The 69,646-nt window shown below is 39.5% G+C and overlaps 7 protein-coding genes and 1 long non-coding RNA gene across 11 annotated transcripts; 5 read left to right on the top strand and 3 right to left on the bottom strand.

Moving 5' to 3' along the window:
• Positions 1–8,269: 8,269 nt before the first annotated feature.
• LOC103402138 (protein BYPASS1-LIKE-like) lies at positions 8,270–9,926 on the top strand. Its single transcript, XM_008340877.4, has one exon. It carries the CDS (start codon positions 8,448–8,450, stop codon positions 9,639–9,641), a length of 1,194 nt encoding a protein of 397 aa, XP_008339099.1. The 5' UTR covers positions 8,270–8,447; the 3' UTR covers positions 9,642–9,926.
• A 2,494-nt stretch (positions 9,927–12,420) lies between these two features.
• On the bottom strand, positions 12,421–14,133 carry LOC103402137 (uncharacterized). The gene is made up of 2 exons (XM_008340876.4): positions 13,865–14,133; positions 12,421–13,771 (listed from the first exon to the last, which is right to left on the bottom strand). The coding sequence occupies exons 1-2, from the start codon at positions 14,010–14,012 to the stop codon at positions 12,546–12,548; spliced, it is 1,374 nt and encodes a 457-aa protein (XP_008339098.1). The 5' UTR covers positions 14,013–14,133; the 3' UTR covers positions 12,421–12,545.
• Positions 14,134–15,637: 1,504 nt separating this feature from the next.
• LOC103402136 (early nodulin-like protein 18) lies at positions 15,638–17,482 on the bottom strand. Its single transcript, XM_008340875.4, has 4 exons — positions 17,207–17,482; positions 17,002–17,117; positions 16,401–16,817; positions 15,638–15,832 (listed from the first exon to the last, which is right to left on the bottom strand). The coding sequence occupies exons 1-4, from the start codon at positions 17,334–17,336 to the stop codon at positions 15,764–15,766; spliced, it is 732 nt and encodes a 243-aa protein (XP_008339097.1). The 5' UTR covers positions 17,337–17,482; the 3' UTR covers positions 15,638–15,763.
• A 6,008-nt stretch (positions 17,483–23,490) lies between these two features.
• LOC103402131 (G-box-binding factor 4-like) lies at positions 23,491–27,949 on the bottom strand. Of its 2 annotated transcripts, XM_008340871.4 has the most exons (4): positions 27,000–27,949; positions 26,812–26,883; positions 25,473–25,502; positions 23,491–24,008 (listed from the first exon to the last, which is right to left on the bottom strand). In XM_008340871.4, exons 1-4 carry the CDS (start codon positions 27,738–27,740, stop codon positions 23,928–23,930), a joined length of 924 nt encoding a protein of 307 aa, XP_008339093.2. In that variant the 5' UTR covers positions 27,741–27,949; the 3' UTR covers positions 23,491–23,927. The 2 variants fall into 2 exon arrangements, with proteins under 2 accessions (XP_008339093.2, XP_070678236.1); XM_070822135.1 differs by lacking the exon at positions 26,812–26,883 and having other exon boundaries at positions 27,000–27,920.
• Positions 27,950–36,619: 8,670 nt separating this feature from the next.
• On the top strand, positions 36,620–39,961 carry LOC103402132 (butanoate--CoA ligase AAE1). Of its 2 annotated transcripts, none has more exons than XM_008340872.4 (3): positions 36,620–36,925; positions 37,389–37,657; positions 38,280–39,961. In XM_008340872.4, the coding sequence occupies exons 2-3, from the start codon at positions 37,460–37,462 to the stop codon at positions 39,744–39,746; spliced, it is 1,665 nt and encodes a 554-aa protein (XP_008339094.1). In that variant the 5' UTR covers positions 36,620–36,925; positions 37,389–37,459; the 3' UTR covers positions 39,747–39,961. The 2 variants fall into 2 exon arrangements, with proteins under 2 accessions (XP_008339094.1, XP_008339095.1); XM_008340873.4 differs by lacking the exon at positions 36,620–36,925 and adding an exon at positions 36,934–37,123.
• A 1,959-nt stretch (positions 39,962–41,920) lies between these two features.
• Positions 41,921–50,895, top strand: LOC103402134 (sterol 3-beta-glucosyltransferase UGT80B1-like). Its single transcript, XM_008340874.4, has 15 exons — positions 41,921–42,810; positions 42,892–42,999; positions 43,731–43,831; positions 44,260–44,502; positions 45,110–45,221; positions 45,696–45,866; positions 46,430–46,493; positions 47,157–47,214; positions 47,320–47,497; positions 47,585–47,715; positions 48,389–48,491; positions 48,869–48,945; positions 49,101–49,148; positions 49,278–49,427; positions 50,423–50,895. The coding sequence occupies exons 1-15, from the start codon at positions 42,741–42,743 to the stop codon at positions 50,621–50,623; spliced, it is 1,815 nt and encodes a 604-aa protein (XP_008339096.1). The 5' UTR covers positions 41,921–42,740; the 3' UTR covers positions 50,624–50,895.
• Positions 50,896–52,679: 1,784 nt separating this feature from the next.
• LOC139196348 (uncharacterized) lies at positions 52,680–55,281 on the top strand. Its single transcript, XR_011581169.1, has 2 exons — positions 52,680–53,299; positions 53,396–55,281. It is a non-coding gene; the product is annotated as an uncharacterized lncRNA (long non-coding RNA).
• Positions 55,282–65,126: 9,845 nt separating this feature from the next.
• LOC139196347 (uncharacterized) lies at positions 65,127–66,512 on the top strand. 2 transcript variants are annotated; one of them, XM_070822140.1, is made up of 3 exons: positions 65,127–65,214; positions 65,339–65,671; positions 66,078–66,512. In XM_070822140.1, exons 1-3 carry the CDS (start codon positions 65,176–65,178, stop codon positions 66,408–66,410), a joined length of 705 nt encoding a protein of 234 aa, XP_070678241.1. In that variant the 5' UTR covers positions 65,127–65,175; the 3' UTR covers positions 66,411–66,512. The 2 variants fall into 2 exon arrangements, with proteins under 2 accessions (XP_070678241.1, XP_070678242.1); XM_070822141.1 differs by lacking the exon at positions 66,078–66,512 and adding an exon at positions 65,863–65,904.
• The last annotated feature ends 3,134 nt before the right edge of the window (positions 66,513–69,646 follow it).

Here is a 69,646-nt window from a genome sequence, read left to right on the forward strand (position 1 = left end):
CTTCGAAGGGCTGGCTATCGGCCGGATGAACAGTGACCGATTTGCCGTCCCAAAAGACAAGCACTTGGTACAATGAGGAAGGAATACAGCTGGTTTGATGAATCCAATCTCGGCCGAGCAATGCATTATACTCGGTTTTGGAATCAACCACAAAAAAGGCGGTCATATGGGTGCGACCGGCAATATTCACAGTTAACGGAAGCACACCTTTGGTGTGGGACTTGTCGCCGACAAAACTGCTCATTGTGATCCCTGACGGAATAAGTTCGTCATTGGAACGGCGTAAGGCCTTCATGATGTTCAGGGGCATGATATTGACAGTAGCTCCACAATCGACAAAAACCTTAGAAACCGGATATCCCTCGATGTGTGCCGTTACATACAATGGCTTTAAATGGTGAAGCTTGGCCGATGATAAACGAGGGAACAATTCGGCCAAAGCGGCCTTTAGGCTATCATCTCTTGCTGTTGACTCGCCTTCAGCAATCGATATAAAATCAACATGGCCAGGTTCCTCGACAACCACATCTCCATCGAGGAAATTTGGTTGAGCCGTGCTTGATTGAAAATCGGCAGGTAATACATGAACCATACTAATTTCCATATTATCCAGGACGGACGGGCCCATCAGGTCGAGACCCTCCTCGTTCGGTTGGTTAGCGACTACGGACTTGGTTGTCGTCAGAGTCGGACAACGAGATTCTTCCGTCCCTTCAACAATGGCACCCGGCGGAGCTGCTTCGGCCACTTGTTGGCTCCGCGTGACCGCCTCAGGTAAGGTCGAGATTGACAATGAGCTTGGGGTCAAGTCCTGAACCTGCTCCTGGTAGTGTAGCCGAGCATCCCTAGTGTCGAGATAAGCATCAAGACGGGCAATACGGGCGATTTCATCGGTCGTAAGGCCGAAGAGAGAAACTGCTGAAAATACTTCAAAGTGATACCGTAAATACTGAAGGTCCTCTAGCGAGAAAGGAAGGTCAGCGACATCGATATCGGTATACGGGTCAACTTCAAATCCAAAGACACGAGCTTCTCGTATGTGCTGGAACCTTGCTTTCAATCCTGGATCTGAGGTCTTCTGGATGATCCGCTCAGCATCCGGACAAGCCAAGACAAGATCAATGGTGTCCTGACATGCCTTCGGCAAACCATACAAATCGTTGGCCGAATGTTCCTTATGAAATTCTCGCATATATTCCAAAGACTCCCCAAGGAACGGGGGGTGCAAATTCCGTCGAATTTTGACCAAAGGCTCTTGTATAGCTATCGGGGATAATTTGCTTTCGGCCTTTTGCCTGAAATGTTCAACACGTGCCTTCATTTCCCCTGGTCGAATGAGAAGTTTGATCCGCTTATCAGCTTCTTCAAACATGGTCTCGACGTCTTGACCGACCAGCCGTTTTCCCTGAGCCAACTCTGTCATAATTGGTGGAGGTGGTCGCTTTTCATTAGTGGCAACTGTATCCTTCGGTCGCCACTTAGGGGCCGAAGTTTCTTGGGCTGCTTGTCGGCGAGCCATGCAATCCATCCGTTGATGCCGGCGTTTCTGAGATTTGGACAACGCGGTATAGACGCCCTTCGAAGAATGGTACGTATACCAACGTTGATCTCTAGGCTCAGGAGGCTTGAAGGTCTTTTGACTCCGTGATGATCCTGAACTGCTAGAATTACGCTTATAGTAATCATCGTCATAAAATGAAGCATCAAAATCGAGGCGCCGCCTGACCGGGGGTGTCTCTTCCATCCGTACTTTAGGACCGAGCCTCCCAAAAACCCCATGATGTTGGTCTTCATTGGCTATCTTTTGCCGAGTTACGGCCACGGGTTGCGAAGAAGGTTTCTCTTCTGGTTCACTGTCGACCTTCGCTTTACATTTCCTGCACAGAACCGCTGTCCCACTATCTTCATCGGCGCTATACTCCGTCAAAGATTTGACAATAGCGGGCCCCGTTAAGGCCGCAGATAGTTTATTTGAACGCGAATCGGCCATGAACCGTGGCCGAACATTCTGATTCCGCGGGCGTTGTGTCTCAACCACTTCAGCCTTGCCTTTCCCTTTGTCCTTGGGTAGGTACGCGTCGACCATATTTACTGTTGCCGTGGGGAACGGATCAGTATCAACACTCATCCTCTTCTCGGGGAACTTCAGTTTGCCATTATCAATCCAGCTTTGGACGTTATCACAAAATACGACGCAATTGTTTGTCGTGTGTTTGCTCGAATTGTGGTATTTGCAATACACCTTTCCTTTAAGCTCCTCGGCCTTAGGAATGTTATGACCAGGCCGAAGCTTAATGATTCTTGCTGATAACAGTTGGTCAAAAATTGCGTCAGCCTTGGTAATATCAAAAGTATAAACCTCTGACGGTTTCGATGTTCCTTCAGTGGCCGAGCGACTTTTGGCTTCTCTAAAATCAACCTGAGTTAATGCCTTGCAAATGTATGGTTTATCTATTACTATCTCAGCCGCATCCACACTAACACATTCATCCTCGGTTGATGCATAATTGACAGTAGGGTTCTTGTAAATCGTTCCCCGAGTTGGAGTCTTCGAAGTCTTTTCCTCGCGGAGCAAATAATCGTACTGCTCGACATGCTGGGCCAATTCGTACATGTCCCGAAAATTTGCCCCCAAGAATTTCTTTTTGTATTCGACGTCAAGACCATTCAAAGCAAGTCTGACAAATTCGACTTCGGGTAAGGGCACTCGGCACCAATTCCTAGCCGATTTAAACCTAGTAAGATAATCCATTGGTGACTCATCAGACGCTTGAGCCATCCGTGCTAATGAAGAAACTGACATCTCCATCCCCGGCCGATAAAATTGCTCGTGGAACTTCTCGACCAACTCCTCCCAGTTCTGGACGGAATTAGGCGGGAGATTGATGTACCAGGCAAATGCCGAGCCGGTCAATGAAAAATTGAACAGCCGTAACTTGTGGAAATCACTATTCACATCTCCACATTGCGCGGTGAAACGAGCCACGTGCTCCAACGAAGACAGGGACGATTCACCAGCAAAAAGACTAAAATCTGGGATCTTGAAGCCCTTCGGGTATCCAAACGTCTCAACGTAAGCTGGGTATGGATGAATAAACTTGGGAAACTTCGGCCCTTTCTTCATAGCGGAGTCGATCATCCGCTGAACTTCGGTCATATCAACAGATGCTGCTTCGACCCTTTGGTCGGTCCCGTCTGACCTACTGTTCGACCCTCCTCCCTTCTCTAAGTTAATTGTTTTGAGCGGGGCAAGAATAGGCCCGGCCGGTACAATCGGTGCCGGGTTGTTTTCTGGTAAGCAAGTTTGGCGAAGATCGAAAGGCCTGCTGCCACCAACTTGGCTAACCAGCATTTCGAGCAGTTTGGTTTGCCGATCATTGGCACTGAGTATCGCGTCCTGCAGCTTGTCAATGCCTCGACTGAACGTCTGCTCGACTGACCGAGACTGCTCGTCCAGTCGCTTTCGGAGGAACGACCTCGTTGGTGGGTCTGTTCCTTCACCACCATCCTCATCACATTCCTCTATTATCCCTTCATTGAGAACGCATGTGTTTCTGTTTGGGATCTCTAAACCACGGAGTTGACCGCCGAGATTAAGTTCTCTCTCTCGGCGAGTCGCGCTCGTGGACTCAGGTGTACCAATGCTAAGGGGATTCTGCGCCTGTGGCACACTCTGTCCTATGCTCTGACTTGGTAAATCGGCTGTCGACTTTCCCATAGCTGTTTTTTTTTTTACCGATCGTGTTTCAATTGGCATGAACTTCGTAGTTTAGCACTGGGTCCCACCGGGCGTGCCAAAATGTTGACCCTAGAAATTACAAAACCTACGTGGCGCGCAGGCCGAATATATTCTAAGCTAACTACGTCCTTCGGTGATTGCGGGGCGTGCCAACTCGTCGGCCGAGGCTCGGCCGAGGAGTAAATTTGTTGATGTTGCGTTGAGCGCGCTGCTGACTTCTGTGTCTTGCGATTGCGGCCGAGGAAGGAACAATTCTCGGCCTCTTGGGCTCTCGAGCCTGAAGACAAGGCTGCTAATTTGCGAAGTTCACGAACCGAATTCGGCTTTCAATGTGCCGAATGTAATAACTGTAACACCCCACCTCGCCGAGAAGGCTAATGAGATGACCTCGACCAACAAGGATTCGAAAACCCTTCTCGACCGAGACTTGGATAGGCAGTCGACCGTTCTCGCCGCAGTGCTGTTGATGCCAACGGAAGATACTGCGAGACCAACCGACTCTACGGTGACAGAGCTATCTATGCCGACTTAAGATATCACCGGTTGCTTCCACAGTGCTGTTGATGCCAACGGAAGATGTGTCAGCGAAAAAGGAAAAGAAAAAGATCTCAAGTTGTGAGAGTTTGCGCAGGGCAATTTTGTATTGATTTTTGTGGGGCTTTTCCATTGCTGAATGTCTTGTATTTATAGAAGCAGAACACCGAGCCCGAGTTCTAATCCTATTCGAACTAGGTTTCCTTCTCCGGATTAACGTTACCTCAATCAGTCCTACCTCTGCTAGGACTACGAATCTAGTCCTTAACTGAGCCGGATTCGCCTTCTAGTTTTACTGATCTCGTCGAGGGTCCCTATTGTATTAGGACTCGACTTGCACTCTGATTTAACCGATCTAGGCCTAGAAGCCCATGAGCTGAAGCCCCCATGACTTTCTCGCCGTAGTCTTCCCGGGCCGAAAGTAATACCTCCCTCGGCCCAAACTGCTATTTTGGGCCTAAACAGTAGGAAATTATTTAAAGGTCACTCTAGAAGTTTTGATTCAATTGGAAGACTGTTTAGATCTTATATGTATCGTATAAAGTGACAATTATTGTAATAAGTAATATCTTTATGATCAACCAATTCATACACTGTCAAACAAATAGGCGATTATGTTTATAAGTAATATGTTTTTTTATCAACCAATTCATACGTGTCAAACAAATAGACGATTATGTTTATAAGTAATATGTTTTTTATCAACCAATTCATACGTGTCAAACAAATAGACAATTATGTTTATTAGTAATATCTTTATGATCAATTAATCTATATGTGTCTAACAAATCGACAGTTATAGTACTAACAAGTAATATCCTAATGATCAAGCATCTACTTGTTTAATTCATATAAATGATTAAACAGTTTTTCATATTGAAATAAATATTCTAGAGATGATCTTTAGGTAACAATACAGAGAAATGAACATTTCAAATTATAAAGTTCGCACAATGAAATGATGTTATGACGTCATGTAAGGAGAAATCATTCTTTACATGTAAAAAACCAAATAGTATCCTTAATAAAAAGCATGCTCAAATTTCAGATGCACTTTACTTCTTGTACCGTGTTGAAATTCGGCAAAGTTGTTGGAAAATTTAATAATATTATTATTATATTAAATTTATTAATTGAATGAAAATTAGAAGTGGAGCCTTTTGTTATAAAGATATGTCTACTTAAATGAAGTGTTGCAACTTTTGACTCTTCATGAATAATCACGTGCTTTCCAAAAATGTATCTCACATTTTATAAATAGGGAAGCCCCTATAATCACTATGAGGACTTTTCATTCGTTTATATAATCATACATAGAGTGCACTAAATATTAGAGTCTCATTGAGTCCATATGAGAGAGTTTTCAACACAATCGTGGTTTATGAAGCCTTGTGATTTGGAGTGCTACTATTACAAGGACGTGGTCGTTGTATCTTGGGAGACATGCGCCGATTAACCATAAGCACCGTAGTGGGGCATAAACTTGTCTTAAGGACAAAGTGTCCAACACTTGCCTTGACCGTATTTTCTAGGTTTTTCTAATTCATTATGTCATGTTCATTTAACATTGGTTACTCATGGGCATGCATTATTGTGATATATAATTGCATGAATTTTTTATTGATTTTATATGTGATTTAATATAGCAAGTAGACCCTACTTTTTCCAACAAAGGTTTGTTTAGAGGTGCACTCTTTGTTATTAATCTAAAGTGTTTATTCTCTTAATCATCATTTAAAGGTCGTCTCTAGAAGTTTTAGTTCAATTGGAAGGTTGATTAGTTATTCTTATGTATCAAACAAATTGACAATTATTGTAATAAGTAGTATCTTTATGAACAACCAATTCATAAGTGTTAAACAAAGTAGACGATTATGTTTATAAGTAATATATTTATGATCAACCGATCTATATGTGTCTAACAAATCGACAGTTATGGAACTAACAAGTAATATCCCAATGATCAACTATCAACTTGTTTAATTCATATAAATGATTAAACGGTTTTCATATCAAAATAAATATTCTAGAGATGATCTTTAGATACCAATAAAAAAATTGGACAATTCAAATTATAAAATTCGTACAATGAAATGATGTTATGACGTCATGTAAGGAGAAATAATTCTTTACATGTAAATAACAAAATAGTATCCTTAATATAAAGTATGCTCGCTTTTTTCCTTGTACCGCACTGAAATTCCAGCAAGGTTTGTTTAGAGGTGCATTCTTTGTTATTAATGTAAACTTTTTATTCTCTTAATCATCATTCAAAGGTTCTCTAGAGGTTTTGATTCAATTGGAATGTTGTTTAGTTATTCATATGTATCAAACAAATTGACAATTATTGTAATAAGTAATATCTTTATGATCAACCAATTCTTACCCTATCAAACACATAGACAATTATGTTTATAAGTAATATGTTTTTGATCAACCAATTCATACGTGTCAAACAAATAGACACTTATGTTTATAAGTAAGTTTATAAGTAATATCTTTATGATCAACCGATCTATATGTGTCTAACAAATTGATGATTTATGGTACTAACAAGTAATATCCCAATGATCAACCATCAACTTGTTTAATTTACATAAATGATCAAACGGTTTTCACATCAATAAATATTTATGAGATGATCTATAGATTCAATAAAGAGAAATGAACAGTTCAAATTATAAAGTTCGTACAATAAAATGATGCTATGACGTCATGATGTAAGGAGGAATAATTTATTTAACCACGCTGAAATTTCGGCAAAAGTCTAAAAAATTAAATATTCAAAACGGATTCTTGGAGAAATAATATACTGAAAATGGAGCATTGCATGGGAAGTTACTTTCCAAAAATAGCCTAAAAATGTTTTTTTTTCTACAAAAGTTCTTACCTTCTTTGGGTTCTTTTTTAGTACAAGGTGATTTTTCCTGTTGGTAGTGCTTATCATGTAGCAAAGGAGTTGGAAAATCACACTGGAAGGCATTAAAATACAATGATGTAAATGTATAAGGGGGTCATGCATTCCAAGCAAGGTGAAGGTTTTCACATTAAGATCATGTTATGATATATTTATTTTAAGAATTGCCCGATGTAATCTATCATTTACTTAGCTTTCGTTTTAATTTACTTGAGTAGGGTTGAAAGCTCCGACAAGATCTTTCTACCGTGGGTATAGGTTTGAAGTCATATGATTGTTAATAACATTTCTATAAAATTATTATGCACAGCTACTTTATATCTCCAAGAACCAAGCATGTGTATCCCAATCCCAAACTCAATCTCGTGCTGGCGGACAAAAAATGGAAAAATCCAAACTTTGTGTTTTATTTTGGTTGGATAATTTAAAAGGAAAGCTAACAAAAAAATCTTGAAAAAATTTAATTTTAATGAAAAATGACAAATAAAAATGTAGCATGCAGACAGGAATTTGACGTTTTCTTCTACGAACCAGGGGCAACTCCGTCAAAATAAAAAAAATGACATACGTCATCCATCGTCTCCTCCCTGGGCCCCACATAACCCTCGGTCCCGCCCTCTCCGTCTCACCCACTTTCTAGAAGGACCCAGTCAGTCAATCATATCCATCCGTCCCCCTCCCTCTGCTCTCCTCTCCTCTCCTCTCCTCTCCAATTTACGCGCCTACAAAGACCCAGCTCTACCGTCCACGTGTACACCCACTCAGCGCAACGACTCCGTCCTCGTCCCCCACTTGGCACCACGCCCCCACCCTCGGCGATCCAAAAGTAAACACAGAAAAATCAACGGCCCAGATGCAGCTCGTTCTCTCGTATATCCGCGGTTAAATCTTAAATTAAGGAAAAAGTTAGAAAAGCAAGATTAAGGAGTGTGTGGAGCTCCAAATATTTACATCCACCGTGTCCGCCCCGTGTACTCTTCGCGTTCCCCGTTAGCAAACAAGAAAAGTTAATTAGCGCACAGTAAAGTAATTAAGTTTCACTAATTATGGTTAAACTCTTAATCTCATTTCTATCCCGAACCCCCATCCCTTCCCCTCCATAAAACGCAGACTCTCTCCTCTCTCTCTCATCCCAACACACTCCTCTTTCTCTCTCTACATGTTTATAATCCTATCGAATTTGAATTGAATTTGGATTGGATTGGATTGGGTTGGATTGGGTTGGGTTGGGTTGGATTGGATTGGACTGTGAGAGAAATGCCAGCGACGGAATACTCGTCAGCTGGTTCCAATCAAGTCGGAAGGTCAATCTTCAGCCTCAGACGCGATCAGTTGAATTCAATGGAAAGTCACGGCCTTTCAGGTGGCAGCGGTAGTGGCGGATTGGACCTCGATTCCTTCCAAACCCACGTCGCCGATTGCTTCCACAACCTCTCCTCCTCCTCCCACGACGTCCTCTCCCTCCCATGGCTCCGAGACCTCCTCGAATCCTTCATCCGCATACACCAGGAGTTCAAAACCCTCCTCATCCTCTCGTCTACCAAAACCCACATCTCCAAACCCACCGTCGACCGCTACATCTCCGACTATTTCGAGCGCCACGTCAAGGCCCTCGACGTCTGCAACGCCATCCGCGACGGAATGGAGCAGATGCGCCAGTGGCTCAAGCTGCTCGACATCGTCCTCGTCGCGCTAGACCGGGACAGGACGCTCGGCGAGGGCCAATTTCGCCGGGCGAAGAAGGCCCTCGTCGACCTAGCCATCGCAATGCTCGACGACAAGGACTCCTCCAACACCACCGTAGCCCACCGGAACCGCTCCTTCGGCCGAAACAACAACACAAAGGATCATCAGCACCAGCAGCACCGGTCGCTCGGCCACTTCCGATCTCTGTCCTGGAGCGTCTCGAGGTCGTGGTCGGCCGCGAGGCAGCTCCAAGCAATCGGGAACAATCTATACGCCCCGAGGCCCAATGAAATTTTGGCCTCCAGTGGGCTGGCCCCGGCGGTTTTCACAATCAATTCGGTTTTGCTGTTCGTAATGTGGGCTCTGGTGGCGGCGATACCCTGCCAGGACAGGGGATTGCAGGTGCATTTCAACGTGCCGAGGAGCTTCGCATGGGCGGGGCCAATGCTGTCTCTGCACGAGCGGATTATGGACGAGTCGAAGCGGCGAGACAGGAGGAATGCCTGCGCATTGTTGAAGGAGATTCATCAGATCGAATGGTGCTCTCGGGTGATTGGCGATCTGGCTGACTCCGCGCACTTCCCGCTTGCGGAGGAGAAGGAGAGGGAGGTGAGGCAGAGAGTGCAGGAACTGTCGAGCCTCTGCCAGGGGATTAAGGAGGGATTAGATCCTCTGGAACGGCAGGTCAGGGAGGTGTTCCATGGAATTGTAAAAAGCCGAACGGAGGGGTTGGACTCGTTCGGAAGAATGAATAACCCCGAATGATCATCGAAATCAATTGCCAATTGAAGAAGAAGATTTTGGCGCCAATAAAAATTGGGTAAGGAGGAGATATGACTTTTTTTTTCATTGTATTTAGTCATCACTCAATGGATCAGCAAATCACCATATATATTGTGTATAGAAATTAGGATTATGCAAATGGACCGGCTTCCGTGGAGGTCCTTTTTTTTCTTCTACTTCTTCCCCTTTAGTTTGTGTTGTTGCTGATTTAATTTGCCTTTGTGTAATGGAATTCCTCAGCATGCTTCTGGCTGCTGCTCTTTCTCATTTTTGGTTCAATTGTTACATCAATTTTTCTTTTCTTCTCTGCTACTTGGTGATCGTGAGATGCGAATTGGGAATTTGAATTTGTTTGTGTGTGTGTGTGTTCGTGAGAGAGAGATATTGGAGGGTTTGTAGGATGAATTTCTCAGCTCATCGATTTGAGCAGTATTCTAATCTGATCTCGAACTACGGGGAGGGGAATTCCAACATAGGAACTGCTTGTAATGAACTTGACTTTTAGAGTAAGCAAGCGAAATCATTTGTTTCTCCTCTTTTGGGTTGAGTGTCTGTGTCTTATTGTCCACGTTCTCCACTACAGTGTCGGAAAATGACTCGCTCGCTCGCTCGCTCTTTTATCAAGCAAATTATGCAATGCGGAGAAACCAAATCATCAAAGATTCCGAATTTAGTCTCTTTGCAGCACTTGTGTATAAGGATTACAACCCTTTCTTTTTCTTCAAAATTGGATTATAATTAGGTAGTTATATTTTGATTGGTCAATGCTTAAGAGAATAGACAGAACAAATAAAACAAATCGGCTGTTCGGTTGTCGTTGGAATTTTCTGCTTGCATTATTTGAATGTGCAGCTTTAAGCACAGATCGAAGCTCCAACTTTCCCCATATGATAACGATTGCTGTCGTTTCTGCTGACTTCCATATGCAGTTAGGTTAGGCTTATTGTATTGCTGACTATTTTGGTGAAGCTGAGATTGATTGATTGGTGTTATTCATGCATATCTTCCCACTTTTTCTTGCAGGAATTTGACTATTATTCGGTCATGTGAAGACGTCCGTGAATTTCATCCGTTCTGTGAATTTCGTTTGGTTGACTTTGTAGGGTTTGATTTATTCATTCCCTTGGCTGAGTTCCAATTCTTGCCAAGACAATTCCATCGCTTTTGGCGTCATGGTTTCCCTTCCAAAGTTACTGAAGATGCTTCTTGTTTCACCAGCAAAATCCCGTTGCTACTACAGTCCTGAGCATATATATGTTATACTTAACCGAATTCTCTGAGTCGTCTGCTCTATGAACCTTGCCTCCTTTTGGTATACCACGAAAATACTAGGTTTCCTACCGATGCTACTTGGTGTACAGGGTTCTACTTGATCGCCACCTACGGATGTAATCACTGAGAGCAGTCTAGCGAAATGCCAGCTTTAATACATTGAAGCAGTCCCATCCTGTAGCAGTTCGCAAGGATAGCAGGTACTACTCATAACCGGCACTGCATGTTGTTATCAATCGCCTGTACACGTGGGAGCATTTCCTAACCATTAATGCATCAACGGTCAGGATTCGCTCACGCGTGAGTGGGCGACTGAACATAATTTGACTTTGCACGAGATACGCATAACTAATCGTGTGCATCGAATTAAGCCGATTAAAATCGGTCTTGTGAAGATTTCCTCTAGCTATTATTTAGATAAAAATAGATTTTCGGGCAATCCGTCACCGTCTTATCCTGAAGTCGAAGGGGGAGGAATGATAATGCAGTTGGTAGCCTGTAAACATCAGGCGACGGCAGAGTGCATACCTACCTCGTCGAAATGAGAGGCTGCCAGAGGAGAGGAGTTGACCCTAATTTTCCAAATTCCGAATTTGTAAAAAGGGTAGCCATCTGTGAGCTGTTGCTAAATGTAGGGTTTAAACGCTAAAAGCTAGTTTTTGTCTTTTGTATTGATTTGATGGAGTTCATATGGCATGTATTTGGAAGGTGGGTTTATGAATTTATGGTGTTTTGGACATGCATCCCTTCTTGGGTTCCTTGTTAGCTGTTGAGCCATAAATGCCAATAGCCAGCTCTTGTGCCTTTAATTGGTTGCCACTAACAACTAAGGACATCTTCAATGTACTAAAAATTTAATCTGGACTTAAATCTTATAAGATAGCGGTATCTGTATACTTCTTTTTACTTTTCACACACTCCCTATAAGTTTTTATCCTTTGATATCTTCAATTCATGCAATTCGATGGTTGCAAATTGAGAAGTGTGTGGAATGTAAATAAAGGTGTGTGGATAGTATTACTTATCTTATATTTGAGTCTGAGTTTGAATCTGTCTCATGCATCAAAGACTTGAAACTTATATACAAGTTCTCACTTTAAACGGGATAAAATGTTATTCAACTAAGAAAAATCACATTGCAGTTTTGATTCCGAATATGTATAAAGTATAATGCACATATTGTTTTCTCTTCTAATACGTAGACTCAAATTTTAAAACTCAAACCCACCGATCGTTTTGGACAAAAATGTAATAACATAACATAGGTGGGGTTTATTCAATCATCACTTTGTGGAATTGTAAAAGCTTTCATGAAATTTCTGTATGAGATGTCATGATTAGATTTTTGTGAATAACAAATTTAATACGAATTTATTAATGTGTTTATTTAATTACGATTGCGGTATATAATGTCATACCATTTTAATATTCAAATCGTCCTTCATAGAAGTTGATCTTTTAATTTTTCATTTATAAGTGGGGAAAAAAATAACACTACTAAACCATATAACTTTCAACTTTCAAAGATTTTTTTTTTTTAACAAACGATATTATCTGATGGAAAGAAATATGTGCTTAGAATATCATTGGACATGGAGACACACAGATTAGAAGCTATCTTTTTCTAGTTCTAATCCTGTTGATTGCTAGCATCACCAGGGACACAATAAGTGCTGAACCTGCGATTATAAAAGGAGAGCACAGCAGATTGGACTTTTCCATACCATCCTTCTTCTCTTGATCATCACTTGATTTCTTATCATCCACATCACTTTGTTCCTCCATTTCGGAAGATTCATCCTCATCCTTCTCTTTGATGTGTTCTTCGTTCTTCGCTATTTCTTGAACTCCGCTTCCCTGACCTTCTTTGATGGATTCGTGCTTTGGTAGCTGAACTGCATCCCCTTCTCTACGAATTCCATCCGCATTCTTTTCGCGTTGAACTTGCGCTTCTTGTTGTGTAGCTGTTGTATCTTCTGTTTGTTTTGATGATTCGCTGCTCTCTTGTCTGCTTCGAACGTGTTCCTCAATCCCTGCCTTAGGCGCTTCCAATTTTTGGAGCTCAGAAGAGTTTTCTTTTGCTGTGTCATGCATAGCAGTTACCTGATTTTCTTGTGAAGGCTTGTTAACTTCACGTGTTACTTCAGCATTTTCTCTCTTCGTAACTCTATTCGCTACAGTTTGATCTGTTTCGAATTCCTTTCTTCCAACTTTCTCTTTCAGAATTACATCAGCTTCTTCTACCTTTGCAACTTTTGACTCTTCATTGTTTTCGGAAACAGATTTTGTTCTGTGTTGCATACTTTGAGCCTTTGAATCTTTAGCTTCTTCCTTAACTGTGCTTCCTCTCGTGTCCTTTCCGATGACTCCATCAGCTACAACTTCTTTCTTGGAGCCATCTTCATCAACCCCTTTCGCATCAGTTCGACGATTTTCTTCTACTTTCGTTTTCTCGGTCTCACCAATTTCCCCCTCAATTTTTCCCCTAAAACCATATTTTACAGGGACTTCTTCAGCTGCGGAAGGCTGTTTTAGCTGCTGTTTCCCTGTATCCGCTTCATCTTCCTTCACTTCCTCGATCCCAACCCCGCGAATTCCTTTCACTGATTTTGGCATGACGATCGTGAGACTTGATTCGTGTACATTAAACTTGGCCTTGATTCGATCCAAAACCACTCCATCCGGAATTCGAAAGACTTTTCTGAAACCCCTTATCTCCACCTCTTTCTTGTACATTATCCATCCTGACATCACCTTCTCTTGAACTGGCTTCTCCCCACTGATGCCAATCTGCGTCCCATCTTCATTTATGTCAATATACACACGCTCTCTTCTATAACCTGCATTTATCCAAAAATTAGTTTCGTAAACAAAAACACACACGCAAATACTACGCGAGCACAGATTAATAAGATAAATGAAAAGGTACCGACCTTTAAGATGGCCGGTGAGGATGAACATGCTTTCGGTTTCCTTAGACACGAAAAGAGGACCGGATCTGTCCTTGGCAATCTGAAAGTTGGCAGAGGAGACATGATCTTCTACGGTATGGGTGATCTTGAGTCCTAATTCTAGATCCATTGGCGGTTTTTCGCGTTAGAAATCAATTTCGGAAACTCTCAAATCTTAGTTAATAAAAAGGGGTAGGAGAATGTGGCTATTGAATGGATGAGGGGCATGTTAATAGAGCAAATAAAACATAATAAAAATGGTTTGTTAGGGTGAGCAGATGAACAAAGCAAGCACATATTCATTGCTTGTTGTTAAGGGCGGCTGCGACAGTTTAAATCCCTTGCTTTCCGTTTTATTGTTGTTTGCCTCGGCGGGAAGCCAACGGTTGCTTTTTATGCCAAAACATGCAACTGCCAAGATAGCCCTTGGGCCTTAATCAAATTTGGGGTTATTCTTGAAGCTTGATAAATATCAAATTTAATTAATTGTTGACAAGATGATATTTAATTTTAAACTACTCACAAGAGGAGTCTTTCGCCCCGCACGCTCACAACACGTGGTTGTTCGGTCAAGACTCATCGAGTGAGTGGAGAGATTTTTTCAAGTGTTGGAAACTTAAGCGATACTCCACATGTCCTAATACAAGCAGAGGAAAAGATATATCTTTTAGTGTCCCTCAATTTATATTATGACACGTGAAGTACCTATTTAAATACCGAAAATTTTGAAAAATTTCTCCATTGAGTAAAAATAAAGAAGGGTGAGTGAAACTAGTAGGGGTGGGTGGGAGCCTGAATATAGGGGGCAGGCCTGGCTTGAATATTTTTTTTCTTTGGTCGTAAGATGGGTGGCAAGGTCGGTCGTAGAGTTCCGTTAAACTACATGGATGGAGTCAAACAAATGAAAGTGAACACCGTTTTGGCCAACTAACGTATTATTTACTAACAGACAATACTTGAGTTGGAAAAGATTTCAAGTTTGAACCCTAACTCCCTCTGTTTTTGATAAAAAAGAAAGGGGGTGTGCTATCTACACACCAATTTTTACCTCCCACACACCTTTTTTAATTTCCGACTGTCAGATCAAGTGAATGGAAAATTTATCGACATTCTTCATATTGCAATTTGTTTGCTAAGAAAAATGACTCTTTTTTTTCATGTTCTGTAGTAGTATGCAGATACTATCTATGCCCACCAGCTCCACTCATCCAGCCACATATCCACATAGGGTGGTTCAGATTGTAAACTTGAAATTTATTTGGAAAATGGATCACAGGTCATGAGAGAGTTATTCAAATGGTGTAAAACATGATTAATTTAATCAGTTGTGCCTTTGTGTTTGTGAGGGATCCAAAGTCCTCAATTGATCTGGGATAACTTTGCTCAAACTGGTCATTGCTCTTGTGACTTTTGAAATTTAAAATAAAATTCCTCCAAAAATAAAAGTGGAGAAAGGAGCATGATAAAAAATGGGGATAAAAAAAGAGAGAAATTAGCGATTGATTGCATGCCAAGAACTAAAGCAGCAAAAGTGGTAATGAATTCCAAAGTAGGGACTCTAATCTAAGAGCATCATTACGATAGATTTTCAGTGGTCCGAAAAAACGGTTTGATACACTGTGTTATAATAAAAATAGTTGGATACTTAAACAAAAACTTTCCAACCTTTTGTATTACGACACTTAATGTACCGGACCGTGTTTTCGACAGATTGATAAAAAATTCCAATCATTACAAGGTGTATAATCATCACTCTTAAAAAAGCAGGTGCTTTAGACTCATCAAACCATCATTACAATACTCTAATCAAAGATTAAACTAGCTACCTCAGAATTCAATTGACTATTTTACAAAGTACATACCATCTCTCTCTCTCTCTCTTTACATCATCAGGAAAACCACATAAAATAGAGCCAATTCCATTTGAGCAGAAAATAACCCCACCAACACCTGCAACCCGCAATCCAAAAGAAACCCAATCAACCTCCCATCAAAATTTAAAGTAAAAAATGTAAAGAAAATTGCATTCACACAACATTTTCATCATACAAAAGCTACATACACATACAATTTCATGTATATAATAATATGTCTGGGAAGAGAGATTTTCTTAAGTCACCAATTTACCATATATCAATAGTTTATTAAACAAATTGTTCACTTTTGGAACAATTAAGAATCGTTTATTAAACAATAACCCCACTAAGATGAAATATTAGTTGCATTGCATCAGAGAATCCCTCGACATTTAGGCGTACTTCCCTGGTGGTAACCATTATCTTATGTGCTAAACTTCTTTTAATTTTTAAAGAAAAATGAAGAAATGAGCACAAGTTAATGGTTCAGTCCATGAAGTCAAAAACTACAAACCTACTGATACATAGTAGAAATTTGACTCTTTGACATGTAACCGAAAACTAATTTTGTCAACGGCGACAAAGGTTACACCGCTTAAGTATTCAACTTAAAATCAACTGACAATTAGTAGACGTGGAAGACGCAGTGGTATTATTATTACCTGTCTCTGGTGGCCAGAGGTTGGTACAGGGTGTATTGTAGCAGAATCCACTTCACCAGTAGGCAGAGGAACAGCAGGATTACTATTAATAAATGGGATTCCGCCTCCACCGCCGCCTTTATCCGTCACTGAAGAACTTACGCTTGGTTGTGGACTGGGAGATAAGGCCACTTGGCGAGGATGGAATGGCCATGGGAATACTGGAGAAGATGCTCCTCCACCACCAGGTTTCGGAGTTGGGGCCGCCGTTGGAGGAAGCTCCGGAGAGATTGGTGAACTTGAACTTGAACTTGAACTTTTCGGCGGCGGTGCGGAGGAGGAGACTGTAATGGCCAGCTTTTGGGTGTTTTGGCATGTTTTGAGCAGAGAGGCATTGTTGAAGGCAAAGTAGAAGAAACCAGTGCGTGATGGGTGCCACTTTGCAATGTAAAAACAAGAATTTCAGTCAGAAAGCTCAAATCTTTGAGAAAATCATGACTTACCCAAATGATAATTTACTTGTTTTGAAGCTAATTTATTGAAAACCCAAGTTTAAACACAGATTTTGTTCAGCTAATTCTCAAGCCAGTTTAGAGAGAGAGAGATATATATATATATATACCGTGAAGGAGGTGGAGTCAGGTTTGGTAAGTAGGGTGGCTTGAGTGAAATTGCAGAGATCGAAAGCCCTTTGGTTCTGGAAAATGTAGAGGCTGTACTGATACTTGTGCTTGAAAACTGAAAATGTTCAAGAAAATATTGAATCAAAAACAAAGAAAATAAAGTAGTTGAATTTGTTTGGTTTTTGACAAATACAAACTACTTACTGACGGAGTCTCCCACATGAACAGTTGGGTTTTTCCACTCTGAAACTCCATCAACTAGTATTGTGGTGGAGTGAGAATGCTGGAAGAGGAAAGAGAGCAAGCTCAGGAAGACGAGCATGGAGAACTTCATTGAGAGCTTCTCTTTTAAAATTTTCTGTCACCCCAATGTATAAAGATGGTTTATTATTCAGATTAGTCAGAGGCTTCAGTCCCTTGTACCCATGCCTTTTATCTATGTGCCTCTGGCCAATCGCAGAGTTAGGAAATTTTCAAGGTGAGTTAGGTTGAAGATTTAAATTTTTATAAACAAAGAAATTTGATATTGTATTTTTCAGAGTGTTAGCTGGTTTAAGAAAATTTTCCCAAGATAAGTCAAGGATTTTCGTTATTAAACAAATATATGTTAAAATTCAAACAAATCCAAACTTGTATATGTACAAGAAGTGATGAGAAAAATGATGTAAGAAAAAAAGAGGATTAGTAAACTGTATTATATAATTTTATATGATTTGAGAAAATTTGGATTAGTGACTAAATATATAGTGTGTCACATTTGAAAATCAACAAAAATTATATGTAAAATTTTATATTTCACCAAAAGCTATCTGGGCTATAACCCATGGTAGCCCATAACATGGCTCCGCTAGTGCTATATGTACTGTAGCGATCGATTTCAATAATATAATGTTATGTGAATAAATTTTTAAATATGTGTTTACATCGTTGGATGTCATAACAATAGAATATTCGTGTCATAAAAGTTATCCTTTCTTGTAATCTCATGTATTTTAATTTTCTCATATGCTATCAAATTATTAGCATAAAATATTTGGACAGCGGCATTTGTATTTTAACTTTCTTACATATAATTACCGTATTATTATAAAATGTAGGCCTAATCAGATAAATGGTCCCCGTGGTCATAAGGTATTCAGATGATAGCCCATGTGGTAAAAAAATTCGGATTTAAACCCCTGTGGCCTAAATCTGTTAGGATTTATGCCCTTATGTTAAATAATGCTGATGTGGCTGCCACATATATGCCACGTGGCTACCAAATGTCTGCCACGTGGCAAAAATAATAATTTTTACTTTTTTTTTAAAAAAAAACCTGAATTTTTAACCCATATCTGCAAGAAGAAGAAGAAGAAGAAGGAAAAGGGAGAGGGAGGAGGGTCGCGTGGGGAGAGGGCTCCGGCGAGAAGAAGAAGAAGAAGAAGAAGAAGAAGAAGAAGAAGAAGAAGAAGAAGAAGAAGAAGAAGAAGAAGAAGAAAGGAGAGGGAGGAGGGTCGCGCGGGGAGAGGGCTCCGGCGGGGGAGTTAAAATTATTATTTTTGCCACGTGGCAGACATTTGGCAGCCACGTGGCATATATGTGGCAGCCACGTCAACATTATTTAACAGAAGGGCATAAATCCTAACAAACTTAGACCACAGGGGTTTAAATCCTAACAGACTTAGACCACAGGGGTTTAAATCCGAATTTTTTTACCACAGGGGCTATCATCCGAATACCTTATGACCACGAGAACCATTTATCCGATTAGGCCTAAAATGTAATCTGAAAAAGTGTAGATTCATTATTCGAGGCCAATGACAAAGAAAGGAGGGTTTTGAAGGAGGTAGGTTCTCAGCCTTTCCACTTCCCGTACCTTCATGTACCCTTTTGTTTGTTTATGTGGTTACAGTTAAACCATGTCAACCTTTTATATTATTATTTTATTTTATTTTATTATTTTTATAAAAAAATTATAAAATATTAACGTGACTTAACCGTGATCATATAAAATAGAAAGACACAAGAAGTGGAAGAGAAGAGAATCTACCTCAGGTTTTGAAAGATGTGAAAAAGAAAAAAAAATGTTAATAGGAGGAGAGTGGCATGGAGACTGTAAAATGTCAGTAGTACTTTGCTTTTCCGTGAGACGAGTTTGAATGGATGACAGACATAAATATGGGAGATTGTGTACGGTCTTATTTATCACAGTTATACGTTCTTTTTATTTATCACAGTAAAAAGTTGAATCATTTTGTTGGTAAAAACATTACCCTTTTAAAGAATAAAGATTTTAAGAGAAATAAAAAGAGGTTTTTGAAACTGCCATTTAGTTTCAATTTACTCCTTGAAATTAGTTTTGTTTCATTTTACCTCATGAAACTAACATTTTCAACTATTTTGATCTCACTCCACCCTATCCGGTTAAAAAGTTACTAAATTCAAAGGCATTTAAGACAGTTTGTTTTTTACACATCTGTTTACCTTCAACCTAACACTAAACAAATCTCAATTCCATTTTTAATAACTGCAATTCAAACCCATGATGTTTTGGGCCCTTATTAAAATAAATCATTTAATCCATGGAAAAATTCCGTGCAACAAAATTATTATATCAACCAAAATAAGGGTTATATATATTTAGAGTCTTTTCACTTGCAAAGCATCCATTTATTGGCTCGAAATTTGCACTTGAAAAATACTCATTACAACATAAATGAAACATGATCAGCTTATTTCAAGATCAGTCTAGTTCAATTAATAAGCCTATTAAACAGAGGGAAGAGTTATCAAACTCGAGACTCAACTACGAGCTAGTGCCTCAATGGTAAAGGATGGATTGCGAGACTTCCTTCAAACTAAAAACTACGAGCTAGGGGGAGGCTGAAATGCTTCTGTGAGTCTTTCCGGCTCCTGGAAAGAGTGAATAAATGTGGTTTGCCACCAGTTGTCCCCCTTTTATTAAAAAAAAAAACAAATCAAACTCGAGACTCATAAGTGAAAATCTAATATCCTATCTTTCAGAATATTGGATTACATGCAAATAAAAGAGGATTTTTTAAAAAAAAAAACAAAGAAAAGAAAGAGAAGTGAAGGGATCTTTTGGGTGGCACTCTGATTGTAGATGATGGGGATTATTATTCTAAAATGATTAGGTCTTTGATTATCAACCTGCAGTCTCTATTTTCAACCCAAATAAACTAATGCATTGGGAGGTGGAGGACTGCAAATCACTTCCTTTTAGGCCTTATTTATTATAATTTCTCAATTTAATCCATAAAAATGTAATCAGGCTCTTACTTTGATGCCTTAAATAAAATAGTGGGAAGGGAATAAGATCTTCAAAGTCTATCTCTTTCTCCTGTTCCTTCACCCATAATATTTGCTTCAAGCACATTGAGTTTTCCTTCTTCCCTTCATACATGCATCGACTTTTTTTCTGGTCAGATAATGCAACTGCATGGAAAGAATGGAAGTGGCGAGGAGGGAGAGAGAGCAGAGACCAAACCTGGCCGGCATCATATGCAGCAAAAAAGCAACCTTAAATTTGATTTGTATTTGTCGATGAGGTCAGTGGGCCTATTCTATTTGAGGACTTTAGCCAAAGAACAGAAAGCTACAAAAGCACTCGCCACGGAAATAGAAGACAAACACAAAGGCAATAAGGACTTTGAAAGGATGAAATGGGGGAGTCGGATTCTCTCTCCTCTTTAATATTGAACTCGAAAATGAACATATTTTTATGTCAAATTGTGAATTCAGGTCATACAATTAAGTTATTTGTCACAGAAAATCTGTAGCATTTTTCAGTGAACATTTTTAAGAGTACGAAAGTTTGGTGAATTTTCAGAATTTTCAAGTTAGTAATTCTTCCGTCGAATCTATATTTTGTCACTTAAAATTAGTGAAAGAGAAAAGAAAGCAAAGGATATAAAAATAGATCGTCACACTCGAAGTTTGATTCTAATAGAGATGGGCAAGCTCTGAACTGGGCATTTGACACAGTACATACAACAGCCACGATTGTTTTGGTTTAGTTTTTGTCTTCTGTTTCGTCTGGAAATTCAAATTTATTAGAACAGAATCAGCAAAAACAAGAGAAGTTTTTCAGTGTATTTGAAACACGAACTAGTACACCAAAGGACATTGAAAAAATATATTCTCTCCCTCCACTTATATTATGATATGTAATGTACTAACTAGTGTGCTTGATACATAAAGAAAAAGAAAAAAAAACTGTTCTAAATAGAGTTGGAGTGGAGCATCACCGTTGCTAGTTGCTACTGAAAGTTAAACAGATCAAAATAATTAGGTGTTTCGGGTAAAAGGAATTTAAGTTGGCACAAGTCATAGTTTGTATTGATGAATTTATTAATTCCGACCTAATTAATTTCGTCTCGTGACATTTTTGTGACAATACGAACTCATTATTTCACTCACGGGACTGAGGTGAGCCCTACATTTTGTCTGTGCATTGTGTTTGATAGGTCGTGAACCATCACGGGACGGCTGAGTGGTTACAGACAAATTCCAGGCTCGTATACCATAAGACACGATCTGGGAGAGGCTGAAATGTCTTTGTGTCTTTCTAGCTTTGGAAAAGGTGGACAGTGGACTGACGTGGTAAAGCCACTGCTGATCCCCTTCTTTTTGGAAAAAAAAAAAAAAAGGTTTGATGGGTCGTGAATTCCTCTCCTCTCAATTGGCTGCTTCTCATTCGATACTTCTTTTCTTGCTCTCTTCTTAATCGGCGGCTTCTCTCATTGAGTTGTTGAGTTGAATTCATGTGTGCACACATGGACCAGGGACTCTTCATAAGTCGGGAAAGAACGACAACGTCACACTCGCCACCCTTTGTTCATATAAGTGAATTTGATTTCCGTCCAAGATTCAACTTGCGCGAACGAGAGTGGCCTAATTGACACAAAATAATACCACCATTATGGTGTGTTCAAGGACGGAGCTAGTGTATGCCTAGGGAGGTGGATGCCCCTATTCATTTAAAAAAATGTATGGTTGAGTTCCAATTCTCAATAACCAACCCTAATTAAATTACACTCAAAAAATTGGTAGGCAACTAAACTAGTCTACCGTTTTGGATCCAAATGCCCTACATGATGACAATTTAATTAACAATTAATTTAATTGTGCCTCCCCGTTTTTCTAACCTTAGGTCGTTAATCCACACAAAACTTATCCCACCACATACGGCAAAGCAATTCCAGTCCTCAACTTCTCTAGATTTTTCCTCCCCTTTCATTCAACCAAAACTCAATTGAATTTGGAGTGTTATAGATAGTTGGAGTTCGAGTAATCAATTATCAAAATTCAACACAAGAATTTTACTCCACAAGGTATTTTATACGACTTTACTTCTTAATTTGTTTTTGGCATTTCAATTTAGAATTTAGCTTTCTAATTTAGAGATCAATGGATGAATGATAACATGATTATTTTTATATAAAGATATTTAATGGTATTGGTAATGATTTGTTATGCAACGCTTTCAAAACATGAAAACGATTCGAGAAATGTAATATGTTATACGAAAAACTTTATGGATTAATATATTAGTGTTTTGTTCATTAAATTCTTGAGATTTTTAATTGTAACTTTGTTGTTTGAGGATGTCCCCGCTTATACAAATCTCTGGCCTTGTCCCTGGGTGTGTTTATGTCATGCAAGTTGCCCTCGTGTTGCTCATGTCCGCGTATTTGTTTTGTTGTTGCACACCGGTTTTAGGTTTAGTCTCTCAGCAAGTTGCCCTTGGTTTAATTCTACCCTCCTAATACCATTCAGAACTTCCTTCTCTGAGATTTGTGATGTATTTCTTCAAAAAACAAATAAATAAAAAATCTTGTTTCTTAGTTTGAATTAAGTCTTTCTTAGTTCACTTTTAAACTTCCAATTGCTTTCTTTGCTCGACAACTTAACAAGCGCGCAACATATTAAGTGGTGCGGTTTCACACACTAACTGAGCCATCTTCAATCATATGATCTGATTTAGAAGTACTAAAAACTTGGCGCTAATCCACGGGTTGATTAAACATTTTCAATACCCTACGGGTTCAAATAAAATTTCCCAGTGAAAAAAATCTTGGGCAAATCAATGCATGACTTGCATTACATAATTTATTAGTCGAACGTGTGTTCAAGAATTCAAGAGAAATCTAGCGAATGAATGTGATTCACTTAAAAAGGCAATGTTGATGTATGTAGAGGTAATCCTGTCTCTGTAGGTCAACAAAAAGTAAACCATAAAATGAACTAATGAACAAGGATATTTCCGCTATCGTTTCTCCTCAAAAAACATGAACAAGATATTAATCAACTTACATAGATGAGACGCTAAATCAGTACTACTAAATAACTAATCAATTTCTAATTTTACTTCTAAAATTCTGAATTACAACAGCAATACATTCTTTGAAAAGGAAATATCGTCTCCAAGTAAACAGAAATACAAGCATACGACCATAAAAAAGAATCGATATTCGCTAGCAAGAAACTGAAATGCAAGGTCACCTTTATATAAACATAGAGCTAGAGATCAATCTTCATATACTCCCGGAAAGGTGTTATACGCCATCTAAACATAATAAACTAATTCTCAATCCCGACCTCTACTTCACCCTCAAATCAATAATCGTGGGAAAAGAGGCTATCATCACCTCTTAACTACATACATAACAATGCTCTCTCTACCTCTATCTCCCTCGTTGACGCTATCATTTTCTTCTTAAGGAATGACCTTCGTGACTTGGATTGCAATCTCTCTCAAAAAGACAAACCACGAACCACGCTAGCTCTTTAAGACTGATAATATCATCAGGTGGAATTTATCGAATTCAGACAATCAAATTGCAAGTCGAATATTTTCATACTTTTTCCTCCTAGGTCTTGAAGCAATGTTGGTTTCCACGTCACAAATCAACCATATACATTCTTACCACTGCAATGAGCAAACTCTTCGGAGCACACGAGGTGGTCTTCGCTTCTCCACAACCGGAATGACGTTTTCCATTAGCTGCAAAAAAAATACACAAGGTCAACTGCATAATAGCCAACGACTATTACAACCACTATGTCCCTCATCTTCTGGATAAATATTTCTATTTGTTTGCTCGTCTAATTACTTACCACATCCAAATATACATGAAAGTACATAGTAAGACTTCCATCGAAACCATTATGTGTTACTATAACATACTGATTGTCTTGACTACTCCAAGTTTAAATGGTCCAGAGGACCATGAGCCATATAATTCTTGACTACTACAAACCCAAAGGTCAAATTATCTAGAGAACCACAACCATTTACTTTTGGGGAGTGAAATGTTCCTTTACGCAATCATATTTATCATGGTGAAACTTCCTTATTGTCTTCTCTCGTGGATGTAGGCAAAGACGCAACCATGCATATTGTTTGTATGTTGTTCCGTCAAGCATGAAAAGGGTCTCGAACTATTTCAACTATCTCACAGCAGCTTCCCCATAAAAATCTATCCCCTCATAGGTTGGCGATATGCTTGGCTAAGGTAAAGTGCTAGGTAATAAGTACACTAAAAATAGTTCCAATTGATATGCTCAAATTTAAGTTAACAAAGGGTATGCTATTTATCGAAAGTAAAAACAAAACACAATTGTAAAGATTGGTGTAAGCAAAAATTCTCAGTTATAAAAAGTTATATACATCAAAATAAGTTTTTCAATTTTTGAAAATTTTATATGCATCGAAATAAATGACCAACCTTTCACAATGCATTCACGCTATGTCTGTTTGCCTGAATAATACACTGCCTACTAGATAGTGCCTTCATTGTACTCTTATTCATAAGACTCTGCTTTTGAATTATCATGATTTAAATTAATTATTTGTTTCTGTTGGTTTACTGGGAGGAGGGTGTTGCTAGATGTTCTTGTAGAATGCTAAACAATTTATAATAACAGAAAAACTGCATATTACAAAAAACATAACTAGAGGTTAAGTTTTTTTATTTTGGGATTAACAGATGATTCTATACAGATTATATTATATAGCTTGGCAAGAAATGCAAAAATTATAAGAGTCGCAGATTTGTGTTGAAAAACCACATCAACTGCATTAATATTTCAAGATAAACCAAGGCCTCCACCAGAGAAACAATAAAAAAGTTCATATCTAAGATCTAAACATTATGCCACATCTATGGCTGCAAGGTATAATTCAACAAGAAGAGTCATTAGAGTAGGCTTCTAGTTTTCTTTACCTCTTCTGGCATAAGTTACAAAATAATGGCAACATTTTATTTGGGGTGCACTGGAGAAAAAAGTTGTAATGTTTTCCTTGTGATTTTCTATACTATCTGCCTCATATTGTATTTTTCACTTTATCAAATTTGTTGCTTCTTATCCTAAAAGAAGATCACCATGAGCCAAAGACCATGTTCTTAATAAAATCCAATCCCTTGCGTCATCAATTAACTACATGCACCGAGAATGAAATGAGTACCTGCTTAAGTCTTGCCTGAGTCCTATCCGCCTGCAATAAAAATATATTGTTACAAAATGGAATACGAAATAAATGTTAAGGCAACAAAGGAGAGCAAATTAAACAGAGACACCTCCCTGTTTGGTGGCATGTTTAGATGTTTACTATAGTTAGTCAGTTATTTTGAGCTTGGAAATCTATTTGGCCTGGCTGGTTAGGCCTCTAGCTCTGTTTGTTGTACTTTGGGGACTGCTTTGTTGTCTGTTATTAATAAATTTCCTTCTCTCAGAAGAAAAACAGGTAAAATGCGAACATCCAGTTACAAGGTCTACACATCAACTTGAAAAACCAAAATATCAAAATCAGATAACTTAAAAGGAATGATATAGCTCCCACACATACTCATGAACCCAGGCATCATGCACAAATACAAGAAATCCAAACCCATTCCTCATTTCAAACCATAGGCAGTCCGAAATATAGGCAATTGAACCAACAAGCCAAGTAGTAAATGTTATAATGGATTGAGATAATTGTTTAATATTTCATAAGTTATGATGGATTGAACTCATTCATAAAACTTGAACTCATGTTATAACGGACTGAACATGTTAAATGACGTCGTCAAGTACTTAAAAGTCTTCAATCATTTATCCCTACACTTTGCAAAACAAAATATTAAAGTATATACTTCAGTGGTTTTGTATGCATGTATTCATATACATTATATGAATATGTACATATATACATAAGATTTTTATAAACATATTTCTAACTCATAATCCTTACTGAAGCCTTTTATTCATGAAGCTTGGTCATGAAACATTACTTTGGCTTGGGTTAACTATCAGGCTAACTAACCAAGCGAAGCCCGGCAGCTCTCTTCACTTACAACTCTTCTGACAAATGATAGCTAAGTCTTCAATGGGCCGAAATAGGGCAGAGTAGCTATATTTGCTTAAAGTATGACTACATACTGCTTTAAATACGATAGAAGTGGAATTTCATCACAACAGATGAACACGGTTGTCGACAAGTCAAATCAAATTGGAAATCTTTTGGAGTCACGTACTTGTAATTGACAAAACGTCTGCAACCTCAGAAAATGAGACAGATAAATGGGAAACTAGTTTTGTAGCAAAGTTTAACTTAAGTAACTGTCGTAACTATCCTGAATACTGATTGTGACTGAAACACAACGAACTTTGTCCCCAAACTCTAATGCTACTAAAGTAAGGAACTTATAAAGCATTCAGTTCTGCAAATGATCACACACTCTTCTACTACCATTTCGCAGTGGGAAAACGCATTTCTCACCCAAATCAGTAGCCAACAACAGTCCAAAGCGCAATTCGGTTACCTGTTCTTTCAAAAGCTGCTCGTTTTCCTCCTCTAACCTGACCGCCAATGACTCCAATTCAACTTGGTAAGCCTAAAATCCAAAAAAAACAAAAAAAAAACAAAAAAACAAAAACACAATCACAAAAGTACAAAATAAGTCATGAGAAAACAAACAAAAACCATTTGATCAAAAACCCAATTCCACACCTGCTTTCTCTCTCTGGACCTGGCCGCGGATTCCCGGTTCTTGATCATTCTTTTCTGTCTCTGCTGCGCCGCCTTATCCATCGGCTCCATAACGGCGCGCCCTCTCTTCCCCCTCCCCACCCCACCTCCACTCCCAGCAGGGTCCGCCCCATTTCCAAACCCAACTATCGACCCTTCGACCTTATCAATCGACCCGAACGGGCTGAGCGGGATCTGATCGAAGGAAAACACTCCGCTGCTCAATCTCTCCATCTCCGGCGGTGGCGCAAGCGGAAAATCCTTAATGTCGTTCTCTTCCACGGCCCCGGCCCGAGCCAAAAAGTCCTCCAGTGTCATCATCTCATCCGGAACCTCCGCTTTACACTCCTTCCGACTCTCGCCGGACACAATTTCCCGCCAAACTTCGTCGACGGTCTTGGGCGGCGGCGCTGATGATCCATTAACATCTGCAGCGGCGTCGAGTAGGGTTATTTGGGTGTCGAGGAGGGTGGCGTCCGTCATGGAGGTGGGGTCGTAGAGGAGGCCGTCCGCGGTCATGGAGCCGATTGGAAGCGAGGGCGTCGTGTTAACGATGCTGTTCTGGTAGTTGCTTAGGGTTTGGGGGTGCGCAGAGGAGGAAGACGGGTGTGGTGTGGTGGTGGTGGGCTTGGGCTTTGTAGCGGAGGAGAAACTGGAAGGGCGTCGGGAGAGATCCGAGTTTTGTGATCTCGACGACGACGACATTAGCTTCGACGAAGCCATCTCTTCCGTCGCCGATTTCTCAGGCACCTGGGACTCTGTCCACTCTCTTTCGCTCACTAGATTTGGAATTTTTAGGGTTCTGATTTGGTTTTTTTTTTTTGTTGGGATCAGACCCCCGAACCGCAGCACAGAGAGGAGCAGCCTTTTCAACGAGCGAAGCGAAGCAGTTTCCACTTTCCGGAACCTGTTTTTTTTTTAATTTTTTGAATATTTTGATGGGACCAATTATCTAGTACAATCCATGGTACCGAGATTATGATTGCATGGTTTGTGGGTCCCGATAGGACTTACGTGGGCCCCACGGAATGGCGCAATCGGAGTGGGGGTGTAGGGGATATGTGTGTGGCCGCGTAGTAGAGCAAGTTTAGCCGGATGCCGGTTTTGAACGAGGCGTCCCTTGGGTATGTTTGTGGACTCGGCTACAGTGTCTTCACGGACGGCTGGGACGGCTGTGATGAAAGGTTGTGTGCTGTCGTGAGCAGATTAGTGAGTTGGGCTTGATGATTGTGCACTGATATATTATGGTTTTTTTTTCCTTCCTAAAAAGGTTATTTTATTAAACACTAAACACAAACTTACAAGCAAACCAAAGATGGGCCTAAAACAAACAAAAATTGGCCTAAAACGAAATTAAAAACACAAAAAGAGCCCATAAACGGTAAGGCCCAAAAATAAAACACAACAGCCGAAACCAGAAGCTTCCACTGCATTCTCCATTGTACTAGTCAATCCATCTAATTCCCTAAAACGAAATTAAAAACACAAAAAGAGCCCATAAACGGTAAGGCCCAAAAATAAAACACAACAGCCGAAACCAGAAGCTTCCACTGCATTCTCCATTGTACTAGTCAATCCATCTAATTCCTTGTCCACCGCCGAGTATCGCCTCATCAGACGCCACCTCCAACCTAATTTGCTACCTGAGCACAACCATAAACTAGGGATAGTCGGCAACTAAGAGATAGAAGCCAACTACCATTATGAAGTTCGTGGAAACCCATGAGCGACACTTCTAGAATCGGCAGACAACAAAAAAGAAAGTGGTGGTGTTGAAAGCACCCGAACTCTACACACGATCTCAACAGGATATTGACATGGCTGAAGATCGGACCAAGGAAAAGTCAGGAAGAGGTATACCCATAGGATTGAGGAATTGGACAGATCGGAATAAAAATTTGGGAGAAACAACATCATAGGCAAGGATACTAGAAGGAAAAGAAAGAAAGGCGGACACAGCAATCGACCCTGGTCGAATCTACGATCGATGCCATCAAATTTTCTTAAGTTTGAAGGCCTCACACAAATAGTGAGGAAAACTCTCAGCTTGGAGAGAAAAGCTCTCAACTAGGAGAGAAAAGTTTTATAACCTGGAAAGGTTTACTTATTAAGTTTTACACATATTATGTTATGCACATGTTTATTAAAATTTACAAATAGAGAAAATATAAAATGGTTGTTAAAAATTTATTTTAGGGTAAATTACACTTTTCACCTAAGTTTTGGATGCAATTGCAATCACATACATCTTTAAAATATATTATACATAAGTTATTATTTCATTTCAATTTCATATACCCGTTAAAATTTCCGTCAATTGTTCTGTTATATGCCTATGTGTCCATTGCAGGTCACACAAATTTTTGCTACACGAATAACAAAAAAATCATAATTATAAAATTATGGTGTCGTCTTCTTCCCCGATTAAAATTCTAGGTCTCGTCTTCTTCCTCAAACCACTACCCCCGCATCCATTTAATTTTGGCCGCTCTATGCCCAAGTTCAAAGAATTTTCACACTCCTCCTTCTCTCTCATCCTACCTCTCTAAAACTCAAGCGCACCACCCCTCTCTTTCTTTCTATGCACTTCTATGACTTCCAACAATGGCCTTTCACTTCGTGACGCTGATTTCGCAAATCCTTCACTGCTCCAGCAATGGCCATTCCCTCGCCAACTAGCCTCTTCGCAACAGACTCTTCCTCGTCAGTTTTGTCTGCTTATAAGGTAAATCGAAACCGACCCTCAAGAAATTTGGAGCCGCCTAAAAAGGAAACAACAAGTCTTGACCAAATACACTATCGAAGCCTCCCTCTCAACTTCTGACTTTTGTCCTATAGTGATCGAACAGTCGAGTTCGTCCCTTCTTCTGAGTTCTTACAGAAGCTATGGGTTATTCTTGGTCGGTGCAGATCTGGGTTCTTACAGTTTGATGGGGTGCGATGGATTTCTGTGGTTTAAACCACTTTTCAATCTTTGCTTCAATTCTTTGAAGTTCATAGATTTTCAAGCATTTTAGGGTGTTTTGGGTTTGCAGATGGGTAGGTTGCAATGGATTTTCTGTTTTAGTGCTGAATGTTAGCAAGGTGGAGACTTGGGATGAGAACAGCGCAAATCAAAGGGGAGGGAGAATAAAGATAAGGCACTGGAGGAAATTATTTTTTAAATACTTTTTAAGAAATCTTTTTTTTTTTTGTATATTCCATGTTGTCACCATATTATTGGAGCAATTGGTCCCACTTATATGCCAGGTCAGCAAAAAAAGTGGCCACGACATCACTTGACGAAAAATTTAATGGATTGATTAACGGTTGTATAAAATTGAAATGAAATAATAAGTAATGTATAAGATTAAAATGTTTTAAAGATGTTGTATAAGGTTACAATTGACCACAAAACTAAGAGTGTAAAATGTAACTTACGCTTTATTTTGTTTAAGAGAACAACATGAAAGAGAAAATAAGAGTAGCTGATATGGTTACGTGGTCATGAGGTTTTTGTCACATCCCCGCCTGGGAGTCGGAACCACCTATAGTGGTTTGACTTGGAAACTAGCATACTTGATGAGCTATAGGTTCAGCCGTACATGCCATAATAGGTGATCCGGCTGACATATTACTTTCATTGATTTACTTCACCTAGTTTACTTAATTCATTATGTTGAGATATTTGGCATGGCGTACATGTGGATTTGACTATTTCAAGTGTGGTTTCGATATAGATAAATATTCTATTTTCTGGGAAATTATACAGGTTTTACGGTGGTTCTAATAGACGGTACCTAATGTAGTACCATCTCTTTGGTATTGTATAATTAGTATTTGTCCTACTGGACTGCACTTAGGCTACCTTATGTGTGTTTACACTTAAATCTCATCACTCACACCTATTTATTCGTCTAGTGTAAATTAGTTAGCTTGGTTTCTATTTACTCACATTTTTATATCTTTATCACTTCTGCACTGCGCACATGGCTACGTCACTCTCACGTGACGGCCAGCATGCCTTGATTTAGGTCGGGGTGTGTCAATTTTGAACAAAAAAAAAAGTAAAATTTATTTGTATTTAATTTGCTATGTTGCCCATAATGTTTATTTTAGTTATTTTCTTCATTTGTGTTGGCTGGATTAAATTGGTCTTTTCACGCTCTTTTGATTAAAGGTTAATAAGTAGTTTGGATACTCATCGAGCGTGACGTACTCATTGATCTGTGGGCTAAAGAAGGAGACGGATTTGCATGACACGAGTATCTTGTCACATGGCATCCCGTACCAATAATACATAAATATATGTTAGTTGTTTTCCATATATTTTTGTGTTATTGGTACGAGACGTCACCATGATGGTGAACCTGTGCCATATTGTTACTCTCCTGGAAGAGAGAAGTTTAACTTCTATTTTTAGATTGGGAGGGGTCAATAAAGCAAATTTGAAACAGTGTAATTAGGATCTTCTTTTTCTTTCTACGCCAGTGGCCCATTTACTATTTGGTAATTGACATTGGAGGAATTAAGTTGAGGAGAAATTGAATTAACAAGGAATTAGAATTTGATGGAGTCAGAATCAGATTGTTTAAGTTTTGTTATAAAGTGCATTCAAGCATGTTTCCTCCATTTAATTGTTAAATGCATGCATTATGTTGCTTAATGAACTTAGTTTCCAAAAAAAAAAAAAAAAAAATTCCTTCATTTGTGTTTTTCCCATGTTAGAAAGAAGTCTTCCTTAAGAGCATCTCCAAAGGAATTGTCAAACTCTAAATGTCAAATTATTTTTTATGGCTGACCTGACAATTTGACGTTAAATAAGACCATTCTTCTCCACCCAATATATCAAAAATTATATTATTTATTATGTAAAATTAAAAATGGAAAAGCAATCATAATGATACTATATAGTTTTAAAGCAGGCCATGTTAACTATTATAAGGCCCCAAAATATGATCTGAATTTGACAAAATTCATCTCCAACCGAAGGCTGGACTAAAAATTAGTGGAGCTCACCAGGCTGCATGGACAAAGGGCTATCTGGCTGGCCAAGGTTAGCCTGGTACCGTCATGCCTCGACCCGCGAATAAAGACTATTCACAAGCTATGATGTATATTAGCTATAGAAATAAATTCTACAACCAAGATATGGTGGAAAATAAAATTAAAATTATTTGGAACTGATTACACAATACATCGTGTAACAAAATCTTACATAAAATTTATCAAATATGCAGCAGAATAATTATGGTGGACAAATTAATTCACAACAAAAAGTACCAACAAACTAATAATTAAATTGTAACAATTCTTTCGAATGCATGAAATATATGCAAATGAGATGGATGAATGTACTCACTCCCTTCTAATCCCATCAACACATACCTAAGGCACCCAAACCTGCACGTCCCATACCATACTTATACCACTTGACTTCGAATACCTTAGAATATGAGTTAACTCCCGTTCATCCCTTAAACCCAATTTTTGTAATTAAATTCTCAGTTTCCATTTTATTATATAGGCACTTCCCCCAACGCCCAATTGTATATTCAAGTCATTCCCCCGACGCCTGACATATACAAGATTTAATTATTTTATAACCAACTGGTTGTATACTCAAGCCCTTCCCCCAACGCCTGACGTATACAAGGTTCATTATTTTATATTCAAGGCAAATTTCAGTCCTTGAATATTCTCTCAACTCAAACACTTTACACAACTCAACACAACTGAACTCTCTTTCTTGTTGTGCAATGCATATGTATGTGTCAATGCATATGTATGTGTCATGTTCACATAGATATCAATAATCACATTTTCTTTAACAAGCATGAAAGTTTCAACATAGATCAAATTAATTAGTAACAACAGTAATATAATCATAATATTAACAACAAAGTAATAATCAACATAAATGATAAACAATAAGTTACCGTTTCCTCATTTTTTATTGTTTCAATTTCATTTCCTCCCTCTTGTTCTCTTTCTTCATTCACCACTTCCCCTTCCTCTTCTTTAATATAGCTGAAATTCTACATATGTAATAGGAGTCGGATTGCTGAAAAACTTCCATGAAGGTGAGCGAAAGAAACTAGAGATGTTGGCCATGCAAAGAGGTTGGTAAAGAAGGCTAGCTCAACCTAACATCAGCTGTTCGAACTGGGGTACAAGTTAGTACATAGATTGGATTGTCGTGATTTTTGAATATGTTACAGAAAAGATGATAAGGAACAACTTTTGTGAAGGAAGTCTTTCGATTGGAGCTACGAAAAATGGGGTTTTGGTACTTATAACATGGCTGTCCAGTTTTCTGCTGGATTAGAGACCAAGTTGGTATTTCAAACATATTGGACAATCGCACAGTTGGATTTTCCTGAAATTTGGATTTATCATGGTAGAGAGACAGACGAACAACTCTCATGAAGAAAGTACTATGATATAATCTATGGATGTTGGTGTTTTGGTCTGTTAAATAGGCGGGACGAATTTCTAGTTTTTTTATATTTTAATATCTTTCTTTTGATAGATGAAAATGACGGTGAGTTTGGTGGAGAGATTTATTGGGTAATGTCTCATGTATTTTTCTGGGATTTGTCTCACACTTTTTGTACATCATTCTCAAGGGATATAATTGGAGATGATCTCAAAATGTAAATGCATAGACAACACAAGATTTAAGTGGTTAGCCAAATCGACTACATCCACTAGGGTTTGCTTTCATTGTATTTCACTGTACACGAGAGACTTACAAATACAATGAAAAATGGCTTAAAGTCCTAAAAACATGTAAAAGAAAGATAAGGAGATAATATGAAAGGGAGAATGGCTTTCTTTTTGGAGTGGTTCTTTCTTCCCTTTTTCTTCTTCTTCCTCTCTCTTTTCTCCATGTCTTCCGTTGGTTCTTGCTCCTTCCTTTATAAAGATTGTATGAAATTTTATCGGCTTCGATCTAAAAGTCCCACTTCCAACATTCCTTTTTCTTCTTCTCCCTCAAGTTTTTCCACCTCCATGACTCTAATCCAGCCATTTTTTGACTTTTCCATTTGCTTCTATCCTCAATCGTTCTCCCACATGTTCGATTTTGTAGCCATATCTTTCACTCGCGTTTTGCGGTTCTCTCATAAGGTGTGTAGAGCTCCTATGGTGTACACACCACCACCTTCCAATTGCATGCCATTTTAGGCTTTGTTGCTGGGGGAAAATTCTTTCCCTTTGGCTTCTTTCTTCGGTGGTTGCGGTTTCGTTTTGTGTGGTGCTTGTTGGAGGATGATGGTGCTTTCTTCTTTGAGGCTGTGTTTGGTGGGGTCGTTGGCATGGGTTGTTGGCTTGTGGTTGGCGGCAGGTTCTTCGACGGCGGCGGAGGAAGCTAGTCTTTTAGGTTTTTTTTGCTTTTTTGTGTTTCTGTTTTGGGCTCTTCTCTCGGGTTGGGCTTTTGTTTAGTGTTTGGGGTGCACTTTTTGTTTTGTGTTTATTGTGTATTTGGGCCCCTTGTATTGTACTTGTGCTCTATTGGTAATGAAAGTTACCTTTGTCCAAAAAAAAAAGAGGAGTGTATATAGGGAAAGGGATCTTCTCCAGATCCCTTCCACCTAATCCTCCTCATCAAACAATCCGGGCCCTTGAAATTTGATCCAACGGCTAAAAACACAAACCCACTTTAAAACTTATAATAACTTTAGCTGTTGGATCAAATTTCAAGAGCCCGGATTGTTTAATGAGAAGGATTAGGTGGAAGGAATCCGGAGAGGATCTCTTTTCTATATATAAGACACAATGAGCAATTAAATATTAGACATATAATTAGCTAAGAGCATTTTCAATGGAGATGTCAAAAAAATGTGCCTAATTTGTATTTGATGACTGAGTTGACGTTGAAATAACATATTTAGACCATCTTCAAAAGAAATGTCAAATTATAAGAGTCAAATTATAATTGATGGATGATGTGGCAATCTGAAATCTTATGTCAAATTTTGTACTTTTTCAATTTAATTGTCAAATGTTATTTTATTATTTTAATAGAGCTTTAAATGATTGTAATTATTAAGGAAAAGTTAAAAAAAAAATTTATTAGTTGAAATGGTAGTGAAATAAGAGACATACTATTAAAATGAATTAAAAATAAATTTGACATTGATGTCAAATTGATGTCAAATTTGACTATAAATCACAAAGCCTTTAAATTCAGTTAGCAAGCAACACTTCGGTTGAATAAACTTTTAAGATCAAATATATACAGTAACATTCCACTTAGGATTTTGACACCTCCTTGAATGAGTTCAGGTTTTCTGCATCCAAATACTCCTGTGGCCCCTCTCGACACCTGTCCGTTCCTTTAACCTAACCAAACACAGTTAAATCTTCTGTCATCTCCTAAAACAAACCAAGTGTCCCAACCCAAAACCAAAACCCAACTCCCTCACTATGTCTGCGTGGGGTTTCAAAATCGGCGGCCACGGCTCCAGAAACTGCTGTGAGATCAAGTCCAACAGCTGATTGGAGCTTAATTAGTCTGACATACAAGAGTGAGATCAACAATTTTGTTGATTTGGTGATGAAGGGATCGATATGATCCTGATTTAAATATGGTGCGGCGGCAACAAGGAAGAGATCGTACAGAGGCGGAGTATGGTGGGTGTCTGCCGAGGTTGAGTGTGGGTGGTGGTTGTCGGTTTGGGGTGGCTGTTGTGAGAAAAATCAAATCACGGAGGAAGTAAAGGGAAAATGGCCCACCAAAAATTTTAAAACCCACCTCTCAAATCCTTGAAAACTTCAAAGGCACAACTACATAGTCTAAATCCATCCTAGAACAAAGCACTTGAGCTAAATGTTGGCTTATTTTCCTTGTCTTCTTTGTGCAGCAGCAGCTCAAGCATTTTTCAGAAGTTGAAAAGATGAAATATTTAGTGAGAGAAGGGGAGAGTCGTAGAAAAAAGAATTGGGCTTTGTCTATTCAGCTGATAATGGTGGCGGAGGAAGCGAGTTGCTCACCGATTCGAGCGGTGGCAAGTCGAGAAAGAGCGGCAATTCGAGCAAATCGAACTTAGGAGATTTCCAGTGAGGAAGGGAAGAGAAAATGCCTTTCTGGCTGTTGCCGTTGGTTTATTAGGGAAATAACAGAAGATTTAACAGTGTTTGGTTAATTTAAATGAACGGACAGGTGTTACATATTTAGAATAGTCACAGAGGGGACACATGGGTATTTCATTTCATATTTGGATGCAGAAAATTTAAACTCCTTTTTGAAGATGCTCTTAAAATTTCAATCTTCAGCGAAGACTCATAAATACATATTTTAAAATACGTTATGTTTACATTTTGGTGGGACTCAAACCAATCGAAAGTAAATAAGTTGCTTTGGAAGTGGTGAAAAATATTTAAAAAAATCAAAATATATGTGGGACTGTGTAAGTGTCCAATTAATAAGTTAATCAAGATGACATCTTCAAAGAGAAAAATGTAATTTAGAGCCTCAATGTTATTAATGCATTAGTTTTCGTTTGCAAACAAAATTGAAATAAGAATTTAAAAGAAATCATTAAAAACGACATTATCATGACCCAAGTTTTGAGTGAAGAGATGTATTATGAAATCCTCAAACAAAAATTTCAACACGTAACGTTTTCAGGATGAAAATTTTATTTGAACGAAGATCGCTAATGGACACATGACAAGTGTACGATTGATGGCATTTGCAACTTGAAATTTTGCTATCACCGCCAACCCTGCCTGACCACAACAATATCCACACATCATACACTCCCACTCTCTTGTTCTCATTTATTTATTATTTTGTGTCTGATGATTCTCTCTCTGCGCGTCTTGTTCGCTGCGGTGCTCAATCATCTGTCTGTGCTTGGAGCAATTCCAAAGTCATAGGGAAGAGCCTCCTTCTCTTTAATCCGACGGCAACACAAACCCAAGTGAGATTGCTTCTCCTCTTTTGATCCTCCATTGCCGATTGCTGCTCTCTCTCTCTCTCTCTCTCTTCCATTTTTCATCTGTTTGGTGTCCGTGAGTCTGTTTCTGTTATTAAATATGTGGATTTTAGGGTCATGAAGAAACCTCTGCTCAATGATTGAAACCCAATTGTCTCGGCCTTGAGTTTTGTTGGGTACACCGTAAGATGGATAAACAAAATACATACATAGATATTGTACTATGATTTTAAACCTGCTCGAATCTACTCGTTTTAGTGCTGATAAAGATTCAACCTTTTGTTGTTGTGGTTGCGGTTGTTTTTCTGCCTGCATTTTCTCACTCCAAATACCTTTTGTTTTTGTTTGTTTGCTTCATACGGGTCATGTGCTGCTATTTATGCTGCAGATCCTATTCTCCACGGTCTAGCAGAAGAAGGATCACTGATATGATGTTTTTATGTCGCAGGGAAGTTGATCACTTGTTAGGCTTTCTATCTATTATTTCCAAGAGGGAGGGCTGCCTGGCTGGTAAAATTGATGGAGGGTTCGATCAGGTGCTCTGCCAACTACATCCCTCTTTCTCCGATCAGCTTCTTGGAGCGCTCCGCCATAGTCTACAGAGACAGGCCATCTGTTGTGTATGGAAACATCGTCTACACTTGGAGACAGACACTTGAACGATGCACCAGACTCGCTTCTGCTCTTGCCCAGCTCGGAGTTTCTTACGGAGATGTGGTAAGAAACCAACTTCCTGTCTTGTGTTACTATGTAACACTCTCATTTTGTCCAAATTATAATAAACTACAATTTTGCTCGGAATTTTATACAACCCTTTGCAATTTGCGTCTCAGATTTTTGTGGCTTCGGTGGTGTGGTTGGTTTGTTTGTTTGCCTCTTTGCTTTTGTTTCTTCATTCTGTTTCTTATGTCACAATGTTTAATCAACATAGCTATGGAGGAGAGGGTGGTTGTGAATTTGTGATTACTTTAAGTCCTGTGGTTTTTGCATCGTTCGTGTTAAGGCTGCTTTAAACACCTTTGTAGCTGAAGTATATGAATTTTAAAGTTTCTTCTTTTATGACTTGAGCAGACTTGAATTTTTTGTTCATTCACTAATAAAGTTATCCATGCTAATACGGTCATGCTTCTACATCTCATCACTTTCGTTCTAGGCAACAAATGAATATCATGCCCACAGTGCAGCATTTTTTCTCCCTGATTTTCGTTTCTGATTTCTTTTTCAATTTCTCGCTCTCTCTTTCTTATATGGCTTGAGATAAATCCTTAAAAGTGTTGACATTAAATTTTGATGACCAGTTCTACCTTTGCCCACAATAAGCTTTTGTTCTTTCGGACAGGTTGCTGCATTGGCTCCAAATATTCCCGCAATGTATGAGCTCCATTTTGGTGTTCCAATGGCAGGGGCAGTTCTCTGTACACTTAATATACGCCATGATTCAGCAATGGTGTCAGTGTTACTAAAACATTCAGATGCCAAAATCATTTTTGTAGACTACCAATTGCTTGATGTTGCTAAAGGAGCAATTGATATTCTATCCAAGACTAGGACCAAGCTGCCCGTTTTAGTCTTAATCCCAGAGAGTGATCAATCATCCCCTGACTTCTGTAATCCCACTTCCGGGAACTTGGATTATGAGAGCCTGTTAGGACGTGGAAATTTTGATTTTGAGATCCGACGACCAAAAGATGAATGGGATGCAATTTCACTCAACTACACTTCAGGCACTACATCGAGCCCAAAAGGCGTCATTTATAGTCACAGAGGTGCCTATCTTAATTCTTTCGCAGCAGCTCTACTTAATGAGATGAGCTCATTGCCTGTATATTTATGGTGTGTTCCCATGTTTCATTGCAACGGGTGGTGCCTCACTTGGGCTGTGGCTGCTCAGGGTGGCACTAATATCTGCCAAAGGAATGTCACTGCAAAGGGCATTTTTAGCCATATTTCTGAGCACAAGGTAACCCACATGGGTGGTGCACCAACAATTTTAAACATGATTGTAAATGCTCCGGTACATGAGCGGAGGCCACTTCCGGGTAAGGTAATAGTCATGACTGGGGGTGCACCGCCACCAGCCCACGTACTCTTCAAGATGGAAGAGCTAGGGTTCAGTGTAACCCATTCATATGGTTTGACAGAAACTTATGGACCTGGTACAGTTTGTGCTTGGAAACCTGAATGGGACTCCCTGCCTCGAGATGAACAGGCAAAGATCAAGTCCCGGCAGGGATTGCAACATCTTGGCATGGAGGAGGTTGACGTTAAAGATCCCGTCACCATGAAAACTGTACCATCTGATGCAAAAACCATGGGGGAGGTTATGTTCAGAGGTAACACTGTAATGAATGGATATTTGAAAGATCATCAAGCAACGACAGATGCATTTAAAGGGGGATGGTTTCGTAGTGGTGACTTGGGTGTGAAACACCCGGATGGTTACGTAGAGCTAAAGGATCGTTTAAAGGACATTATCATTTCTGGGGGTGAAAATATTAGCACAATTGAGGTTGAATCAGTGCTCTTCAGCCACCCAGATATTCTCGAGGCAGCAATTGTGGGAAGGCCTGATGATTATTGGGGGGAGACGCCCTGCGCGTTTGTGAAGTTGAAGGATGGCTGTAATACTGACAAGGAGGAGATTATTAAGTTTTGTAGGAATCGGTTGCCCCACTATATGGCTCCTCGGACTGTTGTTTTCTCAGATCTGCCAAAGACTTCGACTGGGAAGGTGCAGAAGTATGTACTGAGAGAGAGGGCAAAGTCCATGGGAAGTCTCTCCAAGAACAGCATCAGCAAACTGTAAAAAAATCCCTTATTGCTCCTTTGAGTTCTGCATTGTATTATTGTCAATTTCCCTTTGTTTTTGCTTCTCTATCGACACTTACATCCTGTGAGTACCCCTTTATTTCTCTCTTTGCATTTAAGTATCATATCGTCACTAAAAGTGTAAGACTTTGTCAACCAAGAATCGGGAAGATCCTACTTCCTACCATTATTACATGGGAAGTGCTTGCTAGATACAGTAGTGTTGATAGGCACCGTGGTGGTGCAATAGATGATTATCGTGTGTGCAAACAGTACGCTCTCAAGTGACTTGCATCTTCTCCTCCAAGAGTTGATTCACAAGGACTGCCGTCGGATCTAGGTTGGATCGATGCAGCTAAGAGGAAGGATTATTTTACAAACTCCTTGGCCGATGTCGATGTGCATCAGCTTCCACGTACGTAAATACTACAGAATATCATCAATATCTTAAAGGAGACATGAAACCAAAAGCGCAATGCTTGTACAAATTGTAAAACAATTATTTGAGATTCTCAGTAAAGAGCAATCGTTTTAGATTTGTAATTACAAATTACAATTACAACATTTCTATGTTAAACTAATGGAGAATGCGTCAGAAATTTGACGAAATAAAATACGATATAATAAATGGTTCTACTTTTCATTGCATTGATGTCTTCTATGCTAATACCTTACACGACGTGTTGTAGATGGTAGGGTCTAAGTTGGATACCATACCGATGTGGCTATACCTCACTAATACGACGCTCTGAAATCTTAACATGGTATTAGAATAGTTTATTGATATGACCCAATTAATGAAGAGTGGGTGTCACTAGACAAAACAATCATAGACAACTCTTTTCCATCCCTTTTAATCAATGGTTAGGTTGTGAAATTGATTCAAACAATAGTTACATTATCTAACATATGACCACTAAATACTTTGATGAACGGGCATTGCAACTATCACACCTTCTCGATCGGCCTTTTTCATGGATATAATGTCTTATATTATTGTTTGGCTGCATTTGTTGTATGTCTCTCTCAAGATAGACATCAAAATCATAGCGTTCTCTTATCCTTGTTCAGTTCAAAATCAAATATTCTTTTAGTTCCTTGTCTACTGTTGTGTTTTGATTTTGGGGGAAAAATTAAAAGTAGACGACAAGTTCGATATCAAATTAATATGAGATATTACTCTAAACGCTCATTCTTTTAGTATAAATAAAATCGTTGCATTAAAAGAATTGATTTTATGAAGGGGACGATGATTAAATACCCTATAGCACTTGATAATCAACTCCCATGAGGTGTACAGACCTTTGTTTTTTTTTTTTTCTTTTCTTTCCCTCAGAGGTGTCCAGACCGTTTGGTTAGGTGAGTAATGATGATGTTTGTACTTATAGCTATATTTGTGTAATCAAGTGCCTTATTTGTATGTAACCTATGCTTATATAAATTAATAACATTTTCAAGAAAATGAAATTTTTTAATCAATAGAGTTCTCACCTTTTGTATATTTAAAAGTAATAAAAAAAATGTTTTCATAAAAAAAGTGATTACCTATCCAGTTAAAAAAAATGTTTTGAAGTTATTAAAATCATGTCAATGTGAATATGGTCCAAATACAACTTATACGTCATCACATAAAAATGACATACTCACTATATCATCAATTTGACAAAAGATCAAACAATCAATCCAATATTCATTTTCTATTTTTGAAGAGAAGCACAAAAAACTTTTACAAGAACTAGAATACCCTTTTTTATACAATGTGAAGGATGAAGATCCACTCCAAATCTTTTTTTATTAGGATACTCACATTTATATCTTCATTGTACATCGTGTGATCAACTTTTGTTATATATTATTTGTATTAATTTTAAATAAAAAATAAAAAATAATTACTAACTATACAATGTACGATAAATGAATATGATATGAGTATCTAGATGGAATCCAAATTCCAAAGGAGGACAAAAAGCATATTAGCGTAAACAAGTGTACAACTCTGTCCCGTATTAGAGAAATTTTTAGTTGTGACGGAAATACGGATGGTACACCACGTATTTTTATATAAATGGTGGAAAATTTTAATTTTTAAATTATTAACATTTCAACACATATATCCTATAATTTATATAAGAACACATGATCATGTATCACCTTGTGCGACGGTAACGTTGAAAAATCTCTCCTCATATTATATGTCGAACAGTTGAAATTTCTTTGAAATCCAGACAGAGAGAAGCTTGCATAACAACCCAACTTCTCAGTCCAAAAGACTCCAAATTTTTCTTCAACTTCCTTCCCTTCCCTGTATTATAGCAATTCTTTATAGGACCTCTCACTCTAAGCGCCATATTTTATTGCGCATCAGAATTTCTTAGTACCCAAATAATTTCTTTCTGCTTCTGTTGGATTCTTTGCTTTCAGCTTAAAATCAGTCGGAAAAACACTTTTCTTCAGTTTTGGAATTGCTTTTGAACTTCAAAGGCGGTTTAAACTTTCGCCCACCAAATGGTCTACGCTTTGACTTGCTGGTAGTGGCGGTTCCTGTCTTTTGGTAAAAAAATACAGTTAGCATTCGAGCTGTCCATGATCTGCATGTGGAACAGCTAAATTTCGATAATTTCGACTTTTGGGCTTTGTTCCTGAAGCGGTTTGAACTTGTGGGTTGTATTTTTTTCTTTTGCTTTTTTTCTAGCGATTCTCTGTCTTGTGTTGTGAGGTTCTGGATATTGGAAGTGTTTTTGAAGGGTTTGAGGTTTTTTGTTTTAGTGGGGTTTTGTTTTTGTTTATGTTTCTTCACATCCTGAAATTCGATTTTTGGTACAGTTAATAATTCGATACTGGGAACTGAGTTGTAAGTTATTGGAGTTGGGGTTAGTTGGTGGTTTCAGTTCATGGTTTGTGTTCAGGATTGTAGATACGAGGAGCCGAAATTAAGGTTGTCGGAGTTGGGGTTTGGTCGGTTTCTGTTGCGCATCCCCGTGCACTAGGCAAAATGGGAAGCAATGGGGTTGACCATCCATTGAAACATTTGGAAGAGGAAGGCGGTAGCAGCCAAGGACAGAGTAAGGATTTTCTGTTAAGTTGTCGAATTTATGATTCGGTGGAAATGGATAACAAGTATTCAAATGAACGATTGGTTGCAGGTTGTTTTCAGCAGGAGAGGAATCAGAAGACAAATTCTTCACGGCCTTCTCCGGTTTTAGAGATTTTTCAGGCAAAAGAGTTCAATGTTGGTTCTTCACCTCGGAGAGGTTAGTGCCCCCACGTATTCCGAGTTATAGTTGTTTTTGTTATCTGTAATGCATCGAGGGACAAAAAATGAAGCTTTTCCTTGACGAGAGACCAGGTTCTTACTCTTCTGGTTGAACTTGAACTATAGTTTGACAATGTGGAATTACTTAATATTTAGCCAAGAAACTTTCTATTAACACCAATGAACCAAAATGTGTTAAGCTTTATTGCCTATACAATGCGGAAAGGAGCTTCCCGTCTTAGCTTAAAATTCAAGAGTATATTGCCAGGATGTTAGTTGTGCACTTTAGTTTAGTAATCAGTCATTACTTAGTGACGTCACTGAGGTGTAAATAAGTCATGGAATTTGGAATTTAGATGACCGGACTGATATTCTAGAGCGATACTGAAAAAGAAATGAAATGACGGATTGAAGTAGAAGAATAGTTCTTAAAATATTCATGTTGTCTAAATTGTGGAAATACTTCAGATCCTAAACTATGATTATGTCCACTATTGTTGTTGGTGTTTCAGTGAACCATAGGATGATGTGATCATGATCCAAACTGATAGTCTAATTAGTCCAATGATGTGATCATGCCTACCCCAGATGTTACTGGACTTTAATGCCATACTGGGATCCATTTAAATATGTATTTATGTTTCTTTTGTTCTGGTGTTTATCTAATATTTTCTCACCGATACATACGGTTGGACCATTCAATCACGGCACCAATTGGCACTCCCAAAGGTATGCTGATTGAGGATTATGAGATTAGATTCCCTAGATCCAGGATGGAGAGGAAGGGAAGGCATGACTTAAAGCTGGATAGACTGTCAGAGCGTGAAAAGGTAGATACTATTATATGCGTGGTTGTTTGATCCCATTCCTGCGTTTGCTTATAAATTTTGATCTTCCAACTTTCAGAACTAGAAACATATTTGTTGGACTAGTTTCCTTCATGAAATTGCAACTTCATGCTGAAGAGATGTGTGCCAAATGTTGTCCCCTAAATTTGTTTGCGAAACATGGGTGTATGACAGACCCTGTCTTACACAGTATCTTGTACTGTTTCAGTACCTGATAATAGTGACATAAATTGAGTTATAATCTAGTGGCTCCAACCACTGAGGTTGCTAGTTATCCTCCATCCCACTCCCCCTTCCCCCAATTCCTTATAAACATAATTTTGGATTGCAGATGGTTTATTTGATTTTATACATTCTTATGGTTCATTCTCTTCTTGGTTGATCATTGCTTTTCTTGTTTTGGTTTTCAGAGAAAACTGATTGTTGAGATGGTCAAGATACAAAACGATGGAACAGTAGAAGTTGATTTGGGAAAAAGTGCACCTGTTGCCTCTGAGTTCTTAGAGCTCCAGACTGTCGAAGATGTGCCCATCAATCTTGATGACACGCCTTCCAATACCATCAAGTCAATTCCAAGGTTGAAAATTTGCATACTTGTGGTTGGAACAAGAGGAGATGTACAGCCTTTCCTGGCTATGGCAAAGAGATTTCAGGCATGTTTAACATAACCATATGACTTCTTTTTGTTGTGTGAATGATTTACCTTTGTTGGCACTTATTTCTTACCTTTCCCCTAGTTGTATGTAATTTTAATATCATGGTTTGTTTTCCTTGTGGAAGAACTAGCTTCCTTCCAAAAAATCGACTTTCATCAATTTACGTTACATTTATGGTCCATGAAGCCTTGAAATAATTTGTTGTCAATTTACATTCAGTGTGCTCTTGTTATACATGTTGTCATCATACAGGTGTGCATTTTATTCTTAATGTACGGTTTTTTAAGAAAGTACCAATATCATTGATATCTTTCCGGTTAGGTATTGTTTTGTTGGTCCAATGAGTGCATTCTAAAGATTAGTTTTGTACCACTCTTTTGAAATATATAGCACATAGGTCATAATTCTTTGGGCTAACAGGATGCGGAGAGGTTAATAATTGTAACTTTGTCCTTGTTACAAAATAGTTATAACTCTTACCTGCAGAGATAGACCATGCTTGATGCTAGTACTTATAATAAATTTTAGGTATCAGTATCACTGATATATTCCTATGTTTCTTGTATGTTTTATTGATTGTAGATGGTTTTATGTTTTCTTGCAGGAGTTTGGCCATCATGTTAGGTTGGCAACTCATGTGAACTTCAGCTCTTTTGTGAAGTCGGCTGGTGTAGACTTTTATCCATTGGGTGGTGATCCTCGTGTTTTGGCAGGATGTAAGAGGTCCTTAATATTGAAAGTACTTTTTTTTTATTAATAATATTTCCCAATTTATCTCTTTTTTATTTATTTTTTATTTATTTATTTTTTTTGTGGCGATATTGTTGGTAGCACTTCCTATGTCTCTGTCTATTTTGCCAATGTGTTGTCTGTTTATATGTGGTTCTTTAGACTTACTGTTTTTCTGGCTCGTGCTCTCTCTGCTGTTATCTTTCTCTTTCTCTCAGCTGAACCTTAATTCCAACAAATTTTCTTAAAGTTAAACTGTAAAAGTTTGTGTGAAAGCTGGAGTTATTTGAATATTGACTTCCTTAAATTAACTAACTTCTATTCTTTTAGCCAAAATTTGATATTTCTAGAGCTTAGAACTCTCATTCACGTCATCATTTAGACTCTAAATATGTTTATTGTTCTCAAATTCTCCCCTTAAGTTTATTGAATAACTGAAATTTAGTGCCTTTTAATTTTAGATATGGCCAGAAATAAAGGTCTCATTCCATCCGGCCGAGCAGAAATATTGATACAAAGAAAGCAACTGAAGGCAATTATTGAATCTCTTCTTCCAGCATGCACAGAACCAGATATAGAAACTGGTGTGCCCTTTAAGGCACAGGCAATTGTTGCAAACCCTCCTGCTTATGGTGAGTTAGTACAAGTGGAATATTTAATGTCCTTCAATTGAATTATGTTTCTGGTAAATCAGTATGTATTACAGTTTACAAAAGGTTTTACGATGAACTCTTATTCACAATTAAATTAAAAAGTTGCGTTGTTAGATTCTTGTGTCTTACGTCATCTTTCATTGTTGGACCTTCCCGCTTCAATCAAAGATTAATTAAATCATTATAATAGACCCTCCCTTGTAGTTGGTCCTGTTGAGCTTGAAATCAGAATATTGATCCAGGACTGAAGGACTGTACTGTTCGGAACTCGGAAGCCACGTGCTGAAATATTTAGTTAGCAAAAGGTTTAAACCCTTATTATGGGACCTTTGTAGTAACTAGATCTGTCCTTCAAAGAAAATTGCTTTCATCAAATATGTCAGTCACTCCATTTGTGGATCTGCCATTAGAAAATGAGTGTGTGAAAATATAAAGTGTGATTAATGAACTTATTCTACATCTGCATCTTTTCTTCTTTTATCAAGTAAAAAGATGTAGTTCAATCGTGAGAAACTTCTTTGATTATGTGATATGGGTTGCAGGACATGCTCATGTTGCAGAAGCTCTTGGAGTACCCCTTCATATTTTCTTCACAATGCCATGGACGTAAGTTTTGACCACTTCTTTTCTTGCATTCTTTTGATAGAGTAATTGTCCTCTTGGCAGACGCTATGACTTGTTAAGTTAGTCATTCAATCTGGACCACTCATTCGAACAGGAACCCACTTGAAGAGTTCTTCAAATTGACAATCTGGAAACATTCTAGAGTTTCTGAAATGTTTCCCGGTATACATAATAACATATACAGTTCAATTCTAGTAAGATTCTAAGAAGGGAGGCAAGTCAGGCTGTGATCCTAATAGTTTGGTCCTGGATTAAAACACTTTTACAGATGGGATTACAATGCTCTGATTTGGAGTCTTTTAGTCTTCACCAATAAGAGATATCTAGGATTATGGATTACCTCTTTAAGTTTCTTCATTAGATCGATCTTAGCAAGCGTCAAGCATATACAAGTATAATTGATCCATTTATACCATTCGGAAGCAGAAAAGGTAGAAACTCTCTTGGTCACATGGATTGCATTGGTGTTTCAAGTTGACATGAATAAAATTACAAAATAAAAGATATTTAAGGAAGCTTGAAAGAAATATTATGTTCTTATTCTTGTTTTCACTTTTCAGAAGTATATTATGTCTTGAATGCTGGTTTATTTTGCGAGAAACTCTCTTCTATGTTGTGCCATCTAACGTAGCCTTCTATAGACAGGCCTACTTATGAATTTCCTCACCCACTGGCACGTGTACCTCAAAGTGCTGGTTATTGGGTATGCGATTTGTTTGGTATTTACTTCTATTTATTTTATTGTCATATGTTTGAACCACTGGACTAATTGATGACAAATCTAATCCTATTTCTCTTTGCCACATAGATTTCATACATTATTGTGGATTTACTGATATGGTGGGGTATTCGGGGATATATAAATGACTTCAGAAAAAAGAAGTTGAAGCTTTCTCCTATTGCATACTTCAGCACATACCATGGATCAATATCTCATTTGCCTACAGGCTATATGTGGAGTCCTCACGTTGTGCCAAAGCCAAGTGGTAAGTAATTCGATATTAATTATTCTCTTCTACCGGTAGTATATTTGTTGGAACTTGGAAGGTTTTGACGTCGTATGATATATGCAGATTGGGGATCTCTTGTGGATGTCGTTGGTTATTGTTTCTTAAACCTTGGGTCGAAGTATCAACCTCAAGATGAGTTTGTTGAATGGATTCAGAAAGGGCCCAAACCTATATATATTGGCTTTGGAAGCATGGTATATGATCTCACTTAAATTATGTGTAAAGTGATTAAAACTGCAGTGTGTATTCCTGTTTTCTTTTTTATTTATTTATTTTAAACTTTATGTTATCATGTGCAAAGTTCATATAACTTTCCATATCAAAAAACTTAGTCGAAGATGGAAGGATTGGTAGGACTATCTTCAATAACTCTGATTTGATCGTTAGGAAAGTTCATATAACTTTCGTGCAGATTAGCCTTGTTCCTTGACAATTGACGGTTATCTCGTCTAGTAATATATTTATTTTCTGCTAGATAATTTAGAGGGCTCTTTGAGTACCTTGATAATAATACCAATCAATTCCATAAACATCGATGTCTCAATCGTTGCAGATAGTGTAGAACTGAATTTTCTACCTCTAGATATTTTCTGTCTTGACCCAGAATCAGGATGACAGCTTATGGACGTAATTAAGTCCAATTTTCTTCTGAAGAGGGTGCTTCTTTATCAATGTGGGTTAATGGTTGGATACGTATAATTGTGGCTGATGACTTATTTCTTGAGTTGGTTTAATACTTTGATTTTTATCTTTATTTCTGTAAAAAAAAATTCCTATAATAATTTAGATTCATGGCTGATAAAATCATGTTTTCATCCTGAGTTTTGAAAAGATTAGAACCTAAAACTTTGCCTGTTTTTTGTTAAGCCGCTCGATGATCCCAAGAAAACTACGAATATTATATTGGAGGCGTTGAAAGATACAGGACAGAGAGGAATAATTGATAGAGGTTGGGGAGACCTGGGTAATGGTAAGTGTCTATTCTTTTTTCAATTAGATCTCATTCTTTAACCTGTTCTAGGAAATTCCACTGTATGGGTTAAATTGTTTGTCAAGTATTACGTGCTTTGGTTTGTCAATTCATGTGCCTGTTGATATAGCACTTGACTATATCACCATATTATGGCTCTCTCTCTCTCTCTATGTTAAATTTGGATGTCCTTGATATCTTTTGAATTTCAGTTGACTGATCCTGTTAATTTTTGTAATCGCTGTCCAATTACATGTTTGTTATAAGGGTATTTTAAACCAAAAACAGGAAAAAAGACAAGCTGTTCTAGTTGCTTTACTTAAAATAATGAAAAACCATCTGATATATTTTCCTCTAATTTGGTTTGCGTGTTGCAGTTACAGAAGCATCCAATAATGTTTTCCTCTTGGAGGACAGCCCTCATGATTGGCTATTTCCTCAATGTTCAGCTGTGGTATGCCGTATTTTATGGTTTCACCTTTTTGTTCGGTTTTAACTAATTATCACTCATGTAACCTGCACAGCGATTGGACATTTTTTTTGTAAACCAGTTGTGGATGTTGATTTTTACTGCATGATTTTAAAAGCTGTACTATCGTAAATATGCAGGTTCATCATGGTGGTGCTGGGACTACAGCTACAGGATTGAGAGCTGGGGTAATGTTCTTTTCAGTCAGAGTGGTCGTTCTAATATCATTTATTTCTGGGAGAATGGATGCTTTGTCTTTCACCATTGTATTTTTTTTTGTTGGATATTATCTAATTGCACTATTTTACAATATACAGTGTCCAACAACCATAGTGCCGTTCTTTGGCGATCAGTTCTTCTGGGGTGATAGGATACATGAGAAAGGCTTGGGGCCTGTACCAATACCTATTTCTCAGCTCAGTGTTGAGAACCTTTCAAATGCTATTAGATTCATGCTGGAGCCAGAGGTATTACTGCACCAATACCTATTTCTCGTTTTCAAAATTATTTGTTTATCATATACAATAACCAAGCCTTATCCCACTAAGTGGTGTATGCCGTGCCTTATCGAAGTAATTCTACTAATTCTTTCAAACTTGTGACAACTTAATATTGCTATTCATCCTTAGTATTTCTTCCTTATTGAATCAAACTCCTTGTAACTGTCTCTATAGATTTTATTCACAGAGCAATTACACGTGAATGAGAGTGTGAGTGGTGTGTGTTTTGATTGGTCAGTGATAGACAACCAATGAACCCCAAAAGATTAAACTGTTAATTAATGAGCTAACGATGCATTAGCTAACAAGTCAGAATGTGTGAAGCCTTGTGACTATACTTTTAACAGTAATAGCATTAGCTGAAACGTTACCAGGTTAGATTAAATCCGTTCCTTTCTTGTTTTCATGTTTTTTTTTTCTCAATTAGCATTTATGTTGTTCACTTTGTTTATTAAAATCTGATTGCACCAAAAGACAGCCTTCAGGAGTGCACAAACTACTGAAAATAGGAAACACTACTCAGAATTTAGACTGTACCACAAAAAACATAATGCGGACAGCATGAGAACACACTGAGAAGAACCAGAAACCAAGCAATCATGGAACAATGGACAGAAACAAATCAAATATCCACAAATAATTAACACATATAAGTCTTACAATCTCCGCAAAAGAAAAAAAGGGCTAATAATGTTTCAGTTATTCCTTACCAAACACTTAAGCAATTAGATAATCAGATACAATCCTTCAATTATTCATCAGCAGTGCACTACTCATCATTGCTCAGTTGGAAATAGATTAAAAAATGAAAACAAATATGATATGTTAAAAATTTCATGCTATTAATTGGTAAGCTTTCCTCTTTATAGTGTAAGTCATGCAGTTAGTCCATTAGTGAGAAAATAGTGTAGCAACATAGCACACCAGTCATTCTTTCTAACCAGGAGTTGAAACCATCTTAGGTTAAATCTCGAGTACTAGAAATAGCAAAGTTGATAGAGAATGAAGACGGTGTTGCAGCTGCAGTTGATGCATTTCACCGGCAGTTACCTCCTGAGTTACCATTGCAACCTGCATCTTCAGAGGAAGATGAGCTTCCAAGCCCTATGGTGTTGTTATTTCTTCAACTTCAGAAGTGGAGCTGCCTGCCTTTTGGCATGTAGGATTCTTGCTGTGTCTTGTGCTGTTGTATAGATATGTTTTTTTTTTTTTTATATTCGTAATTTAGATTGGCGTTTCATTCATTTCATTTATGGCTTCCCTGCGTGGGTTTGATTGATAAATTGCTTACAAGTTACAAGTTAATATAGGGTTCTCACAGCTTGGGGTATAGAGAATTACAAAATGTCAAATTTCGTTTCAGTTAGTAAAACTGACAAAGTGAGAATATAACGATGCTGAACCGAATCAATTATTTATATCATTTTTTTCATTATTTGCTTGAGTTCATGTTGTATCAATTTTCGTTGACCCGAGAAATATAAGTACGTGGTTCCGCATAAGATTTGCTGAAGTCAAATGATAATAGTTTTGTCATTTTGATGCTGTGTACCCCAACCTTGGTTTGCAAGCACTCTTTATCTTAGGGACACGGGATAGGGCCAAGTTTTGGCTTACTTTGGTATTAAGGGACACTTGTTTTTACATCTCGACAACTACCACATACCTCAAGCTGGTAAGCCAATTATTATTGTATATGTGTGTATAATATATGTATGTATCTATGTATGTACTTCTTCTGTGCGGTTCGTGAGATCTTTCTCAATTCTATTTCTTGACTTTTTATATATCCATCACAGAAAGAATAATAATACAGCATAATTACGGGTTTTGAATCCTGTAAGAAATTGAACAATGTGTTTGAAGGTACAGAGAACTACAAACTGATGTTTGCTTGTCTTTGAACTCTGCTCAGTTGGAGCACTGTAATAGTGAGACATTCTAGAAACTGCTTGTAGGAGTCGAACAATTTTATCGAACCTTGAGATGGTTAGCAACTTTGGTTGCCAGAGAATTTCAGCATTTTGTCCATCTTGCATTGGCAGGTTGAGTAATAGAATTTAATGACTATGGATTATGAAAGTGCTGCTTAATCCTGTATGATTTGCACCGGTAGTCTTACTGTAACTGAAGTAGATGCACTGTAATGACACACTTAGCTATTCACTACACCTTTATTTGTCATTTTTCATTAATTTTAACCGATTACCCCATAAACTTCTATAAATAGCAATTCCTTCTTGGCATTAGATTTTAAAAATTTTCATTCATTTTTCCATTTATCTTGATCACGGGAACACCACATGACAATTGTATGAGGGCAAAAAAGATGGATTTTTTTTTGAAATAAAAAAAAGATGGAAAGTTGAATGGATGAAAAATTGAATGAAATTTTTTAAAATATAACACCAAGGGGAAAATTGGATATTTATAAAAGTTCAAGGCGGTAACGGCTAAAAGTAAAGATCAGGGGGAAAATGGCTAATTATACAAGTTCAGAGGGCTAATCGGCCAAAATTAAAGTTTGTTGATGCACAAAATCAGTGGGGACTTTGGTACAACAGAAAATGTTAAGTTTGTGACATTCGCTAGATTGCTCCGGTCGCTAGTGTGGATAAGTATGTAAATGGATAGAGACATGGGAAGCAAACACAAGATGTACATGGTTCACCCAAATTGGCTACGTCCACGGAGTAGAGGAGTTCTCATTAATTGTGAAGGGTTTACACAAGTACATATGTTCAATCTCTCTTTTAGTGAGTACAAGTGAATGATTTAGTACAAATGACATTAGGAAATATTGTGGGAGAATGATCTCCTTTTATAGAAGAGAGTTTCTAGCTTTGTTTTGACATTGACACGTGTCATGTTGTGATTGGCTTTTGATGTTGACACGTGTTGTGCTATGATTGACTTCTGATGTTGACACGTGTCGCGCTGTGATTGGCCTCCTGGTTGGAGGGAAACTCTTATGGATCCCTGACGGTATAACGTTGACCGGTGCTCAATAGTTTCGGGATTGGTCAAGTATGGTACAAACAGTGCTTCCTTAAGTTCCCGAGTGAGGGAAACTCCTCGGTTAGGGACTTGCAAAATCCAAGCCGCTGAGTAATCACGAAACTTCTAAGTACCGAAGTGTGGTATCGTTTCCACTTGCCTTATCTGTCTCATAGGTAGATGTGACATCTTCTATGGAAGTACTTTTCCTCCATTCAGGGGTGGTATCTTTAACCGGTGCAGATGCACAAGGTAATGTATCAATTTCACTTGAAGCTTACTTGTAGTTTCAGGCTTGGTCAAGCGCGATACAAACCATGTAGTAGGAGTCCCCCAAGTCGCCGAGCTAGGAGATTTGCCGAAAGAGGTGACAGACAAGGTAAGCAATCAGAGTTCCCAGTAATCAGTCCCAGATCAGAAGTTTGATTTCGAGTTCCGGCTGATTGTTCTCATTCTTTCTATCTTGCAAGCAGCGGGAAGGATAAAGAGAAGAAAAAGGAGAAGAGATGATATGAGATACTTTTGCTCTTGAAGAAGTAACTTTCCACATGCTTATTCTTGAACTGGGCTGGAGGGTTTTCTGGTTTCCTCCAGAGTATAATGCCGACTTAAGAATTTGAGGGTTAAAACAAGTCCATTAAATCTAGAGTATGTTCGACCCTGATGATATGAGATACTTTTGATGTTAACAAAGTAGTGGATGTATCGGCACGTGTTCTGTTACGCTTGTCTCCACATGCTTCCTTGTATCATTCTCACTTGCCCTATCTATTTCTCAGGCAGATGTGGTATCTTCTCTAGAACATAAGATGTTGAAGATGAGTACTCGAGAGCAATGCTAGGTAAGTAATCAGGTAAGGAGTTCCAGGTAGTCAGTTCCTGACTGGAAGCTTGATTCCAAGTGCTGACTGATTGCTCTATTTCTCCTTGTCTTGCAGGTAAGAACAAGGCCAAAGGAAAAGACAAGGAAAAAACATGATATGGGATACTCTTGCTTTTAACCCTGATGATATGAGATACTCTTGCTCTGGTGTGGCTTGTTTGCAGAGGTATTATTGGGAGGAAAATAAGTTGAGTATTTCGAGAGACTTTGCTGAGAGTGCCCTCTCGGATGTGAAGAAAAGTTGAGCATTTTTTTTATTTGCAGGTTTGCCTGGCTGTGGAGGATGAATGTCGACATATATAGGAATTGTCCCAACAACGAGTGGTAATGCTGTTCCTTTACCTTTCTTGGTCATAGCAATGTAGTGGGAGCTGCAAGATTCACGTGTTTTAACTTTCTCAGAGCACTTTGAAAAAGTGGTTTGTGGTATCTGGAAAGCTGATGTTGCGTGTGAAGATTGTAGACAAGCTTTATCCAAGGAAATTTGGCTCTCGAAGTTCAGAGAGCGATGTCTCTTCGGTTTTCAAACAAGCAATCCTGTCGGGGATCTAGCTCTCGAGATTCGAAGGTGACTCTTCGATTTTTGAGAAAACAATCCTGTTGGGAGTCTAGCTCTTGAGATTCGGAGAGCGGTACCTCTTCGATTTTTGAGAAAGTAATCTTGTTGGGAGTCTGGCTTTTGAGATTCGGAGAGCGGTGCCTCTTCGATTTTTGAGAAAGTAATCATGTTGGGAGTGTTTTCTCAAATGTGAGTAAAGGTTGGGCATTTTTTGCCAGTCTGCCTTGCCACGGAGCACGGAGGTTGACACATATAGGGACTTTCGAGTATCAAGTAGTGGTGCTTTTCCTTTACCCTTGTGGGTAATAGTAGGGTAGCTGAACCTTCAAAATTTATGTGTCTAAACTTTGTCAGAGATCTTTCGCAAAGTTATCTGTGGTACCCGAGGAGCTGATGTTGCGTGTGAGGATTGTCGACATATTTTACTCAGGAAAATCTGCTTCTCGAAATCCGGAGAGTGGTGCCTCTTCGATTTTTGAACAAACAGTCTTTTATAAGGGCACCAATTGTGTGCAAGAAGTACGTTCTGAGAGTTATTACTTATAGGAATTTTCCTTTTATTTTCGTACTTTAAAGATTTATTGGACCTCATTTCTCCTTCATCATTTTTGAAAATGTCTGGCCCATCCGACCGTCATTTTGACTTGAACTTTAGTGAAGAGACAGCCATGCCTCCTCAAGACAACATATGGCGCCCATCCTTCTTATCCCCTATTGGTCCTCTTACCGTTAGGGACTTTGTGATGAAAAATGATATGACCGTTGCGGTGGTGGCCAGGAACCTTCTCACTCCCAAAGATAACAGACTACTTTCCAAACGGTCTGATGAGTTGGCTGTTAAGGATTCTCTGGCTCTCAATGTTCAGTGTGCAGGTTCTGTGTCTAATATGGCCCAACGCCTATTTGCTCGAACCCGCCAAGTTGAATCATTGGCGGTTGAAGTGATAAGTCTCAAACAGGAGATTAGAGGGCTCAAGCATTAGAATAAACAATTGCACAGGCTCGCACATGACTATGCTACAAACATGAAGAGGAAGCTTGACCAGATGCAGGAATCTGATGGTCAGATTTTACTTGATCATCAGAGGTTTGTGGGTTTGTTTTAAAGGCATTTATTGCCTTCGTCTTCTAGGGCTGTACTGCGTAATGAAGCTCCAAATGATCAACCTTTGATGCCTCCTCCTTCTGGGGTTCTGTCTAGTACTGAGGCTCCGAATGATCACCCTCCGGTGCCTTCTCTTTCTGGGGCTCTGCCGATTACTGAGACTTCTCCTAAGCAACCTTTGTGAAGGCTCCTTCTTGTTTGTTTATTTTGATTCATGTATATGTACATATTTGTAACTTATCGGAAATATCAATAAATAAGCTTTGCTTCATTTCAACGTATTGTGTTAAATACACCAAAGCCTTCTTCACTAAGTTCTTTGAATTTTTTCTTTTGTTGAAGCTTGTATGTTGAAGCTTTATGAGTGAATCATGTATGTTGAGGTAGTGCTCCCTTAATTTCCCGAGTGAGGAAAGCTTTTCGGTTAGAGACTTGAAAAATCCAAGTCACTGAGTGGTCGTGAGACTTTCGAGTATCAAGGTGCAGTAGCATATGGTAGGAGTCCCCCAAGTCTCCGGTCGATGGAGCTGACGAATGATGCATTTCCTTTCTAAGTGGTAGCCCAAAACTCCTCCTTCATTTATATTTGTTATGAAAATTGTTAGGCCCAAAGAAGAGGAGGCCTAGGCAAATTTTTATTTTATTTTATTTTATTTTCAAATTTTCGAATTTCTGAAAATATATATATATATATATATATATTTTTTTTTTAAAGCTTTGTAGGTGAAGCTTTGAGGTTGAAGCTTTGTTGGGCACCATGAATTGATTTTGCTTCACACTATCTTGATCAAGAGTGTGTGAAGTTTTTGTGGGTGAAGCTTTTGTAGGTGAAACTTTTGTGTTGAAGCTTTGTAGGTGAAGCTTTTGTTGGGTACTATGAATTGATTTTGCTTCAAACTATCTTGATCAAGATAGTGTGAAGCTTTTGGGAATTTGTAGTTGTCCTCCATTGATGAAGCTTTGTTGAATTTCCCATTTTTTTTGGGAGGACTAGAAATTTGTTGAATTTCCCAATTTCCCTCTTTTTTTTCTCTTTTTTTTTTGGGAAACTAGAAATTTGAAAATGTGGGAGAGATAACATATACAAATTTTACTTCCACAATGTTGAGCAAGAGATTGTGATGCAAGCCACACATTGTATTAGTCGAAGGTTTGGATGAACCATATAAATTGAATTTGCTTCAAATTGTCTTGATCAAGAGTGTGTGAAGCTTTCTACAAGTTATAGTTGCCCTTCATTAATGAAGCTTTTGTTGGCATCATAAATTGGTTTCGCTTCACACTGTCTTGATCAAGAGTGTGTGAAGCTTTTGAGAATTATGGTTGCCCTCCATTGATGAAGCTCTTGTTGGCACCATAAATTGGTTTTGCTTCACACTGTCTTGATCATAAGTGTGTGAAGCTTGTGAAGCTTTTGAGAATTGTGGTTGCCCTCCATTGATGAAGCTCTTGTTGGCACCATAAATTGGTTTTGCTTCACACTGTCTTGATCAAGAGTGTGTGAAGCTTTTGTACGAGTTGTAGTGTTTGCATTGTTACAGAGGAGAAATGTCTGAAGCAGATGCAAGAGGGCTGAATAGCTTGATCTTCGTATGCCATGCATTGAAGTTGTTGTTGGCTTACAATAAGACTTTGTTGGTGACTATAACTCTTGTTGGGCATAAGTGCTATCCTAGTTGAGTTGTCAAGCTTGAGGGTTTTTGATTATTTGTGAATGCTAGGAGTTCACATGTACAAGTTGTACCACTCGTCTTCTGGTAGGTGGAATGAATGGTGAGTTGCTTTATCACTTGGTTGGTGGTACGAAGGTGAGTTCCTTCATCACCTTTCATCACATTTCATCACCTGGTTGGTGGCACGAGGATGAGTTCCTTCTTCACCTGGTTGGTGGCATGAATGGCAAGTTGCCAAATGATATTAGAGTACGGGTTGTACATTTCATCACCTGGTTGGTGGCATGAAGATGAGTGCTTTCTTCACCTGGTTGGTGGCATGAGTGGCTTAGAGTAAGGGTTGTACATTTCATCACCTGGTTGGTGGCATGAAGATGAGTTCATTCTTCACATTTCATCACCTGGTTGGTGAGAATAAGGGCAAGGTGTTGAGGCATATTGTAGTAAGTGTCGAATGACACAAAGTATGTTGAACCCCTTTTGAAGCACAATTGACTTATGTATGAATGTGTTGGAATGTATGATTGAACGAATATACTGTGAAGCTATTCGTTTATTTGTATAGTCTTGTTGACATATACTTAGACTTTGTTTCATGTTGAAGCTTTGAACCTGAGTGTTTCATTGCTAGGAATGTAAGAGGATTAGGACTGAGTTGTCTAAATCACCTCTTTATTGAATTCAAGCCAAATAGTTTTCGTTACATAGGATGCCGAACAGTTGAAGCTTAACACTTGCACAATGTGAGTCTACTTGTAATAGTACTTCAAGTGATCAGCGTTTCATGGATGGCCAAGGGTCTTGCCATCAGAGCTTCTAAGCTTGTAGGAGCCAGGGCGATTGATGCCAACAACTTCAAACGGTTCATCCCAGTTTGGACTAAGTGTTCCTTCACTCGGGACTATGTTACAGAGTAATCTTTTCTTCAATACCAGTCCCCCACTTTGAAAGAACGAAGTTTGACCCTTGAGTCATAGTAGTTGGAGATGTGTTGCTTGTAGGCGACATTCCTCAAGTGAGCCTGGTTTCTGTGTTCCTATACTAGATCTAAGTTGAGGGTAAGTTGTTTGTAATTTTCGCTTTGCACGTAGTTCTGGACTCGGAACGTTGCTTGCTCAAGCTCAACTGGGACAACTGCCTCTGTACCAAAGGCAAGTGAGAATGAGGTTTCTCCTGTTGATGTCCGATACGAAGTGCAGTATGACCAAAGAACTTGGGGTACAAATTCTAGCCAACAACCTTTAGCCTTGTCCAAGCTGGTTTTCAAAGTTCGCTTGATTATTTTGTTGATGGCTTCAACTTGTCCATTAGACTGGGGATGAGCTGGGGAGGCAAAACATAAGTTGATGTTGAACTTAGAGCAGAACATCCTGAACTTATTGTTGTCGAACTGTCACCCGTTGTCAGTGACTATCGCATTGGGAATGCCAAATCTACAAAGGATGTTCTTCCATACGAAGTCTTCTATTTTTACCTCAGTAATGGTTGCCAAGGGTTCTACTTCGGCCCACTTTGTGAAGTAGGCAACTGCAACGATTGCATAGCGGACCTTGCCCTTCCCTGCAGGCATTGGGCTGATCAAATTAAGTCCCCATTGGGCGAAGGGCTAAGGGCTGATCATAGGAGTGAGCGGCTCGGGATGGGAGTGAGGAATAGTTGCGTAGCGTTGACACTTATCATATGAGCGGAATATTCTGATGGCATCTTGGTGGAGTGTTGGCCAGTAATATCCTTGGTGAAAAGCTTTGTGTGTTAGGGATCGAGATCCAGTATGATCTCTACAGACTCCTTCATGTATTTCTCGAAGGACAGTTTCTGCCTCTGCGGGCGTAAGGCATCTTAGGTATGGTAGGTTAAAACCCCGCTTGTAGAGTTGGTCATTAATGATCAAGTAACGGGTAGCCTTGTATCGAATCTGCTTAGCTTGGACTTTGTCATTTGGAAGGGTGCCATGAGCAATGAATCTATAAATCAGGGTAATCCAACTATCCCCATGTTGTAAGTTGTATACTTTCGCAGCCATGGTGCTTGGTGCTGCCAACAATTCGACCTGAATTTTTCTCCCAATCTTGTCTTCCACTGCTGAGGCGAGGTGAGCCAAAGCATCTGCATGACTGTTTGCCGCTCGAGGAATTTGGGTGATTTGGTAGTGGAAGTGCTTGAGCAACAATTGTGTTTGTGCCAGATATGCTGCCATGAAGCTATCCTTAGCGTCAAAGTTGTTGGTGACCTGGTTAACCACCAATTGGGAGTCACTGAAGATATCAATTCGTTTAACCCCAATGTGGTTGGCCAAACGTAAGCGTGCTATGAGGGCTTCATATTCGGCCTCATTGGTCGACACCTTGAATTTGAAACGAAGAGCATACTCTATCGCCACTTTGGTCATAAGGACTAGTCCTGCTCCACAACCCTGTTGGTTGAACGAGCCATCAACATATAGACTCCATGCTAAGGCTATTGATTCTATTTTCTGAGCTTCCAAGGGTAATGAAACCACTTCTTTAGGCGTAGAAACAATGTCAACAGGATATGTGAAGTTGGCGATGAAGTCTGCCACTGCTTGGCCCTTCTCAGCTGGCTTTGGTTGGTAGGAGATGTCAAACTCACCCAATGCTATTGCCGATTTGATCATTCGCCTGGAAGTGTCAAGACTTTGGAGTATTTGTCGAAGAGGATGATTGGTAAGCACGATGATGGAGTGTGCTTGGAAGTAAGGGCGAAGTTTTCGAGCAGACATGACCAATGCTAGAGCCAATTTCTTAATGTTGGAGTATCGTGTCTCCGCATCTTGTAAGGCCTTGCTAGCGTAGTAGATAGGCCGTTCGATATTACCATCCATTCGAATGAGAATGGAACTTACTGTTGAAGCCGATACCGATAAATAGATAATGAGAGTGTCACCAACCTCAAGTTTGGAGAGCAGATGTGCTTTACTCATCTAGTCTTTGAGGTTCTTGAATGCCTCGGTACATTCATCAGTCTATGTAATGTACTTCTTATTTCCCTTAAGTGCTTTGAAGAAATGAGCAAATTTGTCTGTGGCCTTAGAGATGAACCTAGTTGAGGCTGCCACCTTGCCAGTAAGGCTCTGGATGTCTTTTGAAGTTACCGGTTATTTCATGTTGAAGATTGCTTTGATATTCTCAGGATTAGCCTCAATGCCTCGTTGGCTTATCATGAAGCCTAAGAATTTTCTAGAGCCTACGTTGAAGGCACATTTGTTAGGGTTCAACCTCATTCGATACCTCTTCAGAATGGTGAAAGTTTTAGATAGGTTGGTGATGTGTTGGTCAGCATGTTTGCTCTTGACTAGCAAATCATCAACGTAAACTTTCATTATCTTCCCAATCTATTCGACGAACATTGAATTGACCAGTCTCTGATAAGTTCCTCCTACATTCTTTAGGCCGAAGGGCATGACTTTATAACAATATAGTCCCCTGTCATTAGTGAAGGCTATGTGTTCTTGGTTCGGATGGTTCATGAGGATTTGGTTGTATCTTGAGTAAGCATCTATGAAGCTTAGGAGTTCACACCCTGCCGTAGAATCTATAAGTCTGTCTATGAGAGGAAGAGGAAAGCTATCATACGGGCATCATTTGTTTAGGTCGGTGTAATCGACACACATTCTCCACAAGACCTTTTGGAGTAGGAGACTTTTCTTGGTCGGATTTTTCTTAACAAAGACAACATTTTCTACCCACGTTCGATAATTGACTTCACGGACGAAGCCTATGCCTTTGAGTTTTTCAACTTCTGCCTTCATTGCCTCGTACCATTCAGCGTCATAAGATCTTCGCTTCTGTCTCACTGGCTTGGTCTTGGGGTTAATACTTAAGCGATGATAGATGATATCGGGAAAGACGCTTGGCATGTCCTCGTATGACCAGGCGAAGAGCTCAATGTTCTCTTGCAAAAAAAAGATCAATGCCAACTAAATGGGTGGTGACAAGGTGGTGCCAATCTTCACCATGCGATCCGGATAATCTTTTGAGATAGAGACCTTCTCCAACTCTTCAACGAGTTGTGCTTACTGGGTGAAAGAGTCATCTCGAGGATCGTTAAGTTGACTGTTGCCACCGTGAAGATCCAAGTTGGTCTCGTCTGGGCTGGTTTTTATGACTTGGTCATGTATAAAAAGGGTTTCTTTGGGCACAGACAGGTGCTGTTGCTTGACCGAAGTGTTGTAACATGATCGTGCACTAAGTTGATCTCCTCTGATGTAACCATTGCCATAGGGGGTTGGAAATTTCATCAACAACATATGTGTGGATACCATGACCTTGAGATCATTGATGCCTGTACGTCCGAAGATGACATTGTATGCCGTTGGGCAATCAACCACCAGGAAGTTAGTGGTAATGGTAGCTGTGTAAGGGCCTGTACCAATGGTGAAAGGTAAGTGTATGCTCCCCAAAGGTTGCACGATATCACTGGAGAAGCTTATCAGAGGAGAAATCGAGCGATCGAGCAAGTGTTCAGCTACATTAAGTGCCCTGAAAGCTTAATCAAATATGATATTGACCAAAGCCCCCGTGTCTACCAGGATTCGTCGTACTTCAAAGTTGGCTATGTGAGCTTCCACGATTAGTGGGTCGTTGTGAGGGTAGATGATACCTCTTTCTTCCTCAGAGTAGAAACATATTGGATCCCAGTTAGGCTTTTGATACTTGCCTCCCCTGATGTCTTCCATGTGAAACACTTGGTGGCCAGACCTTAAAGCTCGTTCACTATTTTTCATGGCCCTGTTGGAAGATTTAGATATGGGTGTGCCACCACTTATGGAATATATCACATTCACCTGGCGTTGGTTATGGTTACCCCTTGGAGGGCGAAGGAGGAATTGATCAATTTTTCCTTCACGTGGCAAAGCTTTAATATGATCACGAAGGGTGATACAGTTCTCGCCGTCATGGCCTTTATGCTCGTGGTAGCAGCAAAACGTGCCTGTGTTCTTCGTGGGCTTGTAATCCGGGTGCCTCAGCTTTGGCTTCGGTATCAGGTGTGCTATGCTGGGGTAAATGGCCATGCATGTGGTGTTCAAAAGTGTGTATGCCTCATACCTCGAGGTAGGGCCTGTCCTGACACGTGCTTGACCCACTGTGTTGACTGCCTGGGGTTGGGGATTATCGTGGCGATACCCTTGGTTATCACGGTAGTGTCCCTTACTCATTTTACTAAAATGAGATTGGTGAGGATGAAAATCTTTCCTTTTGCCCTGACATTGATATGTCTGTTGACTTGGCAAAGTATTAAGTAAAGCAGGGGGAGGCACCGCTGCCGTTTGAAAGGTTGAGGTCTTCTCATTTGGATAGGTCTGGCTTCCACTTCCCACTTGCTGATAGGGGATGGTTGTTGGGGGTTTCTCTTGGTATGTCCTTGCCTCGGTGGAGGCATGGTTATAAGCCTGCGCCATCACTTTAGAGTAAGTCTTCCAAGTGTTGGCATTGATCATGTACTTAAAGAAATAGTCACGTAGGCCTGCCGTGAAGGCTTTGAGGGCAGTCTTGTCGTCTACCTCGGCACAACGGGAATACTCATGGCTGAAGCGGCCAACATACATACGTAATGACTCGTCTGGCTTCTGGCGAATAGTGTACATGTCATCCGCAGAGTGCAAGCGATCGGTCTGGAAAATGTGTTGAGAAACAAACAGTTTCCTCAATTCCTCAAATGAGTCTACCGTCTCAGGTGGAAGACTGCAATACCAGTTTAGAGCACCGCCAGAGATGGTGGAAGGGAAGAGAAGACATCGCTCTTCGTCGGTGTGCATCCAGTATGCCATGGTGGACTTAAAGAGGTTAAGGTGTTCAATCGGGTCCTCCTTTCCAGTATAGAGTTGCAAGCCAAGCTTCTGCTTTGTCTTTCCTTGGAGGAGGTGTCGAGGATCCTCTTTGTAAGAGGGTCAGGCCTAGGTTGGTTCCAATTAGGTATCTCATCTTGTCGTTCGGCCTTCAACTTGTTTACTTCCTTAAGGAGTTGTAGGACAAAAGGGTCCTGAGTGGAGTCATGTACCACTGGAGCTTTCTTTCGTAAATCTCCATCTTCTCTTGGAAGTAGGAAGGTTTGATCAAGAGCATGTGATTTTCCCTGGACTCGCCGTACTGACTTCCAAGGTATGTCTGTCGGAACATCTCTGAGTCCCCTATACATTCGTGTTTCTCTAGGACTTGTTGCCCCTTCCCCAAATTGGTATCCGGCCTGGGACATGGGAGGGGACCGAGTCTTTTAGAGACCCTTGGGTCATTGATCTTCGAGCTTACATGAATGGGATTGTCTCGACGTTGCTTTAGGAAGTCTTGACAGTCGCGAAATACGGCTTTCGATCATTCCACTCTTTCTGTAAGAAGGTGCCTTCCTCCACTCTTCTTGCTTCGGGTCGAAGCAGCTAGGTTGAGAGAAGTCTCATGTTGGTCGCCATTTCGATGAGTAGCTCGCTTCTCAACAGGAATACCTATGTCGACACCAAAAGACAGATGTCGTAGTTACTCTTAGACTCGACATTGAGCTTGAAATTACCTATTTTGAAACTCGTCCACCTTCGACTTTTGGTGTTGTGCTTATCTTGCTGGTTATTTTTGCCTTCATCCCAACCCTAAATCCTAGACTGAAAGAATTTTCTGGTAACCTGAACTGGTTATGGCAATGTATGGCTTCATCCCAAGCAAGGGAGAGGCATCTCTATTATGCAAAACCAAATTTCAAGGCATGCTACAAAATTCGTCCTTAAAAAACCACCCGCTCCGATTCTCCCACACTAAACAAAGAGTAGGATATCTCAAAGTCTGAATTTCCAACATTACAATCAGAACATTCCGTGAGACAACACTTCAGGGAAAGAAAGAAATTAAAAGCAGAGATGACGGCTTACAACAACTCGTCTAAGTAGCTTAGGTTAGCTAATTAAATCAGCTTCCTCAGAACAGTCCCTGCTTAGTCAAGCATACAGTTCTAGAAGGAGCCTTTAGTTCCCGGCCCATTGCTAAAGCCTAGGCACACTCTCTAGTAAAAGATGGTGAAGCAGCAGCAGCTGCAGTCACATTTGGTCTTCTCATCCTTGAAAGAGCCTCTGCACTCAGCTTTCTAATTCTTCCAGTTCCCTCTCTCTTTGCCTCTGCCTTTCCGTAATCTCGCCTAATTTTGCCTTCCATTTAGCTGCTTCTCTCCTTAGTCTCTCCTCTTCTGCATGGTTCACAACGTCAATATACGATGCACGTCAAAAGATGACAAAAAAAGTATATCAAGTACAAGATGGTCGAGACACAAAAATCAACTTGATCAATGACGCAAATTCATAGTCCGACAACAAAACCAATTAGGATGGTAAACTACATTGAATTTATGGGTGTTGAACTTGAGACATCTCATACAAAGATTGTCGAAGAGAACAAATAGATCTCAGGTGAAGTTACTGCTAAAGTGCCACAACAAATTCGGCAAACTGAAGAAATGTGGTCATATGATTTTGAGAAATGAAAACTCAAGACTGCAAATGGAAGGCAGAAAATGTAGATGAAGAACAAGAAAGCCATGAGGTAGTAAAAGCTTCATAGTTTTTTTTTTTTTTTGGGACATGGTTGTGTTTGAGAATATCTCGTACATCTAAATTTTCACTTTTTCTCGTATTTCTACAAGTTTGTAACTTTACTTGCTACTTAATTATAAAAATGTAAACTTTATGAGTTGTGTTTGAGAATATCTCGTTCTTCTACTTAATAGGGTAGAAGAAGTACGTGTAATTTGTTAGGATTAAAAAAAAAAACAACAGATCGCCCACTGAGGCTCGAACCCACGAAGACAAGGTAAAGAACGTTGCGCTCAATCAACTGAGCTGGACTAGCCTGTTGCTAAAACTCTTCCATTTCTTTAATTATTCTATAAATGAGACGGTTCTTGTTGCAAAATCCCTGGGTTCTTAGTCGGTCGCCAAAATGTAACGGCTTTCTCGATCAGTGTTGCTGTTGTTAATCCGTTGCAAACCGCTTTTCACCGTTTATAACTACCAACTACTCTCTCCCCTTTTTCCCAAACAGCTACCAAGAAACGAATTGTAGAAATCCCAAGACCCAATTTCTCCGCCGCCCACCATGAACCACCACCACCACCCCCAGCAGCTTGCATCGAACAGTCGGGAACAAGAATTTTCTCTCCCTCCGTCTGCGTCCAGCACCAATAACCCGTTGGAAAACTCTGTTCCTGCCTCTCGCTGTGGCGGTTCTTTGCCCAATATGACTCTTCCCAACTCTCCTCACCGCCACCATTTTCCCAAGAGTCCGTCCCATTCCCCGGCACGGGTCCTGCCTCCTCTTCCTCCACCGCCAACTCTCCGCCGCTCCGTCTCTGATCTCAACCACTCTCCGGCCAAGACCTCGTCCCGCTCCTCCACCTGCGACTTACACTTCTCCACCGACTTGGAGATCCCCTATTCTAAGGTAATTTGATTAATTTATGCTATCATGTTTTGAAAACACATTTCTTTCCCTGGTTTTGGATTGATGAAGGGTGTGGTTGTTTCACGCTTTAATCTGCGAAAGGTGAATTATATATCTGCTTTTGGATTCTATGAAATGGGAAAATTGTTAATTTGCGTGAATTTAGATACTTTTTATCTCTGTTTCGATTGTTTTTTAACTTGGTTTTTGGGCAAAATAATTCCAGGGGCTGAGCAGGATGAACCACCACCACCCCCGGCAGATTCCGTTTAAATACCCAGAACAAGATTCTTCTCTCCCGCCGTCTGCGTCCACGGCCGACAACCCATTTGACATCTCTCTACCTGCGTCTCGCTGTGGCGGTTCTTTGCCCAACATGACTACTCCCTACTCTCCTGACCGCTACTACTTTTCCAAGACTCCTTCCCATTCCTCGCCGCACAGCCTCCGCCGCTCCGTCTCGAATCTCAACCACTCTCCGGCCAAGACCTCGTCCCGCTCCTCCACCTCCTCCCAAGATTTCCACTTCTCCACCAACTTGGACACCCCGGATTCTAAGGTATTGCTAAGTAATTTAATTAATTTATGGTGTAGTTTTTTGAAAAAACTTTCGTTTTGAATTGAGTGGTTGATTTCATGCTTTAATCTGCGAAAGGTGAATTATATATCTGCTTTTGGATTGTATGAAATGAGAAAACTGTTAATTTGCGTGAAGTTCGATTCTTTCTCCTTTTTCGATTGTTTTTGAAGTTGGTTTTTGGGCAAAATGATTGCAGGGGCTGAGCAGGATGAATGACCGCTTGAGAAACCCGAATCGCATCCTGCCAGCACCGGTCGTCCCTGCCGGAGCAGCACCGGTCGTCCCTGCCAGAGCAGCACCGGTCGTCCCTGACAGAGCCACTTCAAACCCTACTTTTCTGCTCTCCCTTCTGGCCCTGTACATGACGTTAAGCATGTATCCACAGAACATGAAGAGGGTTGATTTAGATGGGACTCTGGTTGAAGCATGTTCGGGAATTTTAATTTCCGTAGGAATGGAGGCTACATTCTACGTTTTAATAAACTGGGTTGCTGATCAACAGTATCCGCTTCTTTCGTGGCTGGCCCTGATAATCGGAAAGATCCTGTTTTGGATTTCTCAGTACAGAAATTTACCGTTCATGGTTTTTTATCCAACTATTTTCGTCTTGAATGCATTGCTTTTGGGATCGCTAGCTATAAAGGTAACCTGGAACGTCGGCTGGGGCGTTGCTTATCAATTTCTGCTAGATAATCTCGGTATTCTGAACCTGTTCTGAGTGTGGAGAAGAAGGCGGATTGCTTGGTCATTCACTTTAGGTGTCACCGTGATAAACCCTAATTGGTGTCAGTTTTACAAATCATCTGGTTTTTCCTTTTACTTCTTTATCACCATATTCAACATATACTTCATTACAATGAAAAGAAGTAAAAGGAAAAACCAGATGATTTGTAAAACTGACACCAATCAGGGTTTATCACGATGACACCTAAAGTGAATGACCAAGCAATCCGCCTTCTTCTCCACACTCAGAACAGGTTCAGAATACCGAGATTATCTAGCAGAAATTGATAAGCAACGCCCCAGCCGACGTTCCAGGTTACCTTTATAGCTAGCGATCCCAAAAGCAATGCATTCAAGACGAAAACAGTTGGATAAAAAACCATGAACGGTAAATTTCTGTACTGAGAAATCCAAAACAGGATCTTTCCGATTATCAGGGCCAGCCACGAAAGAAGCGGATACTGTTGATCAGCAACCCAGTTTATTAAAACGTAGAATGTAGCCTCCATTCCTACGGAAATTAAAATTCCCGAACATGCTTCAACCAGAGTCCCATCTAAATCAACCCTCTTCATGTTCTATGGATACATGCTTAACGTCATGTACAGGGCCAGAAGGGAGAGCAGAAAAGTAGGGTTTGAAGTGGCTCTGTCAGGGACGACCGGTGCTGGCTGGATGCGATTCGGGTTTCTCAAGCGGTCCTTCATCCTGCTCAGCCCCTGCAATCATTTTGCCCAAAAACCAACTTCAAAAACAATCGAAAAAGGAGAAAGAATCGAACTTCACGCAAATTAACAATTTTCTCATTTCATACAATCCAAAAGCAGATATATAATTCACCTTTCGTAGATTAAAGCATGAAATCAACCACTCAATTCAAAACGAAAGTTTTTTTCAAAAAACTACACCATAAATTAATTAAATTACTTAGCAATACCTTAGAATCCGGGGTGTCCAAGTTGGTGGAGAAGTGGAAATCTTGGGAGGAGGTGGAGGAGCGGGACGAGGTCTTGGCCGGAGAGTGGTTGAGATTCGAGACGGAGCGGCGGAGGCTGTGCGGCGGGGAATGGGAATGAGTCTTGGAAAAGTAGTAGCGGTCAGGAGAGTAGGGAGTAGTCATGTTGGGCAAAGAACCGCCACAGCGAGACGCAGGTAGAGAGATGTCAAATGGGTTGTCGGCCGTGGACGCAGACGGCGGGAGAGAAGAATCTTGTTCTGGGTATTTAAACGGAATCTGCCGGGGGTGGTGGTGGTTCATCCTGCTCAGCCCCTGGAATTATTTTGCCCAAAAACCAAGTTAAAAAACAATCGAAACAGAGATAAAAAGTATCTAAATTCACGCAAATTAACAATTTTCCCATTTCATAGAATCCAAAAGCAGATATATAATTCACCTTTCCCAGATTAAAGCGTGAAACAACCACACCCTTCATCAATCCAAAACCAGGGAAAGAAATGTGTTTTCAAAACATGATAGCATAAATTAATCAAATTACCTTAGAATAGGGGGTCTCCAAGTCGGTGGAGAAGTGTAAGTCGCAGGTGGAGGAGCGGGACGAGGTCTTGGCCGGAGAGTGGTTGAGATCAGAGACGGAGCGGCGGAGAGTTGGCGGTGGAGGAAGAGGAGGCAGGACCCGTGCCGGGGAATGGGACGGACTCTTGGGAAAATGGTGGCAGTGAGGAGAGTTGGGAAGAGTCATATTGGGCAAAGAACCGCCACAGCGAGAGGCAGGAACAAAGTTTTCCAACGGGTTATTGGTGCTGGACGCAGACGGAGGGAGAGAAAATTCCTGTTCCTGACTGTTCGATGCAAGCTGCTAGGGGTGGTGGTGGTGGTGGTGGTTCATGGTGGGCGGCGGAGAAATTGGGTCTTGGGATTTCTACAATTCGTTTCTTGGTAGCTGTTTGGGAAAAAAGGGAGAGAGTAGTTGGTAGTTATAAACGGTGAAAAGCAGTTTGCAACGGATTAACAACAGCAACACTGATCGAGAAAGCCGTTACATTTTGGCGCCCGACTAAGACCTAGTTTGGGAGTTAGGTGCTTAAAAAAAAGCACCCATGAAAAAAAGCTGTGAGAGTTTTAGGTGCTTGGTAAAATGAAAAAAAAGGGCTTATTTTGGAAGTTGCTGTGAGAATAAGCTGAAATCAAAGGAAAAAGCTGAAGTTGCTATTTGCAACTTTGGAAAACTGGTTTTTTTTCAAAGCACACGGAGCTACAGTGCTTCTTTAATGAAAAGACCCACTATTAGACTACTTTTTTTTTTCCAAAAGCACTTTTACAAAAAAATTTACCAAACACTCTGCTGATTTATTTCACAACCGCTTATTCTCACAGCACAACCGCTTCACAGCAGCTTTTTTTCAAAGCACAGCAATACCAAACTAGCCCTAAGAACCCATGGATTTTGCAACAAGAACCGTCTCATTTATAGAATAATTAAAGAAATGGAAGAGTTTTAGCAACAGGCTAGTCCAGCTCAGTTGATTGAGCGCAACGTTCTTTACCTTGTCTTTGTGGGTTCGAGCCTCAGTGGGCGATCTGTTGTTTTTTTTTTTAATCCTAACAAATTACACGTACTTCTTCTACCCTATTAAGTAGAAGAACGAGATATTCTCAAACACAACTCATAAAGTTTACATTTTTATAATTAAGTAGCAAGTAAAGTTACAAACTTGTAGAAATACGAGAAAAAGTGAAAATTTAGATGTACGAGATATTCTCAAACACAACCATGTCCCAAAAAAAAAAAAACTATGAAGCTTTTACTACCTCATGGCTTTCTTGTTCTTCATCTACATTTTCTGCCTTCCATTTGCAGTCTTGAGTTTTCATTTCTCAAAATCATATGACCACATTTCTTCAGTTTGCCGAATTTGTTGTGGCACTTCAGCAGTAACTTCACCTGAGATCTATTTGTTCTCTTCGACAATCTTTGTATGAGATGTCTCAAGTTCAACACCCATAAATTCAATGTAGTTTACCATCCTAATTGGTTTTGTTGTCGGACTATGAATTTGCGTCATTGATCAAGTTGATTTTTGTGTCTCGACCATTTTGTACTTGATATACTTTTTTTGTCATCTTTTGACGTGCATCGTATATTGACGTTGTGAACCATGCAGAAGAGGAGAGACTAAGGAGAGAAGCAGCTGAATGGAAGGCAAAATTAGGCGAGATTACGGAAAGGCAGAGGCAAAGAGAGAGGGAACTGGAAGAATTAGAAAGCTGAG

This window comes from Malus domestica, chromosome 05 (genome assembly GCF_042453785.1).
Source record: "Malus domestica chromosome 05, GDT2T_hap1".
Classification (NCBI taxonomy): Eukaryota; Viridiplantae; Streptophyta; class Magnoliopsida; order Rosales; family Rosaceae; genus Malus; species Malus domestica.

Coding starts and splice junctions, on each gene's coding strand:
- LOC103402138 (XM_008340877.4), top strand. CDS start 8,448: ATGCCAGCGACGGAATACTCGTCAGCTGGTTCCAATCAAGTCGGAAGG.
- LOC103402137 (XM_008340876.4), bottom strand. CDS start 14,012: ATGGATCTAGAATTAGGACTCAAGATCACCCATACCGTAGAAGATCAT. Junction 13,772..13,864: donor CCTCACCGGCCATCTTAAAG/GTCGGTACCTTT, acceptor GGATAAATGCAG/GTTATAGAAGAGAGCGTGTG.
- LOC103402136 (XM_008340875.4), bottom strand. CDS start 17,336: ATGAAGTTCTCCATGCTCGTCTTCCTGAGCTTGCTCTCTTTCCTCTTC. Junction 17,118..17,206: donor TCATGTGGGAGACTCCGTCA/GTAAGTAGTTTG, acceptor GAACATTTTCAG/TTTTCAAGCACAAGTATCAG. Junction 15,833..16,400: donor CCTCTGGCCACCAGAGACAG/GTAATAATAATA, acceptor TGCGGGTTGCAG/GTGTTGGTGGGGTTATTTTC.
- LOC103402131 (XM_008340871.4), bottom strand. CDS start 27,740: ATGGCTTCGTCGAAGCTAATGTCGTCGTCGTCGAGATCACAAAACTCG. Junction 25,503..26,811: donor AGCAGCTTTTGAAAGAACAG/GTAACCGAATTG, acceptor TTTTTATTGCAG/GCGGATAGGACTCAGGCAAG. Junction 24,009..25,472: donor CTCAGGCAAGACTTAAGCAG/GTACTCATTTCA, acceptor TTTTTTTTGCAG/CTAATGGAAAACGTCATTCC.
- LOC103402132 (XM_008340872.4), top strand. CDS start 37,460: ATGGAGGGTTCGATCAGGTGCTCTGCCAACTACATCCCTCTTTCTCCG. Junction 37,658..38,279: donor GAGTTTCTTACGGAGATGTG/GTAAGAAACCAA, acceptor TCTTTCGGACAG/GTTGCTGCATTGGCTCCAAA.
- LOC103402134 (XM_008340874.4), top strand. CDS start 42,741: ATGGGAAGCAATGGGGTTGACCATCCATTGAAACATTTGGAAGAGGAA. Junction 48,492..48,868: donor TTGGGGAGACCTGGGTAATG/GTAAGTGTCTAT, acceptor TGCGTGTTGCAG/TTACAGAAGCATCCAATAAT. Junction 49,428..50,422: donor GATTCATGCTGGAGCCAGAG/GTATTACTGCAC, acceptor AAACCATCTTAG/GTTAAATCTCGAGTACTAGA.
- LOC139196347 (XM_070822140.1), top strand. CDS start 65,176: ATGAAGGGTGTGGTTGTTTCACGCTTTAATCTGCGAAAG. Junction 65,215..65,338: donor CACGCTTTAATCTGCGAAAG/GTGAATTATATA, acceptor AAATAATTCCAG/GGGCTGAGCAGGATGAACCA. Junction 65,672..66,077: donor TGGACACCCCGGATTCTAAG/GTATTGCTAAGT, acceptor ATGTATCCACAG/AACATGAAGAGGGTTGATTT.